A 71,175-nucleotide genomic window follows, 5' to 3' on the forward strand; every position below is an offset into this window, starting at 1 on the left:
TTAATTAATGCAAACGTACATTTCTCCCAAATCTTCACTATTGATTCTAACCACCAGGTGGGAGTCTTGGCATATTTACCTTTTATAGGTCCTATAAGAAGAGGGTCTGAAAACTCCCTGAACAATGGATCTCACTAGCTACTTAGTGTATGTATGTATGTGTATATATATATATATATATATGTAATATGTGTAAATGTATTATGCAAACTTGCAAAACTACACCCATTTATCTTTGTTTCAGAAGGAAAGAAAAGAGAAATGCAGGAAAGGAGCCAGGATCTTCAGGATCTGGGGTGATTTCTCCGAGCAGATAAGCTGCTTATTGAAAGTCATTGTAACAAGTCCCAATATAAGTCCCATTGTAACAAGTCCCTTTTACGAGGGACTTGTAAAAACTACCCAGTTCTTATAAATGTGCTTACAATGCGTCAGAGCTGAAGTGCTGAGAAGCCTACTTGGCAGGCAGTAGGCATGTTTATTTTTTTCTGTCATCATCATCTTATCCTTATCATATATATTCCCATCTGGTCTGGTGGAATAGTGGTAAAATATTTAAAATGTATCTTGTCACCTTTCCTCTCATCCTCAGGGTCTCTCCTTTTAAAATCACCTAGGGCTCTCCTCTGACCTTCTGTTCTCATGAACAGGGGGGAAGCCAATAAGTCATGAACACTTTGTTTTGATAGCAAATAATACTAGAAAAGTTTGAATTTTAAGAGACCTGAGGAAAGGGAAGCAAAATAAATAAACGACTAATAGTAGAATTTCAGACACTGTGGCTCTAGCATGAGGGAGCAATCTGGGGGCCAGTGACACATGCCGGGGCCCCTAAGTAACTATGCTACCCGTCCCTGCTCGCATCGCTGCAGAACTTTGCACACGGAGGTAGTTCCCATTCCTGGAAGTGTTTAAGCAATGACATGAGCACCTGCAGGGTGATAAAAGAGAATTCCTGGACTGGGCAGGAGATTATAGGACCTTGAAGGACCCATCCCTTCTAATTTAAAAATATTCTTTAAAATTTAAAAAAAAATTAAAATTTTTTCTTGATTTAAAGAAAAGGTCTTGCTGTGTTGCTCTGGCTGGTCTTGACTTCCTGGGCTCAAGTGATCCTCCTGCCTCGGCCTACGGACACGGGGAGTAGCTGGGACTGCAGGCACATGCCACCTTGCTGGGCCTAATTTTCAAATAGTCTTGAGCAATGGAGGATTATTTGGATTCTGGATAAGAAACACAGAGTTTTGTTTTTGTTTTGACTTTTACATATCTACTCCCAGTGCAAATTGTGCAGCTGTCTGTTGATCCCGCTTTCTGAGGTTATAGGATTTCTTTCTTTTTGTCAGAACATTCTCTCTGGCAGGCCGCTCTGTTTGGAGTTTCCTCATGCTCATTGGCATTAGAGAACTTTAAAGAGAGACATAGACAGTAGAGGGGAATGGAACCTAGGAGATCCCTGTCTCTAACCTCTTGCTTTTCTGATGGGGAAACTGAGACCTATTTGGTCAAATGTCATTTGACCAAAGTCACACAGCTGGTTGGCAGGAGATTCAGGGCCAGAATGTAGGTTCTCATCCACTGTTCTCTTTATGTCACATCGAATGCCACTGTCTCCTGAAGAGCAGGATCTGGGCATGACATGACCAAGTCCCGGGGTTGTCTGGAGGCAGGGCTGACAGTTCAGTCTGGGTCCATGGAGTGGGGTGGGACGTGCTGATACAGTTCAGCATCCTCCCTAACCCAGTGGACCGTGTTATCTTCATTCAGACTGCTTTCTTTTGGGATGTTTGTTTTTTTTCTTCACGAAAACAGCATTCTATTATGGAGGAATTCAAAATATCTATAATTTAGCCATATTTAGTGACTTACAAAGGAGTGTTTTACCCTGTGTAAAACTCTTTAAGCATGTGAAGGTGTCCTTTGATTCCCTCAAAAGATGATGCTGAAAGTAAGAAGGCCTGAGGGCTTAGGAAGAGAGTGAGGTTTAGAGCAGCCACGTGGTGGGAGAGGAAGAGGGAGAGGGTGGGGATAGATGTTGCCTTGTGCACTTACATGGAAAGCATTTTAATTAGCATTGAAGCTTCAAATGTTGAAAGCTTTTTTTTCACAGCTTGCCTTGTGTGTATGTATGGACACCAACTCACATCCAAACCTGCCCACCCACCTACACACACGTGCACACACACGTATTTTGGTGGTGCTGGGAGAAGTGGTACACCTTTCTGTTTCTCCTCTTTCTCATTTTTCCTCTTTTGCTCCCATCTCTGGGCTCCCACCCTACTCTTCTCTCTTCTCCTTGAACTTTACCAGATTTTCTTCTTTCCTCCTTTTCTTCCTCAGCTCCCCATTCCCTGTATCTTCACTTTCAGTAACTAATTCCACTAACCTACTCTATGCCACAAATGGTGCTACACACCAGAGGCAAAGAAATGCAAAAGGTAGTTCCTGTATTCTGATCACCTCTTTCATCAAGACAGCTCCCTGTCTGGCGAAAGAAAAAGTTAAATAGCCAAATAAATATAATGTAATGCTGCAAGCACAAGAATAAAGCTATAGCCACAAAACGTGGTACACAGAGTAGTAGTTCAGTAGACATCTATTGTTGGAAGTAATACCTTATGAAAACCCAGAGAAAGTAGTGATAGTTGTGTTTTGAGGGGCAGGCAGCAGGTTGGGAAGGATTCCATTTGAGTGACATTTTTGTTGGACTTTAATGAATGAGTAGGAGTTCACCAGGTATTGGAGGGAGAAAATCCACACACACACACAGACACACACACACAGACACACACACACAGAGACACACAAACACACACGAAGACATTAAAGATTCTGCCGGCCGGGCGCGGTGGCTCAAGCCTGTAATCCCAGCACTTTGGGAGGCCGAGACGGGCGGATCACGAGGTCAGGAGATCGAGACCATCCTGGCTAACACGGTGAAACCCCCTCTCTACTAAAAAATACAAAAAACTAGCCGGGCGAAGTGGCGGGCGCCTGTGGTCCCAGCTACTCGGGAGGCTGAGGCAGGAGAATGGCGTGAACCCGGGAGGCGGAGCTTGCAGTGAGCTGAGATCCGGCCACCGCACTCCAGCCTGGGCGACAGAGCCAGACTCAGTCTCAAAAAAAAAAAAAAAAAAAAAAAAAAAAAAAAAGATTCTGCCATGTTTGAGAAAGTGAGGAGTTCCCTGAGTCTGCGGTGTAAGGGGCCGCTGAGGCATGGCAGGACTTGGAGCTGGAACAGTCAGCAGGGCCGGTGTGTGAAGCGGTGTATTCATCACCTTGGGGACCTTGGGCTTTCTCCCAGAGGGCAATGCAGATTCATTGAAGCCTTGTACTCAGGGGAGTGACATGACCGTATTTGTCTTTGGAAAGACAGCTCTAGCAATTATGTAGAATCAGGATTGCATTAGTGGAGAGATTGGATAATGGAGACCTGTCAGGACATGACTTCAGGAATGGCGGGAGCCTGAGTTAAGAAGTGGCGGCAGGGAGGAACGCGGGGGCCACGGAGAGAGAGATGAGGCTGCCTAGTGGAGGCCTGAGGTGAAGAGAGATACCATTGGCCTAGTTGGGAAAATAGCAGGGAAGAGGTGTAGGTGGACATGTGCATTGCTTTGGGTGTGTGCGTGGGGGAGGAAGAAGTCTGGGTACAATTTTGAAAGAGGAAAACAAAGACAACCCCAAATTTCACAAATATTCATACAGCTATGTGCCCGCTCTTTCTTTCTTTCTCTTTCTTTCTTTCTCTTTCTTTCTTTCTCTTTCTTTCTTTCTTTCTTTCTTTCTTTCTTTCTTTCTTTCTTTCTTTCTTTCTTTCTTTCTTTCTTTCTTTCCTTCCTTCCTTCCTTCCTTCCTTCCTTCCTTCCTTCCTTCCTTCCTCTCTCTCTCCCTTTCTTTCTTTCTTTCCCTTCTTTCCTTCCTCCCTTCCCTTCCCCTCTTTCTTTCCTTCCTTCCTTCCTTCCTTCCCTTCCCTTCTCCTTCCTTCCTTCCTTCCTTCCTTCCTTCCTTCCTTCCTTCCTTCCTTCCTTCCTTCCTTCCTTCCTTCCTTCCTTCCTTTCCTCCCTCCCTCCCTCCCTTCCTTCCTTCCTTCCTTTTCTTTCTTTTTTTTTTTTGACGGAGTCTCGCTCCGTCGCCACGCTGAAGTGTAGTGGCGTGATCTTGACTCACCGCAACCTCTGCCTCCCGGGTTCAAGCGATTCTCCTGCCTCAGCTTCCTGAGTAACTGGGACTACAGGCCTGTACCACCACGCCCGGCTAAATTTTATATTTTTAGTAGCTACAGGGTTTCAGCATGTTGGCCAGGCTGGTCTTGGACCCCTGACCTCAAGTAATCCACCTGCCTTGGCCTCCCAAAGTGCTGGGATTATAGGGGTGAGTCACCACATCCGGCCGAGCAATGTGCTTTCACTTCCACTTCAACTGCACATGTCCACACTTGACTCCCAAATCTGCCTTTCTGGCCCCCATCACTGCCTGAGCTTCATCACACGTATTCATTGCCACCTTGATATCCAGAGGGTCCTTACCTAGCCTGAAACAGAAGTTTTCCCCATTCCTCCATTTCTCTTCTTTTCCGCATTTCCTAGAGCATACGTGACATCTGCCTGTCAGTTACCCTTCTTGCTGTCTCCTCTCCCTCCACAGCTGGGGCCTTTCCAGAAGCAGGAAGCACTCCTGGTTTTCCTTTGCTGATTGCAGTGACTTTTACCCAGTTGGGTTCTGTGGTCAAGTGTCTTCCACTTGGCCTGTTGGCTGATTCAAAATGTCAAGGTGGGAGGTACCGATGTGAAGGAGGAGGTTCCTGGCTAGTTCAGGGAGAAAAAGGAGGGGGAGGGTGGAATCTTCACTTGGAGTGACTTGACTTTTGGAGTCTCACCAACCACAGCTTGAAAGCATTGGGCAAGTTGCTGGGCCGCTCTTGCCAGCTTGGCTAAGAAGTGACATTACTGGATCCTATCACCTCTTGGCTCTCAACGATGACAAGAGAGGCTGCACAGAGGTGCAGAGAGGAGAGAGTGAGGGGAAGCATGACGTGGAAGGCCTTTATGGAGGAGACGACTTCTGTTTCCTCAGTAGAGCATTGGGGAACCCATGGTGGGGGAACAGTAGGGTCTGCTGGGCGCCTCAGGCTCTGCTCTGGGAACTGTGTGCAGGTGGGAGGTGGGCCTGAGCCAGGGCAGCCGGAAGCAGCTTTTCTTCTATGACTGGCCAGGCTCAAACACTAGTTTTATGTTCTTCTTTAGTTAAATACCAGAGTTGTCTGCCCTTTAATTTCCAATGTCCTTGAGGATCAGAGAAAACTCACATCTATAAGCCTCGTGCATATAGGTTCCTGGAGGCTCAGCTGTAAATCGTACCTGCCTCTTGGGCCCATGCTGTCTCATTGACTGTCCACGATGCTCATTCCCATTGCCTGCTCACCTCCCACTTCTAGAGTGAAACACATTCCATCTGAAGTGAGATGATGTGCATTGACCATTAGCAAAAGAGAGGGCCAGATGAGCTAAGCATTCCACACAACGTGTTTTTGTTTTTTTTGTTTTTTTTGAGATGGAGTCTCGCTCTGTCGCCCAGGCTGGAATGCAGTGGCGTGATCTCGGCTCACTTCAAGCTCCGCCTCCCAGGTTCACGCCATTTTCCTGCCTCAGCCTCCTGAGTAGCTGGGACTACAGGTGCCCACCACCACGCCCAGCTAATTTTTTGTATTTTTAGTAGACATAGGGTTTCACCGTGTTAGCCAGGATGGTCTCGATTTCCTGACCTTGTGATCCGTCTGCCTCAGCCTCCCAAAGTGTTGGGATTACAGGCGTGAGCCACCACGCCCGGCCCCACAAAACATTTCTAAATGAGATGCCAGATGAAAAATTTGAGGTTGAGAACTTGCTAAATGGAAGTCCTCCCATCCTGGCTCTGTTGGGCTCAGAAAGAAGACTGGTGGATGAGAGCAGGGTGAGTACACGAAATCCGTTGTTGTGCATGCACTTTTTATCAGCTTTTTTCACCTTAGGATAAATGAAGACACTGGTAGCAAATTTTGAGAGACGGGAGTGAGGATGCGTGAGAAGAATTAGAGAGAGCATCAGAAAGCATGGCATCAGGGAGGCCAGACAGGGACTGGAGAGGGTACAGGGGAGAGGGGCGTGCTGGAGGAGAGAATTGACAGTAGGGTGTAAACCACAAGGGGCTGCTACCTCTGGGTTTCCACAGGCTACTTGCCTACCCCCTAAATTCACCTAGATGAAGAAAGTAAGAGCCTGCAGCTCCCCTCAGTTTTTCTTGGCAGAACAAATCAAATAAATTGCAGGCTCCTGCAATGGGAACTGTATCATACTTTCTGATTACAAGAGTCCTAAATAATGTTATTCACTCTGTGGGCTCGATGTGTCATTACTAATGATAATGAGACTATTCTTTCTCTTCTGTAAGTAGGGGATTCAAAACTCCAGGAAGCATTTAACCAGCACCCCAAAATAAAGCAACCTCAAATAGGGCTGGGACTGGGCCCTGGCTTGCTGACCTGCAATTCTGGCAGTGAGTTAGACTGATCCTTGCTCTTGACCTCTCAGTCATATAAGGGCTGGTGTGTTAGGCTCAGGTCCTGGCATGGTCTTTTTGATTTTCAGGTATTTTCACAACTTACTTCTAGTGGGAGAAGAAACTTTTCCTCCTCTTTGGGCATGGGCAGGTCTTTCTTTTTTTTTTTTTTATATCATACTTTAAGTTCTAGGGTACATGTGCACAATGTGCAGATTTGTTACATATGTATACTTGTGCCATGTTGGTGTGCTGCACCCATCAACTCGTCAGCACCCATCGACTCGTCATTTACATCAGGTATAACTCCCAATGCCATCCCTCCCCCCTCCCCCCTCCCCATAATAGGACCCGGTGTGTGATGTTCCCCTTCCAGAGTCCACGTGATCTCACTGTTCAATTCCCACCTATGAGTGAGAACATGTGGTGTTTGGTTTTCTGTTCTTGCGATAGTTTGCTGAGAATGATGGTTTCCAGCTTCATCCATGTCCCTACAAAGGACATGAACTCATCCTTTTTTATGGCTGCATAGTATTCCATGGTGTATATGTGCCACATTTTCTTAATCCAGCCTGTCACTGATGGACATTTGGGTTAATTCCAAGTCTTTGCTATTGTGAATAGTGCCGCAATAAACATACGTGTGCATGTGTCTTTATAGCAGCATGATTTATAATCCTTTGGGTATATACCCAGTAATGGGATGGCTGGGTCATATGGTATTTCTAGTTCTAGATCCTTGAGGAATCGCCATACTGTTTTCCACAATGGTTGAACCAGTTTACAATGCCACCAACAGTGTAAAAGTGTTCCTGTTTCTCCACATCCTCTCCAGCACCTGTTGTTTCCTGACTTTTTAATGATTGCCATTCTAACTGGTGTGAGGTGGTATCTCACTGTGGTTTTGATTTGCATTTCTCTGATGGCCAGTGATGATAAGCATTTTTTCATGTGTCTGTTTTTCATGTATGCATGTCTTCTTTTGAGAAATGTCTGTTCACATCCTTTGCCCACTTTTTGATGGGGTTGTTTGTTTTTTTTCTCGTAAATTTGTTTGAGTTCTTTGTAGGTTCTGGATATTAGCCCTTTGTCATATGAGTAGATTGCAAAAATTTTCTCCCATTCTGTAGGTTGCCTGTTCACTCTGATGGTAGTTTCTTTTGCTGTGCAGAAGCTCTTTAGTTTAATTAGATCCCATTTGTCAACTTTGGCTTTTGTTGATGGGCAGGTCTTTCTAAGCCTCTAGGAGTTAAAGAACAAAATTCTGAGAGGCTGCAAATCTCCCAAAATTGTGGGCAGAATTTCATATGTACATGTGCCTAGGTGTTTTTCAGGGATGAGGTTTCACAATGTTTATGGCATTCTCCAAGGACCCAGATGGTTAAGGATTGCTGCATTAGAGCCCATGTGATCTATGTTGATATCCAGTGAGTTGAGTTCCTTTAGTGTCTGTATTAGTCTGTTCTCTCATTGCTATAAAGAAATACCTGAGACTGGGTAATTTATAAAGAAAAAGAAGTTTAATTGGCTCATGGCTCCACAGAACATACAGGAAGTACGATGCTGGCATCTGCTTCGCTTCTGGGGAGGCCTCAGAAAACTTACACTCATGGTGGGATGTGAAAGGGAAGCACATACATCATGTGGCCAGAGCAGGAGCAAGAGAGAGAGAAGAGGGAGGTGCCAGGCACTTTTAAACAACCAGATCTCACTATCACAAGATCAGCATCACGTGGGAAATCCGCCCGCATGGTTCAATCACCTCCTGCTAGGCCCCACCTGTAACATTGGGAATTACAATTTGACGTGAGATTTGGGTGGGGACACAGATCCAAACCATATCCATGCCATGGTGCACAGGCAGCAAAGCAAAAATGAATGCAGTGGGAAAAATGCTCCATTGGTGTTTTCTGTGGCTTCTTGTTGATGCGCCAAAGACAGTGGGCCAAGCCACTTTAGGGTCATTAAGCTAATTGTTGACCCAGAGTAGGTTCAGCTTAAAAGCAACTCATTGGATTCTCATGAATTCTATTTCAACTAGCTTGTGAGCATGTGTTCGAGGAGTGTGAGGAGTATGTGTATGGGAGGAAAATGGGGAAGAGCTGAGGGTGGCTGGAAGTGTATGATACTGGGGTGCACCCATGGTATGAGTCAGAATGGGAAAATGAAAATGGAAAAAGGATGGTCTTACCAGAAGAAAGGCGGCTGAGGTCAGAGGAGTCACCAGGGCTGGAATTGAACAGGGGAGGAGTGTCTCAGTCACACATCTGCTGCTCAGCGATGAGGCGATCTTTGTCGAGTCACTCAAACTCTGAGTCTTAGTTCTTCTTACTCAAAAAGGAGATGTTAAGAACTCCTGTCCCATCGCTCCCCTCCCCAAATATTTTTGTAAGGATGGAATGATAATATATATCAACTTATTTACCAATCATATGGTATTTTGTATATGTCAAGTATTTTTATTAGGAGCGAGGATGAGCTAATGGAAGAAACCATGCTACCTGGGAGAGCAATGAATTTCGTTTTGGGACCTCATCTGGCATGCAGGAGCCTGGAGTGGTCCTTTGCTAGAGATGGGGCGGGGGCCTGAGGCTCAAGGTCAGGCTCAATCTTGAAGCTACTCTTTGTTGATGGTGGTGGGAAAAGGGGCACACTAGGAAGAGTAGAGGAGATAGAAGTTTTTTGGCAGGAAAAACGAATTGCTTTCTAAATCCCTAGATAGGAGTTGAGGATTTAGCATCCATCTCATCTCCATTTTAGGCATTCTCCTTCAACCAGCCTAAAGGCTAAAGGTGCAGCTATACACAGAATAGCCAAGAGTTCCCAAGTAATTTGCACTGGGGCGTGTGTGTAAATCGATACAATAAATGATTGAATCAGGGAGCCTGAGATTTGAGGGGGGGCGGTGGCTATTATTTAAGACTGCCTAAGGGGGATTCAGGGTGAAAGGAGGCAGCCTGAAACTATTGTTTGTTGAGTTTGTCCAAGCCAAATCAAGACCCTTTGCTCTAATTTCCTGGCATCCAAGAGAACAAATACAGGAGTTAGCACTGGAGAGACTTCTACTTAAACGCTTAGCCCCAGAGTCAAAAACAGAGTGGGTGGCTGAGAGGGAAAAAACAGAGTTAAATATTTCCTCTGAGTAATGAAGAATGAACCCAGGCCAGGGCTATAATTCATGGGGCCTTAGATGAATCTCCAGCTGCTTCAGCTGTCTCTGCATCTGGGATAAGACCAGCCAAGAGCTCCAGCAGTTGTGGAAGCCAGTGGATGATGGCAGCTCAGTCATTTAACACTCACTGGGCCTTCCAGGGGGCTTCTTGAAGCCTGTGCCTTTCTATACTTTGCCTGCTTTGCCCACCTCTGTGGTACAGATTCCAAGAGGAGCAGATTAAACACATCTGGGATTTTTAGGGATCTTTGGTAAAGAATGATTAAGTCCTAAAGCTCAAAACATGATAAATTTGTACATCTGTTTTCATGCTGCTGTGTAAAACCCGATTTAGGTCCTAACATGGTAGGCCAATGATTTAGCATAGCTAATCTGGGGAATTGGGAGACTCTGCTAAGTGATTTCCCTGCCCAGTAAAATCTTGCCCAGATCATAGTGCTTGTCCCTCCACCCCGTTTTTCTCCTTAATTATTTTCTCCTGTTTTGAAGAGATCCTCCAGGATGCCCAATTTCACAGGTAGGCAGAAGTGATCCTTGGTCCAGATGATGGTGGATAATCAGGATCTGGAAGAAGTGAAATCCGCCGGGCATGATGGCTCACGCCTGTAATCCCAGCACTTTGGGAGGCCAAGGTGGGTGGATCACAAGGTTAGGAGTTCAAGACCTGCCTGGCCAAGATGGTAAAACCCCGTCTCTACTAAAAATACAAAAATTAGCTGGGCGTGGTGATGGGCACCTGTAATCCCAGCTACGTGAGAGGCTGAGGAAGAAGAATCGCTTGAACCTGGGAGGCGGAGGTTGCAGTGAGCCGAGATCATGCCACTGCACTCTAGCCTGGGTGACAGAGCAAGACTCCATCTCAATTAAAAAAAAAAAAAAAAAAAAAAAAAAAGAAGAAGTGAAATCCAAACCTAATCCTTGTGGCTGCCTCCTTCTGGCCTCAGTGAGTTACCTTTTTGGGCTGATCTTCTGCCTGGAACCTGCTGCATCCAGCTGGCTCGACCAGGAAGTTAACACCTCCTCTGGGGACTGTCGTGGAGACTGGTATAATAGGAAAGGAAGCCCTGCTTTTGATGAGTTTCCAGGCAAGTGTGGCTGCAGCCCAGTCTCGGGAAAAGGGATGAACACACAATTAGCAAAGGGCAAGCAAGTTCAAATGGACTCTGCCTGTGCTGGAAATGGAATGCATATATGCCGGAGAAACTAACAACAAAAGAGCAACCAGAGCTGTGTGAGTTAAATCAAGGGGCTTCCTATTGGAGGTGAGGGTTATATAGACAGGCATGGATGAGGCTGAGAGGGCATTCTGTATGGGAGGAAAGGCTCACATAAATATGCATGCTGGAAGAACAGCTTCTGATCAGGAGCACTCAAGCTAACGAATTTAGCTAGGGCCAGGCTTTCAGATGAAGGCTTTCAGATGAAGAAGGGGGCTGTACTTGGGCTGAGATCTGGAGGCTGTGAAGAGGCCAGCCTAGTTGGTGACAGACAGAAAGGCCAAGTTGGGGGTCTTAGATCTGACAGACGGGCCAGGCCCCCGTCGTTCTCTGGGGGAAGAGCTGCTTTTTTTTTTTTTTCATTTTCATACCTTGACACGCAGTTGCTTTTTATTTCCCGAGGATCTTAAGATCATGGAGGGCAGGAGAAGTGAGAACTCCATGGCAGTTGTGGAGTCCTACTATGGAAGTGGGACTTGGAGCCAATGTGGAAATTCCCGAGCAGAACCGGGAGAGGACATGCCCCAGAAAACTTCAGAAGGTGATGACAGCAATCAGCTTGGAGGGCCTAGTAGAGACTGGTAGCGCTAGGAGTAGTAATAATAATAGCACATAAGAATATTAGCAGTACTATTAGATAATATTTAAGGCACTTTTAAAATATACCAAGCATTGCCAAACACTTTGGAAGTCTAATATTAACTCATTTGGTCCAGGAGGTGGGTAGAATTCATATCCCCATTTTAATAATGAGAAAAGTGAGGCTTAGGGAGGTACAGCAATTTACCCAAGATTGCACAGCTAAGATCTGGTGGAGGCATGCACACAAGGCCCTCTGACCATGGGCTCTTAATCACTGTGCTATGTTCCCTTCCACAGGCCTCAATCAGTCATGTAATATTTGACCGGGTTGTTATCTTAGGTATTAGCTAGACCATAGATTTCAGATGCAGTCCTCTGGCTGAAGACCTCTGAGCTAGGATAACCCCTTCTCTTTTGACAGATGAGTCAGAGAATCAGATCAGTGGTAGAAGTGGAGTGCCAATCCCGAGTCTCACCTCTACTCAAGTGCTCAACATGTCCCTAGATCCTCAATTCCCTGGCAAAAGTGACTGGATGGAACCACAGACTTCCAAGATGGGACAGTCAAGCATTGAATACGAGAATGCACATATAACTCTTGGCGCAATGTTTAGCACATACTAAGCCTGCAATACATGCTCATCCCTTTGAACAAATCCACATGGCCAGTTTCTGTGCTCAGGGGTGAAAACAGCCGGGCTGTGATTGGGGCAGGGGAGCAATAGATGGGGAGGGGGCTTCCTCTCTCCAGGCCTGCCATCTTGACTGACATGCTACAGCCCTTGCCAAAATCCATGGGTCAGAATGAAAGTAAAATGTCGTTGGAAACCTTGCAATCCACCATTAAAACTGCTGGGTGTAGTAAAACAATTGCTTGCCCCAAATAAATGACTTATCCTTGCTGTTGGTTGTCTGCGTTTCTCTTTAATTATAGGCCCTCTTTGAACGCTCAAACACACAGGGCCTTTGTAAACTTGAACTCCCTCTCTCACACACATTCCTCCCATACACATACACTCCCTTTCATTTACAGAGTATAAACACCCATCTCTCACTCATTCACATAATGAATTTCAGCTCCTTGCGTCCCAATCAAGGAGAGGCCTCACTAGAATTATGGGCATCTGAGCCATCTTCATGTTCCAAGGCCCCAGGGGGCGCTTCCAAGAGTGGATCCTTTATGGGCAGAAGATAATGGGCAAAAAGTGCTCTTCACTGATGGACTAGTCCCGGCCTTTTCTCTCCTTGGACAATAGAGTTGTTTACTTGAACAGCCACTTCCCTAAAAAAATTCCAAAATTCTCCCACATCATCCCCTTTATGCTTGAAATCATCACACACTCCCTTCCTTGTCCTCCCCTCTTGCAAACTCAACTCAGAGCCCTTTGGCTCCAGAAAGATTTTCTAGGTATCAGGAGAGACTAGCAAAGCCTTCCTCCTCTCCTTGCCTTTCTTCCTTGTCAGAGAAAGAAGTCGATTCTGCGGAGAGGTAAGAAGGCTCTTGAGGTCTAGAGCCTGAAAGGCTCCTGGGGCTGTTCTCCAAACTAGAAGGTAACATAAGGTGTGATTGTATCTTCTCCACCTGATACTGACTCGGCCTCCTATGCCTGTCCCCAGTCCAGGGTTTGGTCAAGGGTCAAATGAGATAATTTCATGGAGGAAGCCTGGCCCAATTTTTCTACTGTCTGTTGGAAGACAGCCTCTTCCTCTTGTACCTGCAGCCCCAGCACCTGATCTCCACATCCGTGCCAGGCAGGTAGCTGTGTAACAAGGGCTCATCTCCCTGCCCCCAACCCCAGCTCTGATTTGCTGATTCAGGTGGTGTAAATACTTCTACCAGGACCTATTTCGAGCCATTGTGATTTCCCCTGACTGGGGAGACGCAGGGCAGCATGCCATTTAATATTTCCCTCACATTTCCACCTCACTCTGCTCTCTTTTCTGGGAGTTGCTGGCTGTCTCAGAGGGTTAGTGGTTCTGGTGGCTCAAGACCATAGGTAATTATCAAATACTTAGGAAGCGATGGGTTTTGAGTATTTATTACCTTTTAAAAATGTACTTTGCGGCTAGGCATGGTGGCTCACACCTGTAGTCCCAGCACAGGGAGGGTGAGGTGGGTAGATTGCTTGAGCTCAGGAGTTCAAGACCAGCCTGGGCAACATGGCGCAAGCCAGTCTCTACCAAAAATACACACACACACACACACACACACAAAATTGTCCTGGCGTGGTGTCGTGTGTCTGTGGTCGCAGTTTCTCTGGGGACTGAGGTTGGAGGTAGGAGACCCAGGTAGGAGGATCACCTGAGGTTGGCAGTTCGAGACCAGCCTGACCAACATGGAGAAACCCTGTCTTTACTAAAAATACAAAATTAGCCAGGCGTGGTGGTGCATGCCTGTAATTCCAGCTACTTGGGAGGCTGAGGCAGGAGAATGGCTTGAACCTGGAAGGCGGAGGTTGCAGTGAGCCGAGATTGCGCCATTGCACTCCAGCCTGGACAACAAGAGCAAAACTCCATTTCAAAAAAAAAGAAAAATATATATACATACACACAATTTGTTTAATTGTAAGTGTGTTTAGTTTAATTTTTAATAATGTCTGTGATTAACAGCTGGCTGGCAAGATTCCTGAGTACTGAAGAGTTTTGCCCCAGCCCATCCAGCACACCATGGGCCCAGGGCAGACCTTGGGGCTAGGCGGTCCTGGGTTCCACAGGGCTCCCATGCCGCTGTCCTACTGCTCTTCTAGCAACAGGACATTTACAGGGGGGAGATCTTGATTCTGGGTCTTTTAGGGGACTCTGTGATTAAGAAACAGCAGAGATGTTGCAACAGCAGGGATGAGGTGGGCCTGAGGAGGGGTCAGTGAAGGCCCTTCATTCCCAGCTGCTGACCTGGTCTGCCTTGAGATAAAGGCTAAGACCCGGAGACTGGACGATGTCCACAGAGGCAGAAGCGACTGAGGCGTCGGGACAGTGGGGCATAACCGAGAGCAAAACGTGAACCGAGACTTCAGCGCCGGTTTCTCGGGCCAGCCCACGCCTCCCGCCTCAGCCCAACGCCACTCCCTCCCCGCCAAGTGGCTCTCTGCTCTGGAGGCGGGACCGAGTTCTCCGGTGGCCCCTGGAGGCTCGGGCTGCGAGCTCTGGGAGGCTGGGAGGGGAGTGAGGGGAGGGGCGCTGACTGGGCAGTCCAAAGAGGAGGGGGCCTTTAATAGGCTCGCCCAGCGCCCGGCTTGCTGCGCTGCGAGTGGCTGCGGTTGCGAGAAGCCGCCCGGCACCTTCCGCTAGTTCTCGGCTGCAAATCTTCGTCCTTGCACTTGACAGCGATTGTACTTAAGCTCCCAGGGCGCGCTTTGCTTGGAAAGGCACAGGTAGGAAGCGCCGGCTGCCGGGTGCACGCTCGCTGCTCTGGGAGGAGTCTCCCTCCCTGGGCTGTCCTTTCAGGGAGCTGCCGGCTGTCCCGGAGCGTTGGCGGTACCAGAGTGCGGGCTGCACGGAGACCGCGTCCGCGGCCGGAGAGCCCGGCCCAGCGCCTTCCCAGAGCGCGGCGGTGCCTGCCGGGCGCCATGCTTCTGCTGGGCATCTTAACCCTGGCTTTCGCCGGGCGAACCGCTGGAGGCTCTGAGCCAGAGCGCGAGGTGGTGGTTCCCATCCGACTGGACCCGGACATCAACGGCCGCCGCTACTACTGGCGGGGTCCCGAGGACTCCGGGGATCAGGGACTCATTTTTCAGATCACAGCGTTTCAGGAAGACTTTTACCTACACCTGACGCCGGATGCTCAGTTCTTGGCGCCCGCCTTCGCCACTGAGCATCTGGGCGTCCCCCTCCAGGGGTTCACCGGGAGCTCTTCAGACCTGCGACGCTGCTTCTACTCTGGGGACGTGAACGCCGAGCCGGACTCGTTCGCAGCTGTGAGCTTGTGCGGGGGGCTCCGCGGAGCCTTTGGCTATCGAGGCGCCGAGTACGTCATTAGCCCGTTGCCCAACGCCAGCGCGCCGGCCGCGCAGCGCAACAGCCAGGGCGCACACCTTCTCCAGCGCCGGGGTGTGCCGGGCGGGCCTTCCGGAGACCCCACCTCTCGCTGCGGGGTGGCCTCGGGCTGGAACCCCGCCATCCTGCGGGCCCTGGACCCTTACAGGCCGCGGCGGGCGGGCTTGGGGGAGAGTCGCAGCCGGCGCAGGTCTGGGCGCGCCAAGCGTTTCGTGTCTATCCCGCGGTACGTGGAGACGCTGGTGGTCGCGGACGAGTCAATGGTCAAGTTCCACGGCGCGGACCTGGAGCATTATCTGCTGACGTTGCTGGCAACGGCGGCGCGACTCTACCGCCATCCCAGCATCCTCAACCCCATCAACATCGTTGTGGTCAAGGTGCTGCTTCTTAGAGATCGTGACTCCGGGCCCAAGGTCACCGGCAACGCGGCCCTGACCCTGCGCAACTTCTGTGCCTGGCAGAAGAAGCTGAACAAAGTGAGTGACAAGCACCCCGAGTACTGGGACACCGCCATCCTCTTCACCAGGCAGGTGAGTTGATCTGCTGTCATTTTGCACCCATAGAGTCCCGTTCTTTAGGGTCACCTCCCCTAGCGCTCCAAATCCCCTTTGTATCGTGCAATGCCTCCGAGTTTAAACTTCGTTAACTTCTTCCGACTCCAACTGTAGTTTTCCGGAGAGCCCTCTCCTAGGCTCGGCGGAGCGGCGGCTCACGTGCATCTGGGCCATTGGAGGAGAGCCTGCGCTTTCGGAAGGTGTTGGCCTGGCGCGGCCAATCAGCGCCTCCTGGATCGGGCGCCGAGGGGCCGGAACCCAGGAAGTTGCCGCCCCGGAGCCGCAGTTTGTGTCCAAGACCGATAGGAGACGCTATGAGGATGGTGTTGGATTGGGCGGAAACGGCCCGCCCCTATTGTATGGGCGGCTGAGACTTCTCGGACACCTCATGAGGTTTCCTTTTGAGGGTTGTAGAACTGAAGGTGATCCAAGGTCAGCGCCTGCTGCATTTCTCTCGGGTAACATGTTGTCCCCTCTCTGTACTGGGCCTGGAAAGCCTGGATTTGGGTGGAGGGAATCATTGAGAGATTTTGTGAGTTTGCAGTGACAGGCCAGACTCAAGTACTGCGAGCATCCCTCCTTCACTGCCGCTTCTCCTACAGCCTTCTCTGCTGGGCATGGTCCAAGGGGCTTCTAGACCATTCTGAGCAGGCAGTGTAGTTAGGGCACCTGTTTGGAGCTGAGACTGTTTCACTTGGAGTTTCAAGTGGAGTTTCACTTGGAGCTGAGTTGGGAAAATCTTTTCCAATTTTCCTGTATCCTTGCTGTCAGAGGGTGACCCGTTTGCCCAGATGTATACTACAGAGCAGAGCTGGCACGCTTGCTCCTGCTCCCAAGTCACTATAATTCCTATGACTACACTTGACTTCAGGGCTCTAGCTTCTGCCCTTGCTGGGGTGGAAGTGGTGTGAGCTTAGTCAAGAGTATTTGGAGATTCCAGCCGTAGAGTTAGAAGGAAACTGAGTATTGGGATTAGAAAGATGGACCCAGCCCAGGAAGCAGCCCTGCCTTTTGCAAGGCCTTACCTGATATTCTATGTCAAAGAAGCTCTGAATCTGTGAACATTTAGATTCACAGGTGTTGGAGTGATTGGGCACTGTGGAGTATTTGGATTCTTGAAACTTCTCAGATACAGGAGGCTGGGAGGAAAAGAGCCATCCAAGTGAGCTCCTGCTTCCGATTTGGGGGACGGTGACTTGAATCTGTGCCATGCTCTATTTTTGTTATTATCATAACCACAGCATTCTGGGGAGGGCATGGAATCCTTGGTTACCTCTGGGGCTCTAACTCTCCACTGTTTCCAAATGGTCACTCAAAGTTGGACTGGAGCACACCAGGCTGGAGCTGGAGTCTTCCACAGTAACCCATTTGGCACAGATAGTCCCTTCCTAGAGTCGAACTTCCTCCTTTCCAGCCTTCTTCTCCTCCCACCACCTGGTTTCTCTAGGGAGGTCTTTGGCCTGAGTCTGTTTCCTTGTGCTCATTCTTCCAACTGAGGTCTGTTGAGCTGCCACTGCCCAGCCTCTGCAAGCACTGCCTGAGTCATGGGGAAGCTGCAAAGGAGGTGGCTTTGACCTCTGCACACAGACCAGCTTGGCAGTTAGATTGCTGGGGCTTGAAAAAAAGCAAAGGCCAAGAACAGGATATCTTAATGGGCAAAGCAGCTGTTGCCCCATTTGCTACCTGGGCTGCCCCATTGAAGGTCACTCACTGGCTCCAAAATAAAAGCCCTCAGCCTCTGCAGCCTGGTGGTGAAGGCTGGCTTCTGGAGTCAGCCCTGGGAAGAGAACTGCTGCTGGGCATAGGACCCTGCCGTCAGAAGGAGGCCGCCTTTTGAAGAAGAAGCAATCAAACAGCATGACAGCTTCCATTTCTCAGTAGTGTGTGTTCAGCCCCCTGGGGGCTGTGTTGTCCATGCATAATGGGTACAAGACGCATGACCACTGGATCAGAAGCAGCGACGTGCAGGATGTGACTTTTAGAAGCTGTCTTCCCCTTAGGTGCCTAGAGAGCAAAGCCAGGGAGTCGGGCTTCTGTGTTGTCAGGGCTGCCATCAAGGTATGTACATTTATGCTTCAGAGTAAGCACCTCTCCCCCACCTCCTCACCAGCTGGGACTTCAGGGCCTTCTGCATATTCTGAGAGTCTCAGGATCTTCTCACTGCTGATCTCTCCGGGGGAAGGTACAGTATTCAGTGAGAACAGGAGCGAGTAGCTGCCCTTTCTAAGATTAAGGCAGACGCGGTCTCCAGGAACCTTCACCGCCCGGAAACGAGAATATAGTGGTTGTACAACAAGTATTTTGACAATTTGAGGAGTTTACTTAAAGATTCAGAGTCAGTTCATGGAGAAAAGTGCACATTTGATTTTGCAAAGTGATCGGTCTCCAGGCTCATAACAGCAGGGTGAGGTCAGCACAGGACTGGAACCAGGATCTGTGAAGAACCAGAGCCAGAGTGTTGCTCATTTATTTCTGTGAGGAGAGAAGTTTCTTTGGCTTCCTGTTGCACTGGGCGGCAGGAGCCAGGTATTTAATGCTGAGACTTTGTAGGCCCTTATTCCCTGAGACTTCTCTGTCTTTAGGTCCAATAACGCTGCCGTTTGGGTAACCCTTTGTGGTAGAATGGCTTTCATTCATTTATTCGTACACTCTTTTAATACTTGTTGAGCATTATTTATTATTATTTCTAGGTATTACCCTGGGCTGTGGAGCTACAAATAGTAATAAAATGTGGTCTTGGCCGGGCGCGGTGGCTCACCTCTTGGGAGGCCAAGACGGGCGGATCATGAGGTCAAGAGATCGAGACCATCCTGGCAAACATGGTGAAACCCCATCTCTACTAAATATACAAAAATTAGCCGGGCGTGGTGGCGGGCGCCTATAGTCCCAGCTACTCAGGAGGCTGAGGCAGGAGAATCACTTGAACAGAGGTTGCAGTGAGCCGAGGTTGTGCCACTGCACTCCAGCCTGGCGACAGAGTGACGCTCTGTGCCAAAAAAAAAAAAAAAAAAAAAAAAAAAGTGGTATCAGGTCCCCAGGAATTCACAATGTGATGAGGAGCTTACAAGACAACAGCTAATTTCAACAGGATGTGCTAAGTGCCAGACCAGCCCCGCTGGGGAGGAGGGGCGTTCTCCTGAATGCTGGAGCTAAGGAAGCGCTCCAAGGGATGGGAGCAGAAAGGGTACTGGCTGCGGAGTGGGGGCTGGGGAGGGGAGCTTGTTTTCTGTGTCATCAGATGCCCTCTCCTCCATTCCCCTGCCTGCTTTGCTATCTGTGACCTTTTCTCTTCTGGACTGATTTTTTTTTTTAAGGACTTGTAGTTTATGGTTTTACTGTCTGTTTCTTGATTTCTTTCTTTTTTTTTTAAGGACTTGTATTTTATGGTTATTCTGTCTGCTTCTTCATTTATTTCTCTTTTTTTTAGGACTTGTATTTTATGGTTATTCTGTCTGCTTCTTCATTTATTTCTCTTTTTTTTAGGACTTGTATTTTATGGTTATTCTGTCTGCTTCTTCATTTATTTCTTTATTTTTTAGAGACAGGGTCTCATTCTGTCACCCAGGCTGGGGTGCAGTGGTGCCGTCAACTCACTGCAGCCTTTAACTCCTGGGCTCAGGCAATCCTCCCACCCCAGCTTCCTGAGTAGCTGGACTACAGGCCTGCACTGCCGTGACCAGCTAATTTATTTTTGTAGAGATAGGGTCTCACTATGTTAACCAGGCTGATCCTGAACTCCTGGCCTCAAGAGATCCTCCTGCCTCAGCCTCCCAATGTTTTAGGATTACAGGTGTGAGCCACCATGTCTGGGCTCTGTAATATTCTTTGTGAGAAGACTTTTAACTACAAATTTCATTTTTAAAACATATATATTCAAGTTGTTTTTCTTGAGTGAACTTTGGTCATTTATATTTTTCAAGAAATTTTTCCATATCATTTGAGTTGTGAATTCATTGACAAAAAGTTGCTTATAATATTGTCTACTATGTTTCCCACCTCAGTCTCTCAGTCTCACCCAGCCTGTAGTTGGGACTACAGGCATGTGCCACTATGCCTGACTAAATTAAAAAAACGTCTTTTTTGGAGATGAGGTCTTGCTGTGTTGCCCAGGCTGGTCTCAAACTCCTGGGCTCAAGCAATTTGCTCGCCTTGGCCTCCCAAAGTGCTGAAATTACAGGCCTGAGCCACTGCGCCTGGTCTATTTTGTTTGTTTTTTTCCTGTTGCTTCTTCGTATCATTTGACGCCACCTCTATTCCCTCTCCTCTGGCTCTTCTTCCATGCTCTCACCTTCCTCTTTTGGGACTATCCAGGCAGGATCTTTACAGTCTTTCTCTTCCCCCTTACTCTCTTCATTCGTACTCTGACTTTTCCCCGCTCACAACCCGGAGCTTGGTGCTATCTTCTTGTTTTGACCTTGAGCAGTACTGTGTTGCACTGGGGATACCCTACACTGCGCAGAGCGGAACAGCATTCTAGAACCTCATGTGAAACAGGCGCCAGTTCTTTTGATGATAAAGCACTTGTCATAGGGCAGTGATATTTACTGTTCAGATAAAAATAGTTAATAATGAAGTGATAATACGTATGTTACACATATCTCCCTATACAATAGAAAAGGATCATGATTTCATTAGGATCTTTCTTGAAGTTGGACTTTGGAAGATATTAGGAGACAGAGGTCATTGGTAGATTTAGTATTTAATAATTTGTTATTCTTGGCCACTAACTGGAACCGCAACACCATGCCTTCTGGGAGGGAGGAGGGAAGGAGTGGGAAGAGAGAGGGAGGAGTGGAATATGTTGGTTCCCTGTCTTGCAGGATGAGTGCTCTCTCTCTTTAGTTACATCAAATGAGTTCGCCTGATATTAATGTCAGCAGATGGGGGAGGAAGGTTGGAGGGAATCTTTTTCTTTTATTTTTAACTGCTGGTCTAGTCAGAAAGGCAAGTGAGTTTTTCTCTTTCTTTAGGTCTCACTCTCCTTCTGTCTTTGAACTTCTCTGTAGTTGTTTGCGTCCCCTCTTACCCCTGGAATTTCCCCCCAACCTTTCCTTGACACCTTGACTTGATCACGTGGCATGATGGAAAGAATACAGGTTTGGAGTCAGGCAGAGCTGTGTATGAATCAGGGGGCTGAACTCTCTAGCAATGGACATTGCATGAGTCAGCTATGTGCACTTTGCTTTCCTCATTCTTAGAATGAGGATAATGATGATGACATGATACCTCACTTACAGGGCTGTTGCAAAGATGAGTGTTACTGAGTGGTCCAGAATAGGCCCCCAGTTATGGTAGTTATTATCATCACTACCTTAGTAGTCACTTAGTACATGCTCCTTGTTGAATAACTAGCTGTGGATCCCTTGCCAGACTCAAGTTTGGGATAGCCCTGATTTAAAGCATTCTGCCCCATTGCCCTTGCAAGTATGCTTAACACTTGTTCCTGTTTTTGTATGGAAGCTACGGACATCAGCATCTGCTAATCTCACTGATCTGTAAACTCCTTTTGGGCAGGAACCTCTTTAGTCTTTATAGGCCCCTGCGTGGATCCCTGGATCCCTGCAAGTCGGCTGTTCAGTAGGTGATTTTGGAAGGAAGGTGCAGACAGAAGTGCAGGGGCTGCCTGTAGTTCTGGGTGCTTAGGTAGCTCAGCTCCCTTCCTGGGGTCATTCATCCAGCTTTTGAGGCTGTCAGGCTGCAGGGTTGGGAGAGGGAGTCTTCGATTCTTCTGGCATTTCACCCTGGCTCTTTGCCATGAGGTTTTGCCCTGAAGAAAGAAGGGGCTCCAGCGAGGTGTGTGTTTAATCCACCTTGGAGTCAGCAGACAGGGTGCATGACAGGGCAGGGATGGGGTCAGTGTGTCAATGCAGGTGTGGGGCAAGGAGCCAGGGGCTTGCTCAGCCAGCGAGGTGGTGCAGACAGTGCTCTCAGAGAACTCTTAGCACTTAATCCTGCTTCTCCCTCTCCCCAGAACTCTTCCCACTCAGTGTCAATCAGCACTTGCTTGAGATATAGGGTGGGGCCTTCCATTCTTGGGGTGATATGCACCAGAGGCAGCAGGAAGTCATGGTGAGAGCTCAACCCTGCTGCTGCGCTGCCTGGACTTCAATCCTCACTCTGCCTCCTTCCTCTCTGTCTAACCTTGGGCTTACTGTGTGACCCTGGGCTAGGTACTTACCTTCTCTGGTTCTCTTCTGTGCGATGGAGGCTGAAAATGGCGTCTTCTTCCTAAAGCTGTGAGGATTAAATGAATGAAGGCAGGTAAAGCTCTCGCGACAGTCTGGCACACAGTAGCCAATCAGTAAATGTTAGCTATTATCACTGTATTTGTAGGCACCCTCTCTTGCAGGGGTGATTTTTTTTTAAATAGAAGATTTAGTCTTCTTGCAAGCTTGGGGTTCCTCTTCTTCATTGAGGTAATTATTGTTGTTTTGGTTACCTCACTCTCTTGCAATAATACCATTTTGTACATCTGGAGGGATTTATATGCCAGCGAAATAGAATCTGCCAGTAGAAGTAACTAACATTCTTCATCACATTGCCAAGGCACTGAATTGCTAGATTTTATTTCTTCTAGCAAAGCAAGGCCCTCCCATCCTTGGGGATTACAAACAGACATGGATTTTGGGCTGGACAAGGAAATACAGTGACGCATGGCAGAGATTCAGATGGGAAACAAGTTAAAGGCACAGTAGTAATACTAGCGCAGGGTGCTTTTCACCAGTAATTATGGTCTCCTAAGCAGTGCTGCATGATTTAGACCAAAGAACGTAGCTTTGGATTTGGGATCTCATTCTTCGCTCAATAGCCACAGGGACTGGGGTGCGTAATCTCAAGTCACTGAGCCTCAGCTTCCTCATCTGCAACATGAGAGGACAGCCCTAAAGTCCTGTGAGTGTAATACTTGGATGCTGTGATGCAGCCATGAAGATGAGCTCTGGCTCTCCTGCCTAGAACTTCAATGGAAGCAGGAATTTGGCGACATGAGAATGCATAAGTCTTCTGCCACATTAAAAATGTTAATGTGCGGCCAGGTGCAGTAGCTCGCACCTGTAATCCCAGCACTTTGGGAGGCTGGGGCAGGTGGATCACTTGAGACCAGGAGTTTGACACCAGCCTGGCCAACATGGTGAAACCCAGTCTCTACTAAAAATGCAAAAATTAGCCAGGCGTGGTGGTGCATGCCTGTAATCCCAGCTGCTTGGGAGGCTGAGGCACGAGATGCTTGAACCCAGGAGGCGGAGGTTGCAGTGAGTCGAGATCACACGACTGACTGTACTCCAGCCTGGGCAATAGAGCGAGACCCAGTCTCAAAAAAAAAAAAAAGTTAATGTGCTTGATTTTTGTGTATCCCTCTCTGTTTGTATTGCTGGAAAACATTGAGCATCTTGGTACATGCCTGGGAAATGAGAGGAGGTAGGAAGGAGGTTCTCAGGGAGGGCAGCTGGTGGGAATCGTGCTGGAGGCGTGTATGGAGTGACATTGGTAAACAAGCCACTGCCAGGTGTTATCCTTGTTTATTTTTTTAAGTTGTGGCTCCAATCCTAAATTATTTTATAAGAAGGGACAGTTAGAAAATAACAGTCCAGGAGGATTAGGTTCCTGGCCAAGATGATTCCAGGATCATCTGGAAAAGCAGCTGCAGCTACAAAGAGAAATGGCCAATTGCTGGGAATCGTAAGTCAGGTAGGGTCTGGGTTGGGAATACTCACACCCTCTAGGAGGAAGAAGGTAGAATAGCTTGTGTTTTGTGGAGGCAAGCACTTGAGCTGAAGAGGTTAAGGCAGTTTTAGTGCCTCTGAGTTCATTCCAGAAGGGTGGAGATTTTTGATGCCACAGATGAGGCACTGCTGGGCCCCTGTATAAGCACTTGTAGGCGTTCAAAGTGCAAAGGCCCAGCGGTTCCTCACTGAGTCCCTGCAGGGGTGGCAGGAGGACAGGCAGAGCTTCTGACCCCACACAGCTGTGTCTTCCCACAGTGAAGACGCCGGTTACTGCAAGACGGCTGCTTCCAGAGCCACTCTCACCCTCAGGAAATTTGCCGGCTCTTTCCTTGTTCCTCTTGTTTGATCCAGGGAAACCGGGACTTCTTGATGGAAAGAACAGGTTGCTCCTGGCCAAGCAGGGCCTGCAGCTGCATGTCTTTGCCCCAGAGAAAATCCACCCTCCCTGGGAGGAAGGAGGCTTTTGGCCGTGAGGACTTCCCAGCCACAGAGGCGGCTGCAGGGTGGCTGAGTTCCAGGCGCCCTCTGGATCCCAGTCTGAGCATTCAATCTGGTCTAGCAGTTTCTTTCTTTCTTTTTAACGTTTTAATTTTTGTAGAGATGGGGTCTTGTTATGCTGCCCAAGCTGGTCTTGACCTCCTGGCCTCAAGTCATCCTCCCGCCTTGGCCTCCCAAAGTGCTAGGATTACAGGCCCCAGCCACTGTGTCCTGCCTGGTCCAGGCATTTGTGAAGAGCGGGGCTGGGGAACAGGACTCTGAATCTCTGCGTGGGTGACTTCCACTCTTCTGAGAGTGAGTGCTGTCAACTACATGACTTGGGTCAGTAGACAAGATGTTCCTTGGGGTTCTGGAAACATGTCATTCTGTGGGTTCCTTTCATAACCTACAGGGCCAGAAGGGGCTGCATGCTCTGGGACCGGGGAAGGAGCAGAGGCTGAAAGCACTGATTGATTCAGGCCCTAGTTGAAAGTTGGTCCTTCCCCGGAGCAGGAAACCAAGGCCCCAAAAAGAGAGAGGACTTGGATAAAGTCACACATGTACTTAGTGATGGGGCCAGGACCAGAATCTAGACTTCCTGATTCTTATTTCCATACCCTCTCCCTCTTACACAGGGAGCAGTGAGCAGGCAGGGCAGCCTAGAGGCACCCCCACAGGTTGCAACTGCTGGGCTAGAATGTCCAGAGCCCCAGCCTTGCTGGGTCTTACACTACACCAATCCCACACCTACATCCTTCACTATGCCCTTGCAAGAGCCTTCATCCCTGCCCTCATCTTGGCTCCTTTCCCCATAGTTTACACGCTGATCCATGTTCCTCAGCTGTCACATTCCCTAAACTGCTGGTCAGGTGAAGGTCCCTTCTCAAGTTTTATTTTGTTTTGTTCTTTGTTTTTTGAGACAGAGTCTTGCTCTGTCACCCAGATTGGAATGCAGTGGCGTGATCACGGGTCACTGTAGCATTACCCTTCCAGGCTCAAGTGATCCTCCCACCTGAGCCTCCTGAGTAGCTGGGATTACAGGTATGCACCATCATGCCTGGCTAATTTTGTTTATATTTTGTAGAGATGGAGTCTCACTATGTTTCCCAGGCTGGGCTTGAACTCCTGGACTCAAGCGATCTGCCTCCTTGGCCTCCCAAAGTGCTGGGATTACAGGCATAAGCCACTGTGCCCAGGCCCCTCCCAAGTTTTGACAGTGGTGGTTTTCTAGGTTTCAGAGCTCTTGGGAAGGAAAACTTTCTGGGAGAGTGAGTCTTTGAAGATGAAAGAATATGGGAAGAGAAGGGCATTTGAAGTCCTCCATGGGGCTCCTAGAAGTGGAAGAAATGCTTCCAGCAAGCACAGGCGGCAGACCTGGCTGGGTGTGCAGGGCACGCGTCATTGCCTCTGGTGCACCCGGGTTCAGGCTGGTCACCCTCGAAATAACTGTTCACTCATTAGGAGGTGTGACTATCACCTGACCGTGGGAAGCCAAGTTTGACTGCTCAGGTGGTAAACCTCTGAGTGCTTTGGATTAAATTTTGCTGATTTTCTGTACTCTGACCGCTTTTCCTCCCATGCCCCATGGCTCCTGGCTCCCTGCACTGTGCTGCTGCCCACCTTCGCTCCTTGCCAGCATGTACACAGATGTACATGCGGCCTCACATACACGTGCACATGCATGCAGACATGTGCTTCTTTGCCTGTGGAAGGTGGTAATAATAGTCGTTATTTCAGTGGGATGTTGTGAGGATTAAATAGGGCCATTCGTGCAAAGTGCATGCACAGTGTCAGCATTTAATACATCATGGCCATGATGAACTATGGGCATGCACCTAGTTCCCACCTCTGACAAATAGATATAATAATATATCTGCATCATAAGCCTATTGTGAGGATTAAATGGGGTGACACGTAGTAGCTTCCTGTGAAATGCAGAATGCCTTATGCATTGAAGGCAGCGATGTAATGAAGAGAGAACCAGCATCACTGATTCAACACATGTCTTCTTCTTCTTCTTTTTTTTTATTTGAGTTGGAGTTTTGCTCTTGTTGCCCAGGCTGGAGTGCAATGGTGCGATCTTGGCTCACTGCAACCTCTGCCTTCCAGGTTCAAGTGATTCTCCTGCTTCAGACTCCCTAGTAGCTGGTATTACAAGCACCCGTCACCATGCTTGGCTAATTTTTGTATTTTTAGTAGAGACAGGGTTTCGCCATGTTGGCCAGGCTGGTCTCGAACTCCTGACTTCAGGTGATTCACCTGCCTCGGCCTCCCAAAGTGCTGAGGTTACAGGTGTGGGCCACTGTGCCTGACCCAACACACGTCTTCTTAAGAGGAGCAGAATGTACACAAGTGTCTCATCCTATTTCCAACTCTTGGGCTTTTAAGGTATCTGGCAGTGTTTCTGGCCAACGACACTGAGTAAGTTCTTTGAGATATCCACCCTGGAAGCCCTATCCTGCCTTTCTGTGTCCCCTGGGAATACTTCCTGTCAGGGTTTGCTGCTGGAGGCCCTAGGTTCTGCAGCCAAGTTAAGCTTCAGTACAAAACGAGGGACCTTCCTGCTTAGGTGGCCATCCCTCTATTTCATGTATCTTTCTTCCTAGCAGCCACTGAGCCTGTGTCCCCTTGTGTTTCTGTAGCCAATGAAACTGTGTCTGGATGGGGACTTGGGTTCACCTCACTGCTTCCTCCCAGTCTAAGGCAGCCAAATTGCTGGCATGGGTGGGTCCTTGGCCGGCAGCCCTCTGGCTGAGAATCTGAACTTAATTCATGGTTGGCCAAAAGGCAGCCCAGCAAAGACCGAGGCTGCTCGAAGCTGCCTCTGGGTGGGAATGGGACTGGCTTCCTCCCTGTTGCCTCAGCGAGCCTCCCCTGGCTATGGCAGTCACTGCTTTTCTGGTCTGGAGGGCTGTCTCTCTGTAAAGCAGTGGCCCTTGTAGTTTAATTTGGTACCTCCTAACTTCCTCCCCGAGGACCTCCCTGCATAGGGTTTAGGCAAAGTCTTTTGGTGAGCCACAGAGCCCTTCCTAAGTTTCCTCCCTCAGCCTGGGTTCATTCTGTGAACAGCCCCACAACCTCCTAGGAAGAAGGGCCCGGCTAGAAAGTGCTGGGCCTGGTGAGGTTGGAATGAGACGAGCTGGAATGTCCCATAGGATGCCCTTTCTTCCCTTCAGGTCCTTTCTGTCACTGTCTCTAACTTTGGGCTGGCTTCTGCTTCTCCCCCACCCGGCAGGACCTGTGTGGAGCCACCACCTGTGACACCCTGGGCATGGCCGATGTGGGCACCATGTGTGACCCCAAGAGAAGCTGCTCTGTCATTGAGGACGATGGGCTTCCATCCGCCTTCACCACTGCCCACGAGCTGGGTAAGGCTGGATAAGCTCCTCTTGGGGTCTTCTGGGTTTGCCTGGGACGCCCTGGAGGGTGGGAGACACGTGTCTTTGCCCCTTGTGTTCTGAAGCCTCAGGACCCCTTCTCAGGGCACAGTGAGCCTTAGCAGCAGCTTTGTTGTACTTTTTCCGATTGCTGCAGCCCCACTGGCCGGTGATGTGGTTTGAGCCCCTCAGTAGAGTGTCTCAGCACTTAGGCACTGTGGGGACACCATGTTAACGACACGGAGGTACATTCTGTTGTCAGGGAGCCCACAGCCTGATGCAGGGGACAGAAAACACAAGAACATGATCTTGAGGACATTTGAAAGCAGTCTGTTGATAGGTGGCAGTGACCAGCCTGAAAACTGCTGACATATGCTTTCTAGTTCCCCTTCCCCATTCCTCCCTCCAACCCCCATGTCCTTCCTCCTGCCCTCTCAGTCCTCTTGCCTCACCCGACAGGCCACGTGTTCAACATGCCCCATGACAATGTGAAAGTCTGTGAGGAGGTGTTTGGGAAGCTCCGAGCCAACCACATGATGTCCCCGACCCTCATCCAGATCGACCGCGCCAACCCCTGGTCAGCCTGCAGTGCTGCCATCATCACTGACTTCCTGGACAGCGGGCACGGTAAGCCAGGATGGCGGGAGGGCAGTGAGGCCGCCTCGGAGGAGGCTTTGCTGCTGCCCCTGGTGGAGGTGCTCACTTCTCCTCTGTACCTTAGGTGTGTGTGCCCCCTCGGAGCTGGGCTCTGACATGAGTGCATTCCTGTTGCCCTGGGCTAGCCAAACCTCATCTTCCCAGCTCATCCTAACGAACGCCCTCGGCTCTCTGCAGGTGACTGCCTCCTGGACCAACCCAGCAAACCCATCTCCCTGCCCGAGGATCTGCCCGGTGCCAGCTACACCCTGAGCCAGCAGTGCGAGCTGGCCTTTGGCGTGGGCTCCAAGCCCTGTCCTTACATGCAGTACTGCACCAAGCTGTGGTGCACTGGGAAGGCCAAGGGACAGATGGTGTGCCAGACCCGCCACTTCCCCTGGGCCGATGGCACCAGCTGTGGCGAGGGCAAGTTCTGCCTCAAAGGGGCCTGTGTGGAGAGACACAACCTCAACAAGCACAGGGTGAGTGAATTCTGGAGCTGTGCTCGGGACTGCTGGGAGGACGGACGGAGACCTGGGGGCCTCCCCTGCCCTTGGTCTTCACCAGGAAGCTGCCTAGCACAGATTGGCCATGGGACCATCACTGTTGCATTGCTGAGCTGTGCCTTCACTGCCCTCTATATGGTCCTGTCCCCTTCTTGACCCTAAGACTGGAGAGAGAAGCTGTGGCAGGTCAGAGGACTTGGAGAGGCCTCAGACACGTGGAGAAAAGCCTTCAACGGGAGGTGGGGTCTCAGCCCTGAGCTCCAGGCCTCGTCCTACCTGGGGAGGAGCTCTGGGCTCAAAGCTGAACACCTAGTGTTAGAAGTGGCTCACTCGCTGCTCCTCCCTTCCTTCCCACGTCTGCTCTTTCCCAGCGTGTTCCACACCCAGGGAGGGAGCTGGGGACCATGCGCAGGAGCAGGCCTTAGAACTGCAGGGAAGCAAAGCCCTGGGCGAGCTTCAGGAACTGGCTGCATTCTGAACCAAGCGTCCATTTCTGTTGCAATTGCTGTTTTTCTGTAGCAGAAACATAGTTGAACAATACTTGTTTTCCCTCCTGATAAACAAATAGCAACCGAACAAGAACACATCCAGAATCCCAAATATTCTCTGAATGTAATAACTCTATCTTCTTCAGGTCTTGTTTTGGGGGTAGGAGAGGAATTTGTACTTTTCTGGGCAGGAAGAAGAGGTCTGTCCTCCTCCTGGATCCTGGAGCTGACTGTCCCTTCCCATCCCTGTTCTCAGCTCGGGGAGGACTTGCCTCTGGGCACAGAGTCAACGTCACAAAAAAGCATCCACCAAGCACATTATCAATTGCCCTGAGATGAGTATGGCACAGAATTATTTAAAATATTTTTCTGTGTTCTGGGGATACATATCTAATTAAACCTTAACTGTTTGCTAGGCAACAACCCACTGTGTTCAGGGAACTAGGTAAGATACTGTGGTGGTCAGAAAAAGAAATAAAACACAGGCCATGCCTCAGAGAGCTCATAGTCAAGTGGGGAAGCTCGAAATGTGGCTGTGATACAAGACGCAGAGAGGCACGTGTTATGCAGAAGGACAGAAGAATGAAAATATGTCACAGGAGAACAGGGGTCAAGAGATTAATGATGATGAGAGGGGACTGAGAAAACTTGGAGGAGGAGGTTAGATTTGAAGAGAGCCTGAGGGATAAGTAGGATCCCTGTAAGCAGAAACAGAGCAAGGCAGGGAGGTCCTGGGCGAGTCGGAGTGAGCTGCAGGGCTGCGTAGATGAAGGCTTTATGGGAACTGCCTTTGGGAAGGTTGTTTGGGGCCAGACGGCAGCCATCTTGATTGCCAGGCGCTAGAAGGTCCTGAGGACAGGCAGTATGTGGTCAGTACCTCCTCCTGGGAAGATGAGGCTGGAGGATGCAGAGACAAGTTGAGATAATATTGGACAGAGAAAATGCGGTCTGAGAAGTACCATCTTTCCACACTTTCTGGAATTCTCAGTCTATGATTAGGCAAGATCTACCTCCTCCACCTCTTAAAATCCCTTGGTCACCCTGTTTTAACTGAAACTTTCCAGGAAACCTTCATGGAAGTCACTGCCCTCATTGGCTGAGGTCAGATCGTAAAGTATGTCTTACAAATCACTGCAGCTCCCGCAGATCTGTTTCAGGAATCCCATTCTGACCACCAAGGCCCTGTCTTCCCAGATTAATCCCTCTGGGATTTGGATTCCAACAATTCCTCAATCCCATCTGGGCCTACAATCCATTGCTACAACCTTTCCATCATGCCTCACCCTTCTTCTGCCCTCACCTCCTCCTTCGTGAGCTGAAATTCCACAGTCCTTTTTTGAAATCACTGCCTCGCATACACCCTTAAGTCCCTTGCCCCTGTCTGTTTGCATCAAACTCACTTGGATAAGCCACCATCTGGGTTGACTCCAACTCACTCACCCATTCAATTGTGCTTACACAGGTGACTATGGTTCGAGAAAAACATGCAATTGTGCTCACTGGTCTCAGTTTAAATTCGTGATCTGTGCTGAGCACAGTGGCTCACACTTGTAATCTCAGCACTTTGGGAGGCTGAGGCAGGAGGATCCCTTGAGCCCTGGAATTTGAGACTAGCCTGGGCAACATGGCAAACCCCCCTCTCTACAAAAAATACAAAAATTAGTGGGACGTAGTGGCAGATGCTTGTCCTTCCAGCTACTCAGGAGGCTGAGGCAGAAGGATCGCTTGAACATGGGAGGCAGAGGTTGCATTGAGCCATGATCACGCCACTGCACTCCAACCTGGGTGACAGAGTGAGATCCCATCTCAAGGAAAAAAAAAAAAAAAAAAGAAAAAAGAAAAAGAAAAAGTAAGAAAAAAGTAAAATAAATTGATGACCCGGAAATTTAGGTGGGCCCATAATGCTGTCCAGGAGTCACATTATTTCATTTCCCCAGTTGGTTACTCTCCCAACCTCCTGAACCATTCGTTCACACCCACCATCACCTCTCTCCTCCCATTACCAACTCTTTCTTCCTCCTTTTCAACTTTCACCGATGACTTTTCTTCTCATTTCCCGAAGGGAAAAAAAAAAAATCAAGTAATCAGAAGGGAACTTCCACCCACCCCCCGACCTGCTTCTGCGCCTGTTCTCCACTGTCCCCTTTACCGTGGCTGAATTGTCCCTGCTCTGATCTGAGGCCGCGCTGTGTACTTTGCACAGGAGCCCCATCCCCTCTCGCTTGTTAAGGACATTGCTGATCAATTCTCTGTCTCCTGCTGTGCCAGTATTTCCCAATCTTGAGCTGAATCATGCCTTTTAGAATACAAATCTGTTGTAATTTCTCCCATCTGAAGCAAAACTTCTTACGATCCCACTTCCTTGGTGGTCTGTTTCTCTGACTCCCTTCACAGCAAGTTCCCAGAAGGAGTTGTACAAGCTTTGCTGTCTCCAATTCCATCTCCCCACTTTCTCTGCTGCCCATTCCAGATAGGCGTTGACTACCACCATTTCTCCAAAACAACTCTTATTAAGGCTACCAAATGGCCTGCACACCACGAAGGTCAGTGACTGTTCCCTTTCCTCCCATCGCCCAGCAGGCCAGCAGCATTTGTGGCAACCCAGAGCTCTGGCCCCTGGAACAGGGTCTCTACTGCCTCTCGGTTGCCCTCCTCCCCTTCTCATTACCTTTACTGCTTCTTCCTTATGCTCTCATTTTCTTTTCTTTTCTTTTCTTGAGATGGAGTTCCGCTCTTGTTGCCTAGGCTGGAGTACAGTGGCTTGATCTCGGCTTACTGCAACCTCTACTTCCCGGGTTCAAGCGATTCTCCTGCCTCAGCCGCCTGAGTAGGTAGGATTACAGGTGGCTGCCACCACGCCAGGCTAATTTTTGTATTTTTAGTAGAGACGGAGTTTCACCATGTTGGTCAGGCTGGTCTCGAACTCCTGACCTCAGGTGACCTGCCCGCCTCGGCCTCCCCAAATGTTCAGATTACAGGCGTGAGCCACCGCGCCCGGCCTGTACTCTCATTTTCTAAAGTGTGGAGTGCTTCGGCACTCAGTCCTTTCCCTCTTCACCATCCACACTCAGTCTCTTCGCTGATTCATCTAGACCATGGCTTTCAATACCATCTAGAGCTTGAAGACTCCCAAATTTGCATCTTCAGCCCAGGCCTCGCTCCTGACCTGCAGACTTGCATCTGTAAGGGAATCTGGACGTGTCCATTGGACACCTGATTAGTATCTTATGCATGTGTCGGTGAGACTGAGCTCCTGGTCATCCCCCCTGAAGCTGTGCTGGCAACTCCACGTTCCGGTTGCTCAAGCTGAAACTCTGTTTCTCTCATATGCTTCACAGCCTGTATCTCCACGTCCCTGTGGGGCTATCTTCAAGGCAGATCCAGGATCATTTCTCAGCACTTCATCTGCTCTCACCCTGGCCCCAGCCACCACCCCCCGTCCCCTGGATTAATGCAGTTACCTCTAACTGGTCTCCGTGCTTCTGCTCTTACTCCTTACAGATGATTCCCGCCGTGGCAGCTCTGTTGAAATGCACCTTAGGTTATGCCGCTTCTCTGCTCCGCACCCGTTAGGGGCTTTGCCACGGCTCAGAATGAGCGATCCCATTTCTCGCTGCCTTGTTGGCCCTAGTGACAGTGGCGCACTTCAGGCTCCTCCCCCGCCCCTCAGGGCCGGTGCACTTGCTCCCTCTGCTTGGAATGCCCTTTCTCTGATGTCTGCATGACTTATGCCACCTGTACATCCTTCAGGCACAAGAGAGTTCCCCGTAATCCAGAGCAGCCCTTCCCAACTCCTCCCTCCCCCCTGCTTGGAAGCCCAGCCTCCACGCTGCGTTCACAGATTCATTTTTATTGTCTGTCTCCCCACTAGGGAGTAATTGCCCTGAGGGCAGGGACTTGCACGAGTGTTTGGTGAAGGAATGAGTGAATGGCACAGGGCGGGAGCAGAGTGAACGTTTTTTGTACGAATGGTAAGCAGTGATACCAAATAAAAACCAGGTAGCCTTGTCTCAGAAGCTGCAGGAACAGTGCTACACGCTGAAGAAGAACTGGAGATCACGAGGCCTAGGCACACTCTTTTAGTCTTCACATGGCCGTTGTGGCTTTTGAGGGGGCAGCTTCCGGGGTGTGATGGGGACAAAACCCACAGTGCCAGGCTCTGGGGAGTGAGTATGAGGAAAGAGCCAATGTGGGTGACGCTCTCAGGGAGTGAAAGGATGGAATGAGGTGAGGCACTAGTTTGAGTAGTTTGAGGCCAAAGCAGGGTTGAAGGAGGGTGCTGGTGGTTGTTTTGTATAGGATCAAACAGATGTTGACGCAACGAAACAAGAACTATCTGACAAAAGGGTAGATTGAATAAATCTGCTGGATATGTACACAGGTTAAAGGGTTTCTATGACATGCAGCCAGTTCCTGCTTAGTTCCATGTGAGTTAGGCACTGTGTGGACGGTCGGTGGCAGAGTTGTAATTCCAGGCGAGTACAGCAGCTGGGCTGCTTCCTCTATTGCTCAACTGATGTGTGTTCAGAGGATCCACACTCGTTTCCCTGTCATTCTAAGGAAAACATCATGGATACCGTAAATTTTATTCTCTTTCTACCCTGTTAAAAAAAAACTAGAAAAAAATGAAAGCCCTCCAAAACACTGCACAATTCACCCCGAAGCCAAATAGAGTTTTAGGGTTGCTTAATAGTGTCTTATCTTTATCTCTTCTTAAAAGAAACATTAGAATGGTTCATGGTGAAACTTTCTCAAATACAGCCCCCGATCGAGGTTAAGATCAGTTTGGTCTGGCGTCGAGTCTGAATTATCGAACACTAAGGAATAAAAACATTCACATATCTATGGTGACATTTTTTATCCGTAAGGCTGGGGGCTGGCCATGCCTTAGAGATGCCTGTGAATGCACTGACAACAAATAAAGGGAACGTCTTTTGTTTTTTCTTTTATTCCCGGCAAGCTGTGGGATTCGAGGAATCTCTGAACTTCTGCCGGGGCCAGCGGGGTACTGGGAATTTTCATGACCGTTAGGCCACTTCTATCATCCACCTGATATCAGGCCCGAGTATTATTAGTATTATCCACCCCATTTTTGCAAGTGAAGCCCTGGAAGGCTAAGGAGGATTTGCCATTGCTCAAGCCCACTAGGGTGGTGTGGTATGGGCAGAGTCCATTGAAAACACATCTGGCTGGGCGCGGTAGCTCACGCCTGTCATCCCAGCACTTTGGGAGGCTGAGATGGGCGAATCACTTGAGGTCAGGAGTTTGAGACCAGCCTGGCCAACATGGGGAAACCCCGTCTCTATTAAAAATACAAAATAATTAGCTGGGCATGGTAGCAGGCAGCTGTAATCCCAGCTACTTGGGAGGCTGAGGCTAGAGAATCACTTGAACCTGGGAGGTGGAGGTTGCAGTGAGCCAATATTGCACCATTGCACTCCAGCCTCGGCAAAAGAGGGAGACTCCGCCTCAAAAAAAAAAAAAAAAAAAAAAAGAAACACGTCTGTATCACTCCACCGCCCAGTGAGGCCTCTCTTTTGCATGGCCTCCTTTGCATCTGGGAGCAGTTGCTGTTTGCTAATTAGTTGGTTGGAATGTTGGGTGGGCTCGGTGTATACTGGCCATTTACTTACTGTTTTTTTCTTCATTATACAACATGAATTTCATTCCGGGAAGGTGGGATGAGAACTTGAAGGCTGTACAGTGCAGCTTTTCTATGGGCTAAGGGGCTGGGTGTGGCACCTGGGTCCGCCAAGGAGTATAACAGGCTCTTCCTCACAGGTGGATGGTTCCTGGGCCAAATGGGAGCCCTATGGCCCCTGCTCGCGCACATGTGGCGGGGGCGTGCAGCTGGCCAGGAGGCAGTGCACCAACCCCACTCCTGCCAACGGGGGCAAGTACTGCGAGGGAGTGAGGGTGAAATACCGATCCTGCAACCTGGAACCCTGCCCCAGCTCAGGTGAGGCAGGGAGAGCAGCGGTGGCCTGGGCCCAGGGGAGGCAAGGCCGGAGGTCACCCCTACCCCACCCCTACTCCATGTAATGCAAGGCCTTCAGGTAATTGGGTATACAGGTAATTCAGGTAGGCTGGTATTTCTATCATGGATTCCTATCGATGATGAAGGGACTGCAGTCAAGATTCTAACCTTCAGGACAAAGCCTGGAAGTGGAGAGGTGCAGATTCTTCTTGGGATCATTCCTCTTTCCACTCACCTTTGGCAAGGGTGTTTCCTTCTGGATGCTTAGCCTGGGAGACGAAATGGATCATGGGAATGAGACACTAGAAGTCCTCTTAGCTGGGGCCTGCCCAGCCCATCTTTGTAAGCAGGAGTCCAGAGCCCAATAACTTGGTGGGGAAAAAAAATTACATCTCTATTTTTATTAATGTCTCAATCTAACATTTAGTATTTCTTTCAGAGAGAAATTAGTATTTTTTTAAACTACCTTTCTATCTGAAATTTAGTATTTCTTTCAGTTAGACAACAAAACTATAATAGTAGTAGAAGTACCTGTGACTTTGTCATCAATAGGAATCATGGATATTTGATGACGGGACATTTTGGTTGTTGCAGAATTTTCAAAATGCTGTTTAAGCTCATCCTTACTTCAAAATTATAGTAGTTATCAGGTTCATTACTGAATCACATATATGTATATTTGCTTTTTTGAGACAGAGTCTCACTCACTCTGTTGCCCAGGCTGGAGTGCAGTGGCGTGATCTCGGCTCACTGCAACCTACACCTCCCAGGTTCAAGCGATTCTCCCGCCTCAGCCTCTTGAGCAGCTGGGATTGCAGGCGCCTGCCAACATGCTTGGCTAATTTTTGTATTTTTAGTACAGATGGGGTTTCACCATGTTCGTGAGGCTGGTCTTGAACCCCTGACCTCTGGAGATCTGCCTGCCTCGGCCTCCCAAAGTGCTGGGATTACAGGCATGAGCCACTGTGCTCGGCCCTGAATCATATTTAATGCATTAACAAAAAAGCACATATATCACAGACTTGTTTCAAAATATATTGATAGTTGTGTAGCAAATGTAACTGGTGTTGTCGTTAATCTGTGTAATTTACTTTATGCACTGAGTTACATTATTCTGAAAATAGTTTGCAACTTAGAGGGAGTTTGAGGCTGGGTTACTGGAGAAGGTGGTGCCTAGCTCAGGGGATGTGTTTTCATCTGCACCCTGGGTCCTTTGGGCCCAGCCTGCTTTAGTGCTGTGAGATGGGGGAAGGTTGCAGCTTTGGTGACAAGGGTGGGAAGGGCTAAGAGAGCCATGGCAGGCTGGGAGAGAGGCTTGTCCTTTGCACTGGCCTCAGCCCTTCCCTTCAACTTCTTTCTTATGCTTCTCCCTCCCTAGCCTCCGGAAAGAGCTTCCGGGAGGAGCAGTGTGAGGCTTTCAATGGCTACAACCACAGCACCAACCGGCTCACTCTGGCCGTGGCATGGGTGCCCAAGTACTCAGGCGTGTCTCCTCGGGACAAGTGCAAGCTCATCTGCCGAGCCAATGGCACTGGCTACTTCTATGTGCTGGCACCTAAGGTGAGTGAACCTGGGGCCTGAGAACAAAGTAGGGACCAGGTCTTTGGGGGATCATTGGCTGAGCTGCGCTGCTCTTCCTTCTTTTTCCCCTTCTGGGGCACTGCAGGTGGTGGACGGCACGCTGTGCTCTCCCGACTCCACCTCCGTCTGTGTCCAAGGCAAGTGCATCAAGGCTGGCTGTGATGGGAACCTGGGCTCCAAGAGGAGGTTCGACAAGTGTGGCGTGTGTGGGGGAGACAATAAGAGCTGCAAGAAGGTGACAGGACTCTTCACCAAGCCCATGTGAGTTGGGGTCCTGGAAGGTGCTGCCAGGGAGCAAAGGGAGGGAGGTGGAATTCCCCAGGGCGTTGGAAGCTTGGGTTAGACTGGGGTAAATGTCAGATCCAGCCAGTACCCTTGCTGCAGAGGCCACCCATCTAGGGCTGCTAGTCCTTCACTCACTCATTCATTCACTCATTCATTCATTCTTTCAACAAACAAAGACGAATGCTGGGGGAAGACCTACTTAAAAGGAGACGGTATTCAGGAAGGTGGGCAGAGTTGTTAGGGTCTATATAATGTTCTAGAGTAAGACCGACCTGATTCAGATCGCAGTTACCCATTTTCTGGATGACCCTGGGCAAGGGAACTCAATCTCCAGGTCTCTAGATGTCCCCACTTGTAAAGTGGGTATAATACTAATATATGTCATGTGTGAGGAATAAGGGAGTTAGTCCAAGTAACATAGTTAGCATCGTACCTGGTGCATAATAAATGCCCAATACTCCTTCACCTTGATGAGGCTGAACGTGACAGCTGCCAGGCTCTCCCTGGACTTGAGGCCCTGACCTTGGGGATCAGACTGAGGTGAGAATGGCAATAAACTGCCAAGAGACAGCAAGTGAGTGGCTGGGACTGAAGGAGGCTTCACGTCTTGGACAATCCCTGGGCATCTAGTCCTAGCTGCAGAATCTGGGCCTCCAGCTTGAGCTTCCTGAGGTCAAACACATGCTCCTTGGAAAGCCCTGATCCACGTTCTGGAAGAAGAGGGGGCGGGCAGGGCACCTGAGGTCCCAGCTGGGAGTGGGGGCTATGGTTGGCCCGGAAAATTTGGGAGTCCAGGTGCTGGTGATGGAAAGGCCTAGATGGCTGTCCTGGAGCCTTGACTGTGCTTCTGGACACAACACCCTCTCCTGAGCCGTTGGGTGGTGATGCGCAGGGAGGATGCCCAACCCCGTCTCTGGGAGCTCGGCACCAGGGACAGATGGCATTCCAGGCTGTGCTTCGCAGGGACCTGTGGTGGGGAGGCCACATGGGGAGTAGGAGGTACATACCCCAGGCTCGCCTCACTCGTTAAATGGCAGATGTTCTTTTCACAGCCTGTTGGAGCTGGAAGGAGCCTTAGAAATCATTTAGCTTAACCCACTCATTATGCAGATGAGAACACCAGAACCCAGAGACACTGGCTTGCTTAAAATTGCCAGGAGTTGGCGTGTGAGCCAGGCTGGATCTGCGTCCCTGCCTCCAGGGCCAGTGTCCTCTCACCGCATTGAGCTCCTAGCCTCAGGCTCCAGCATGGTGGACTTATCCCCCCGCTCTACCCCTCGGCGTCCTCCTCCTCCTCGTCCTCACGGCAGATGTCTACACATCCTTGATGTGTGCCAGGCACCATGCTACATGCTTTATGTGCTTTGGTGGACTCAGTCCTCCCTGCAGTTCAATGAGGTGTGTGGAATTCTGAGCTCCACTTTACAGGTGAGGACATGGAGGCTTGGAGAAGCTCAGCAACTTACCCAGCACCAATCGCCAAGGGGCAGGGACCTCTCTGACTCCCAAACCTGTGCTTTCCCTCCCATGCCAGAATTCACCAAAAGCTAGGTTTACTGAGGAAACAGATCCTGGAGCGGTGAGGTCCTTAGGCCCAGGCTTCTGTCTAATGCACAACCCCCATTTCCCACCCCAGGCATGGCTACAATTTCGTGGTGGCCATCCCCGCAGGCGCCTCCAGCATCGACATCCGCCAGCGCGGCTACAAGGGGCTGATTGGGGATGACAACTACCTGGCTCTGAAGAACAGCCAAGGCAAGTACCTGCTCAACGGGCACTTCGTGGTGTCCGCAGTGGAGCGGGACCTGGTGGTGAAGGGCAGCCTGTTGCGGTACAGCGGCACGGGCACAGCGGTGGAGAGCCTGCAGGCCTCCCGGCCCATCCTGGAGCCACTGACCGTGGAGGTCCTCTCCGTGGGGAAGATGACACCGCCCCGGGTCCGCTACTCCTTCTATCTGCCCAAAGAGCCTCGGGAGGACAAGTCCTCCCATCCCAAGGACCCCCGGGGCCCTTCTGTCCTGCACAACAGCGTCCTCAGCCTCTCCAACCAGGTGGAGCAGCCGGACGACAGGCCCCCTGCACGCTGGGTGGCAGGCAGCTGGGGGCCGTGCTCTGTGAGCTGCGGCAGTGGCCTGCAGAAGCGGGCAGTGGACTGCCGGGGCTCCCTGGGGCAGCGCACGGTCCCTGCCTGTGATGCAGCCCATCGGCCCGTGGAGACACAAGCCTGTGGGGAGCCCTGCCCCACCTGGGAGCTCAGCGCCTGGTCACCCTGCTCCAAGAGCTGCGGCCGGGGATTTAAGAGGCGCCCGCTCAAGTGCGTGGGCCACGGAGGCCGGCTGCTGGCCCGGGACCAGTGCAACCTGCGCCGCAAGCCCCAGGAGCTGGACTTCTGCGTCTTGAGGCCGTGCTGAGTGGGGTCATCCCTTTCTCCCCCTCACTCTCCACCCCACTGATGTGCCAGCATTCTGCCAGCTGGAGTAGTGGGCAGAGGACGGTGGCCAGGGGCTCACGCCACGATGTCACCCACATCCAGGGACAAGGACCATGGGCTGGGGTGAGAGATTCCCTCCTCCTCCCTGGACTGGGCAGAAGGAAGCCCAGACACTCCCGCACAGTCTACCTCAGGCCCCGCTCCTCGGGCCAGTTGCGGGAAGAGGCTTTGAGGTGCAGGGCAGAAGGTGCTGAGGCCCAGTTTCCAAGGGACCTGGAGGATGGGCACCTTCCAGGCAGAACTTCAGGGACCCTGGCCCCCGGAAGGGAGGCCACAGGCTGCTGGAAGAGCCATGTCTCAGCAGCTTGGCACCCTCAGGTGGCCCCATGGGCTCTGAGCCGTGTCTGAATGAGGCAGGGTTTTCACGGTGCTTTTAGCCCACCTTCTTTTTTGAACTGACGTGGACTAAGCAATAAAAGCTGGCTGGGGCTGGGCAGAAGCCACGGGGAGAATGAGATTAGGGCCCCTGGAGCCTGGCACTCCACCATAGAAGACGGGGATGTAAACAGGGAGTCCTGAGGTTTCTCGTCCTTCACTCTTGGCCCTCCCTTAAAGAAGCAGCCTCTCCTTCCTCTGGTGTGCAGGGTGTAGGGCTGGTGGGGGGGGCTGCCACCGAAGCGTTCTCTGAGGCTCTGCAGGGAGGGGGGGAAGTCAGTAGGGAGCCTGCTGTCTTCTTCAAGATGGAGCCGGCCATTACAGAAAGACGTTGACATTAGCTAGGGGCGATGGAGTCTGTGGCTGATGCAGGGAGTTTTCGGAAAGTCCTGGAGGGTTCTGCTGTCACTGGACTGGGGTTGGTGCTGAGCTCTGGGCCTGGCTTTGGGGGATGTCACCCTGGGATAGGGAGGAGGAGGCTGCAGTTCTGATGGCTTCCTCCTCCAGAGAGGCACATATATGCAGGCTGATGTCGGAGGGTCTGTGTCACCTCAGACAGCCCTGACAGTGGCCTCAGGCCTGCAGCCATTGTGAGGGGGTGGGGCGTGCCTATGAGGGCTAGGTGCTGAACATCTGTGTGCCTATAAACTCGTCTTCATTCCAACAGCTACTGCTGTCTGCCCTGGGTACGTCACGTTGTATCCCAGGCCTAAGCTTCTCCACTGTTTGCTACCTCAGATTATGCCCTCTAGGAACCCAGCCGTATCCCCCACCTAGGACAGTGGTGACCTGGTCCTTCCACCACACTCAGTCTTTGGAGACTGAGCTTCCAGCCACAGAAATGAGGGTGTGGTGTGTGGCTTCCTGCTCCCCACAGCCCAGCCCCCTGCTGGGCTCCAAAGCCAAAGACGAGGCCTCTTTCTTCAGACTCCTTGAGAGTAGGTTTCAGGAGGCACCAAGAATTGATGACTGACCCGGGGGCCTGGCAGCCACTAGTATGAACTGCTGGAGACCTGTCTGTCTTAGAGACAGGTCAGGAAAATAGAAACAGGCATTTTCTATAGCTCCAAGTGGGGAGCTATTTTGGGGTTAGAGCTTCTTTGGCTAAGCAGGGTGTTTCTTGAAGGTTCGGATGCGCCACTGTGTACACGGGATGTTCTGCCTCTGAGAGTAGGTGATGGATCCAGGGCCTCGGTGGAGAATTTTATTGAGCTAAAATCAAAGCATGTGTCTTCCTGGGAGAGAAGAGTTCAGTTCTTTTCTGTGGGTTTCCCTAATAGTCAGAATCCACAAGCCCACTCCCAGCCAAGCCTCTGCGACGATGTTCTCAGCCGGGTCTAACGCTGGGCTGGAGCCCTTGGACGGAGTTCATGCAGGGGCAGAGGGGGTGCCAGTCTCTGAGGCAGGGCTGCAGTCACCCCTGAAGGACTAAGTGAAGAGGAAACCCTCTGGCCACTGTGGGGTACAGGGACTGAAGGACTAAGAGGAACCCCTCTGTGCCAGTGGCCACTGTGGGCTACAGGGACAAAAGGGACCAAGGTACCAGGCAGAAGCAGATCCTCGCTAGCTGACGACAGCACTGCGCCCTGTGCTTGGTGCACTCCCTCCTTGAGGAGGAGAGGGTGGCATGGGGGCTGTGCGGGATGGCAGGGGGAGTGGGTGGGTGGGAAGAGAGGTGCCATCGGTAGGAGGCTGGCCTCCGGTAGGGCAGAGCAGCTTTTGCCATCAGTACTTTACAAACCATTTCAAGGAAGGACAACCACTCTGGCTCCTGACACAAGCCAGGCCTCAGTGCTTTTATCTGTTGTGGTGTTTTTTTCTTTTTTCTTCTTTCCCCTTTTAAAAGACGCATGACCAAGACAACCTAGGGAGTTTGTCTTGCTTGCCTTTGACTATTTCCTTAATCCAACCATGCCCTCGAGGGCTGAGCAGAGACTAGACTCAAGACACAGGTTTCTGGTGATGGAGTAAAGTTACAGCGGTATCTCATGTCTACACAAGAAGAGGAACGTTCTGAAAGCTCCAACAACTTCTTCAGGGGGATGGACCAGTATGGCTTTGGGCCCAGGATTCCCTAGCCTCCTCTGCCCATTGCATGCACTGATTGGAGGAGTCTGGCCTAAACACTCTCATATGGACCTCGTCATGCTGGAGTGGGGTCTGGCAGGAGCTGATGACAGTTTGAGGGACTTGAGTGTCCCTGGCCTGGCAGTTGCCTCCCGGAAGCACTAGACACTGACACTCACTGGTAGACCCTCCCTCCCCGCCATTCTGTTTGGTTCTTTTGCATTCCATGTACTGCAGAAGGATGGAAGGACCTGGGTGCTGGCTGGGCTGTGTATACTGTGTATACAGGGGAGCTGGCTGCTGAGGTGACCACAGCCTTCTCCTAATAAAGCTGTAGGTATTTAAAACCTGTGTCCTGCCTCTGTGATTGCTTCTCATTCATGCGTGCATTGCTCACATCCATGGAACGCCCAGCCACGGTGCTAGGAGCTATGGAGACAGCAGTAACCTTGACAGGCATAGTCCTGGTCCTGCGCAGCTCCCAGGTTCGCTGAGGAGGCAGAGCTCAAGTCAGCAAGCACAGAGTTGTGACAGATCATCCTACAAGTGAAGGAGACACCAAATGATGCTGAGAGTGGGAGCTTGGGTGTGGGTGTTTAATTGGATTTGACCTTTTTTCAGAGAGAAGAAGCCAAATCAAGAAAGGAAGAAAAAAGAGCTTGGGTGTGGGAGAGTGATCAGGGAAAGCCCCTCAGAGGAAGGGACAATGAAACAAGATTGAAGGATGAGACACCAGCCCTGTTAAAAGGGGACAGGGGCCTTGTAGCAGACAAGCAGAAGGCCCAGTCCTGGGGGCCACTGGGGCAGGGTGTGAGGAGGGCTTGAGAGAAGCTCTGGGGCTGCGCGTGGGTGAGGCGCAAGGCACGGGAGAGGCCAGAGGGGCCCCGTCCTGTGGGCTTCCAGTCTCCTGCCTTAGGAGGAAACCCCGAGTGTCCCGAGGGAAAGGTTCATTCTCTTTGGAGAATGTGTCTCTTCCTAGTTTTGTTTTGGTCTGGAAACGCTGGCAAATACGCAGGCATGGGAGAGGTGTGACGCACCGTAAAGAACATCTAGAAACTCGTGTTGGTCGCAGGTCTGAGATCCTCTCTTGGAATCCTCATTTCCTACCTGCAAAGTGAGAAGGGTAGATCCAGTGTTCTGTGAGGGCACTTCCAGCTTTAGCAGTCTGGGTGTATAGGCCGGTTATGGTTCAGATTTTGCTAGCTGATGGTTTGTGTTCAGTTTGGGGTTCAGAGATGAAGGAGTTTCTCCTGTTGACTTTCCAGCAGGGCAAGGCCATAGGGAATGACTTCCTCATGAACTGGGAGAGCTGCCCCTTCAGGCATGTGGGTGAGGGTTGTGGGGAGGTTGGACAAAGTTTCAGCACTTGATAGAAGTTTCTGGAAGAAGGAAGAACTAGCCAGAAGGTCCTGCATCAGTCTAGGAGCTAGCAGAAAGCCCCGAAGGGACCTGCAGGGGTCTGGGTTAATGTCTAAGCTGGAAGTCAGCAATTGTAAGACCTTTCTAAAATTGCTCAAAATGTCATATTCCTGGGGTTATTTCTGTAATCCTTTTTGTTTTCCATTGAAGCAATTGCCAGTAAAACCTTTCTAAGGAAAAGGTCCTCTGGGCTGCTTTGGGGATCAGCCAATGAAAGAGGAAGCAGAGGAGGCTGGGTCCCAACTACAGCGGGGTCTGGAGGTTCAGGAGAGCTCCAGGTAAGGCAATGGGGTGTGTGGAGGGCAACAAAGCTGCCTGCATTTTAAAGTTTCTGGAGAAGGAAGGAGCAGTTTCCTAAATTTGCTGGCCCTTGAAGAGAGGCAGGAACGATTTGCTTTGTAATCCATCCTCTGGAGAGGAATGTGTTCTTGCCCCAGTGAGAAATAAACCTTGATAATTGCAAAAAGGTGTCGACCCCTGGGTCGTGCTCAGCCTGCCCAGTGAACCCTGGCCAGCCCCCAGCAGGCTGAGCTGGCGTGGCCAAGGGCAGCGCGTGTGACCCAAGCGTCGTTCCTTTGCTCCCTGGCTTGTGTCCAGCCCTCGTGGGTGAGTCAGCGCTGAAGCCTGCAATCCCAGCAACAAATCCCAGAAAAGCAGAACATCCCCCTTCAGGCTCTTCAGACATCACTGCCACGGTGTCACCCCTCAGCCCTTGGCCGCTGTGAGAAGGCTGCAATGAAATGTTCGCTGCTTCGAAGCATGAAACTGGGCAGGGAGAGGGCAGCCAGAAACTCAGCCCTCACCTTCCCCTCCCTCCAGGCCCACACGTTCGTGCTCAGCTGGGCAGCCCTGCCTTTGTTTTGCTCTCCTGAGCTGTGGTCAGTAACGTAAGTCACATTCCAAGCAGTGTCCAGAATGTTGTGAAGGAGGAGATAAGAGTTCCCGACCTCCCGAGGCATTCCAAAGAAGAAACAGAACTGTTTGTTTCCAAAGGAGAACAATTTTGGCAGAAAGGGTAGGATAGAGGGAGATGGAGAGAGAGGAAATCTCCTCGTGAAAAACTGGATTTGGGAAAAGGGTGAAAATATTGTCGTGGGGAATGGCTGGAATTTGATGAGATTTTAGCTGCACTCCTAGGCTGTTAGAAGCAATCGCCTTCATATCATTCCCTGTTCCTGTACCTGGCCACAGTCCCAGACAGTGTCCGGGGGCTTAAGCCACTGCTGTCCCAGACTTCTGACCAGCAGTTCAGATGACCTCAGGGGACTGGGATTCTGGCCTCAGCAGGGAGCACCCCCGGCCTCTGCCATGGGGAATTGAACAGATACTCCTGACGTGGTTTCGTTGTTGTTGAGGATTTTGAGAAAAGAACCTTTGCGAGTGCTCTGGAAATGTGTTTAGGAGGATGACATGACCTCTCTAAGAACCCTCCCTGGGCTGAGTCTGCAGTGCGTGGGAACTTGGTTCCGTAGCTGCAGTTACACACAGCACCTAGAGCCCAAGGCTTGGGACACAGTCAGTGGTCAATGAGTATTTGTGACGCAGAGGCTTCCTTGGGAACATGCACCAAACCAAGAGGGATGAAGGAGCCTGTCTTTGGTGGAACTATGGGGACACTTCTCAGTGCGGGCACCGTCTGTCTGTGTACACGGTCCTGTTTGATCCTCACCACCTCCCGAGTGCTGCTGCACCTTGCAGCCCTCTGCTCGGCTTGTGCATTTCATACGCTTTCCTTGGGGATCACATGCTGTCTCACTGCTCGGTGAAAACCAACACATCAATGGATCCTGTGTCTGCATACATAACCCTCCCACCCACCTGTGTTCACCCAGACTCCCCACCCACCCCACACGGACCACCCCAAATGTCTCATTATTCATCCAGTCACATGACTGGATCCGCCTCCAGGATATCTTCCAACTCGGTTTCTTTCTTCCTGCCCACTGCTGCTGCTGTAGTGCAGGCCGGCATCATGTCTCACTGAAGTGTGTCCATAGTCTGCACCTGTTTTCCTTTGTTTCAGATTCTTCCGCTTTCAATCTTTCCAGCAGGTGTGACATTTAGTGACAACAGGTGCCCCATCTTGAGCTCTCATGGCACCCTCTGCGTCTTCTGACGTTATTGCTTGTCTGTCTCTTTAGCTATACCCTAAAGACCTCGAAGGCAGACTTCAATTGTCTTTGCACTAAGTGCTTGGCACACAGTAATCATATAATGATAATAGCCATCACCCAGCATATATATGAGCATTATGTTAAGGGCTTTACTTCTCTTACTGTATTTATTGTTCATAACAACATTATGAATTATATTCTATCACTGCCCCTCCTTGTGTATCAGGAAGCTGAGGATCAAAGATGTTAGGGACCTTTAGATGTTTCCCCAACTTGTAAATGGCGGCATCAGGATTCTGAGCCCTGTATTTACTGAATAAGTTGCAGAATGAACCACTTAGTCTACTCCTCGAGACACATTTTTTTTGGGGGAGATGGACGTGAGAAAATGATTATGATGGAGCATGAGAAGTGCTCTGACAGAAGTATGCTTATACATCTATGGGAATTATACAAGAAGCAATTGCGGGAATCACTTTGAGTGGACCTGGGAAGGAGTCAGAGGAAATGATGCTCTTGAGCTCGGTTTTGAGGAATGAATAGAATTTGTTGGGCAGATAAGGAGATTCCTGGAAGTGTGGCCAGCACGTACAATGGCATGGAGGTCAGGAATGAAAACAACTTGATACGGCTGGACTGTAGAATGCATGGGAGAGAGTGGTGAGTTGAAGCCTGGACTGGGCTGGGGTCTGATCGTGGAGGGCCTTCTATGTTGCATTAGGGAGTTTTTGCTTTGTTTGACAGGCAGCAGAGAGCCACAGAAATATTTTAAATCAGACTGTAATTAGCTCACCACTCCAGTGAGCTGGTAGTAAGTATGGACTGGGATAGGAAAAGACTGTTGGCAGAAAGACCAAGTAAGAGGCTCCTGCAATAATCCAGATTTAAGACCATGAAAGCCTAGCAGTGTAAGTGGATTGGAGAGGATGACATAAATTCTAGAAATATCTGGAAGTATGAACTGGTCTTGAGCACTAACTGTGTGCAGGGTATGACAATAAAAGAAGTGTCAGAGGAAATGCAGATTAATGTTTTCCATCTCAACGACTTCCTGCTTTACAAAAGGAGTATACAATTAGGCCATTCCTTGACACATGGATATGACTATGCAACAAGGGCAGGGGAAAGACGGATATACTTGACTTCCTCTTGGGATTAAGTTTCTAAAATATGGTACTGCCAGGATTCAGAGGGATGAGATGACAGATGAGTTCTCCTGTTGCTCTCACTTCCAACCACGCCTCCTTACTCACTGCCTTAGTTCCTGGCATCACATCCCCCAACCTCTGGCCTTAGTGTTGTGTGGTTAGCATGGCACCAAGAAGACATGGGCGAGTGAAAGGAAGAAATAGAGACCAGAAGAAACAACAGAGATAGTTCACATACACTAGTGTGAAAGTAACGATATGGTATTTCAAATGTACTTTAGCAGAGGTCGTAGAAACAGATTTAATTTTTAATATACCCCCTGTATCTTTCAATTAACTGTACATTGTGCATAATATATTTCAATACTGGTATCTCAGGATGGGAATAGCAGAAACATATGTTAGTGGAGTTATATTAACTCTAGGGACAGTATCACTGGGTTACGAGATATTATGGCTCCGCATGTCTCAGCAACATATGTTACCCATAAGGAAGCCTGTGGCTTTAACGTGTAACACACTGTGGACTGGATTGGCAAGTGGATTGGACTTAGGTTGACAAAAATTGAAGATCTTCTGAATGAGAGGTTTATTTTACGTATTATATCTGGGCAAAAAATCCTTCCTGAAGCAATCTGGCTAAATCTCCTTGTTGCCTAATCTCTATCAGAAATGGAGATTGGAATGGTTTAGGCCACTGCTATTTTTTTCCCTAACATCCTAGGCAAGTTTGCACATATAGATTGCCTTTGAGATGATTAGATAAATACCTAACTGCTGGATGGGAAAGTTTCTCCTAGTTCCCATAAGTCCAGGGCACTATGTCTTGGTAAGTTCACTTTAGTCTTATTTCTTCAAAAGTCATCTATTTAGACATGGCCCTGGTGCCCTGGACAACCACAGCCCGGGGAGACAGGAGAACCAAGCTTCTGTCTAGACTCTGCTAGCACTGGGCCATTTGCACAAGGTCATCCTCTGGGTGTTCATTTCCCTGTTTGTTAGATGAGGCATTGAACTTGGTTGTAAATTACACATTCCCTTTCAAGCTATAAGACACATCGATTCCATAAGTTGAAAACCTCAGCTCCAAGGGGATTAAACAAAATTTGTCTGCCACTTCATGTGAAGCAAAAGGAGAGGTATCTTTTGGCTGTATACTTCAAACATTTCCATGCTTCTCCCCTCATATTTGGAAGTTCCTCACCCAGGGCATGTCTACCTGCTCTTCCCTTGGTAGGGAGCCCTCCAAACGGGAATAAACGTTTGCAAAATCTCAGTATATAGATTAGCTTCTGAAGTTTCCTCAGCTCCTCTTGACTTTTAAAGTAGTTTTAGATGTCAGCGATCAGGACACTTATACTTAAATATTTCTATTTCTTCCCTGTACTTGTCATGCCCATACCTAGCAAATAAAATCCGTTTTGAACTCTGCACTGCTGCCCAGTGGGTAGCTCTATTCACTGCATTTTCTTTGTACTCGGTCTTAGGGAAAGAGACCTTAGTTCCTAGTGGAAGGTGGGATAAAAAGAAGGCTGGCTGTTGCCAAGGGAGAGTTCTCAATAGTCAGGCACTCTTAAGGGATGGTATGTTGTGTATGTCATATGTGTTTATAGGTTGTAAGTGTTTACGTAAGTTATGTGTTCTCATAGGAACTTGATGAAGTACATTCTATTATTATCCCTATTTTGCAGATTAGAAAACTGATGTTTATAGAAGTTGGTACTTGACAAGTGGCTTGATAGGTTTAGTGCTAGAAACGGTAAGAATGGTTACTCCTGGGCCTCTGATCTCACAGAGATTCTCAATAGCCAAGTTTCTATCTCAACTGTCAGAGAAGAGCGGGCTGGGTGGTGGATGGTATTTTCAGTTTGGTCCAATAATTACTGATTGCAGTGTGTGCTTGGAGTACTAAGAAAGAAACCCAAAGCATTGGCCATATCCTCCAAGGGCCTATAGTCCAGGTCAGGGGACTGTGCATGCACTTGGGAGGTAAATAAAGAGTATGGAGTAGTCCAAAAAGAGGAGGAGTTATGAAAGATGAGGAGTTGAAACAGGCAAGGAAAGCACAGGTCAGAGTTGGAGGCTGGAGAAGAGAGCCATGAGATGGTGCGGAGAAACTCAGGGGAGTCCTCCCCTTGATGCAAGGCTGTCTTTCCCTGTTCCTTTTCTCTTCCTTCTTTCTTTTTGATATTTTATTATTATTTTCTCAGTATATTCCAGAAATAATGGAATATGAGACGAAGGATGTGCACTCTGAGAGGTCACAGTCTCATGTTGACATGGTACAGCTGATCTGAACAAAGGCACTTGGCAGGGACAACTGAAGCCTCTCTGCAGGGGAGGAAGAAGCCAGCTTGGAGCAGCGGCACTGTGCCTGAGAGGTGTGGTAGGGGAGAGGGTGTGGAACCAGACTGGTGAGGGAGCTTGAGTTCTGCCCAGAAAGTTGGGGCTTCATGTTAAGCCTTGGCAATGGAGAGTTTGGTTTCTAAACAAGGGAATAGTATTCTGAAATTCTGTGGTATTGACTTTTTTAGGTAAGAGAAGTGAGGAGAGGAGAGAGGAATATAGATTTATACGCGAGTGCCAGAAACACGTCTCTGCATTAATGGGTTGAGCTCTTTGAAGCTAACTATGGTGAACTCTGCAACACTGCCATGCCGCTGCCTGTCTCCACCCAGAACTATTCTTAGAGGGATTTAGCAATGACAGCAATGACGTATGGAGCAACGACAGCCATGTGCCTTCCTAGGTTGGTCTCTACAAGTTTAAGGAATCAGGGAACTCAAGAGATAATGAGTCCTAAACTGAAAGTAGAGACAAAACAGGATCCTTGACTTCTCTGGAGTTGAGAGTTATGTCATTTTCTAGAGTCAACTATGTGAATGACTCTTTCTTCTTCTTCTTCTTCTTTGTTGCTATGAAAAAAGTCAACTTCAATAATAAAAAAAAAAACAAAACAAAACAGGAAACATAGAAGGGAGAGCAGGAAGCCAGTTTAGTACAGGGAAAGAACTATGATGAATTATTTAACAAACTGTATGCTTGGAAAACTCAAAGCTCCCAGGCAACATGACTTATACTGACTTATAAGATACGCTTCATATTTGACATGAGAGCTCTATGATGAATCTAACCTCTGAAAACACTCATTCATAAATATGCAAGATTAAACCGATAGGAACGTTCAGCCCAGCATTGTTTCTAATGGAAAAGGATGAGAGAAGAAAGAAAAACGAAAGGGAGGAAGGAAAAGAGGAAGGTAGAAAGAAAGGAAGAGAGAAGGAACGAGAGAAAGGATTTAGGAAGCTACCAAAAGGAGAGCTATTTAAATCAGTTATAGTACATTTATAAAATAGAATTCTCTGCGGCAGTTAAAAAGAAACGTGGCAGAGCTATGTACTAATTGGCCAGGACTGCCATAACAAGTGTCACAGACTGGAGGTCTCACATAGCAGAAATGGATTTTCTTAATTCCGCAGGCTGGAAGTCTAAGATCAAGGTGTCGGCAGGGTTGGTTTCTCTTGAGGCCTCTCCTTAGCTTGTAGATGGCTGTATTCCCCTGTGTTTTCACATGGTCTTCCCTCTGTGTGTGTCTGTGTCTTAGTCACTTTTTCTTATAAGGACACCAGTCATACTGGATTAGGGTCCGCCGTAATGATCTCATTTTAACTTAATTAACTCTTTAAAGCCTGTCTCTCAGTACAGTTACATTCTAAGGTGTTGGGGGTTAGTACTTCAACATATGAATTTTGGGGAGGTCACAGTTAAGCTCATAACAAGCTAAATATACTCATGTGGAAAGATGCCTAGAATTTTTAGAGATAAATAAATTGCAGATCAGTATAATAAGTATGATACCATTTTGAAAACAAAGAGTATATATATAACCTATATGTATATAGGTATACCAAAAAACATGTGGAAAGCTGTATGCTGAATGTTTAACAGGGAAAATTTTGAGAAAGTGGGGGCCATGCTGGTGATAGGGATGTGGCGGTATGGGAATGAACTCTGGTGATTTCCCTCCATTTCTTTATTGTATGAATTTCTTTTGTTTTATGCTTTGTTTTTGGTATTAGCTTAGTGATGAAGAGCACACACCTAGAGTCAGATTGTTTGACTCTAAATTTGAGCACAGGCTCAGATCCTGACTTTGCTGCTTTGTAACAGCTTCTCTAGATCTCTGTTTCTGCATTCATAATGGAGAAAATAATAAGATTTTTATGATAGATCAGAAAATGAATGGAATGCATTCACTGGCACAGTGCTTGGCACCTAGTAAGACCGATGAATATTAGCTATTTTTATTACCATGGAAAGGTAATAGAAAAGGATAAAAGCTCTTATATGCAGTTTATGTTGGGAAGTATGGTGTTCTTAATCCTATAGTGTATTGTTAAATCTTGATCAATTTAATTGAACGAATAATTGAGAGTCTACTGTTTATGCAAGGCACTGCACTGAAACGTGCAGAGAGGAATGAGGAATAAAAGTAGTTAGACCAACATTTACTTGTAAATAACTTAACAATAGGCAGATACAGCTTTGTCTATAAAATAACCCTAACTCAGAGGGCTGTTGCGACTGCTTATTGAAGAAATGTCTGTAAAGCAGATATTGGTAAGAATTCAACACACAGCAATGTTTTGTTGTTATATTCGCCTCTCTTTTGTAATAGAACCTACCTGGAAAATTAAATTTGGAAGGCAGCTCAGGAACTACAGATACAGGAAGAATTACTTAAGGGAAGTGTCATCAAGTCATGCAGAGACTGGCTCATTCTAGACGTCTCTAGAAGCAGGCAGGAATACCTGTCATGGCTGGGTGTTGTCTGCAACACCAGGTGGGAATCTGACAGGTTTCGTCCTCACTATCCCCTTTTGGTGACCAAGAGCTTCTTTATAGCTTCGCCACAGAGACAAGTGACAGCTTCTTAGGTTATTGTCCCCACCCAAGAGATTGGCTTCTTTTTGGCACTTGCTTCCCTGTGGCATGGATTATTTTTGAAAGGCACCTGTAGATTCTCGTCCCTTTTCCCTGGGTCTTGCAATACAGTTTTCTTTGTGGGTCCCTGGTAACCCATGTTGACACTTGGTCAGTGACACTGTGGCCACTACGTGAGTATTGATGGTGCTGGCCTGTTCTGGGCTCTGTACTCTTGGTCTCATGCCTGGGCCAGGTCCCTGTCTGTGTGTCCATGGTGCATGTCCACCCTGATGGCATCTGCTCGCGGCTTGCACCTCAGAGCCTGTGTGGGCCGTGGCTGCACCCGAGTCCTCTGCTTCATCGAAAGAAACTGACTTGGCAAGCCCAACTTGACAAAAAATTAAAAAGAATATTTGGGCTAGACGTGAGGGACTATTTTATTTCTTCTTTTCATTCTTTCCTTTGGGGGATATCTTGTGGGATTGACTTTCTCAGTGAGAGAGATGAGGAGAGAGGAATATATACTTGCAGGCTTTGTGCCAGAGGTGGGGAGGTGGGAGGAGTCTGGGGAAAGGGTTACAAGAAGGGCCACGAGGACTAGGGACTGAGAGAGGGGCTCCCGGGTCTGGGGTGGACCCCACCACTGGGGGAAACAAGCACAGGGAGAGCCTCGAGGGCAGTGTCCCACTTGCAGGGGTGTGTGGTCGGGCGGTGGTGGGCATCTGGGAAGAGAGTTTGAGGTGCAGAGAATCAGCTCAAGGATCCGGGTCCAAACCCCAGTTCCAGGCTCTGTGAACTATGCGTGACCTCCAGTGACAGTCACTCCTGCTGGTGCTTTGGCCTCCTTATCTGTAAAGGGAGGTAATAGCAGTACCTGGCTGGCAGGCTTGCGGAGGACGTGCAGAGCACCAAGTTCCTGGTGTCCTTGTCACCCAGGCGTGCAGTGCAGGTGAGGGCAGCAGCAGACGGGGCGTGTGGGCATGGGAAAGGAGGTCCTCCTGTGCTTCCCAAGCCTTCTCCCTTCCTGCCTCTCACGTCTTGTGTTACTCAGGCAGCTTCTTAGAGGACAATGTTCCTTCCAGCAAGGTCACTTTTCCAATGCCCCGGCTAGGGAGGTGGCACCTCCTTAAGCATCAGCCACCAATGTCCCTTCGGAGGGGACCTGGCTCTTTCTGGGTTGGATCTTATATGCTCTGGACCTGCAGGCCCAGCTGGCAGAGAAAAGGGCCTCAGTTGCAGCTGTCACGGGTCACAGCAGATCACCCCTCGCGTGCTGGGCCTCTCCCTGCAGGGCACAGGCCCCAGCCTCTCAGCTTCTGCCAGGTTGGAGGCCTGGCCCATCTGGGACTTTCATGTTGGAAATATGAAGTGTGACTTCCCTTGCCTGGGGACGCCTGAGCCAACCCACTGCTGGGCTTATCTCTTTACTCAACACAGTGTTTGTTTGAGGACAATCAAAGCATGTTCTCTTTCTGCTTTCTTCCAAGGCAGGAAAGAGCAAAGCCGGCTGCTGCCCCGGGGCAGGGGCTGCCTAGCTCAGGGTCAGGTCTGCGCTCTCTCTTTAGCCTCTGATCCCGGCATACCCCTTTCTTGGGCCAGTCTCTATGGAATTAAGCATACTCAAGTTCAGGGCTCTGCAGCCGGCAGCATCTTGGGGGAGAGTTCACCCCCGGCCCGCCCCATGACTCCCTCACTCCCAGGTCACAACCCTTCATCTCCAGCACGCTGAAACCCCTTCTCCACCCCAGACTCTGCAGCTGCAGGCTCCTTCTGGCTGGGCTACCTCTTCAGGCCACAGTGTCTGCAGCTCCCTCTGCAAAGCTGACTTGCCTGTCTGCAGGCGAGAGGCCTTGGCTTCCCTAGGCCTCTGGTTTCCTCCTTTCCTCCTGTTCCTGCTCCTTCTCTTTCCTTCTTCCCATTCCAGACCCACCAGTCCCTAGGGCCAGCACCCCATTCTGCCTCCCCAACTCCAGGGAGGGCCAGAGCCCCTGACCTCCCTCTAACTCCCACCTCCACTGAGGGTCAAGGTTTCTTGTTGCAGGCATGGAGGGAGCTAAGCCCAGCCACTGGAATGGGAACAACGGGTGCCCTCAGCCAGGACTGGAGGACAAGGCCTATGTGTGAACTCAGGAAAGCCATGTGGGGCCTCATGGAGTCTCACTGGCAGCCATGAGCAGTCAGTAACCCCTGGCTCATGCTTCACAGGGCCGAAATCACTTTCCTCAGAAGCCTGCAGGAGAAATGTTTTAAAACATTTTTACGATGACACTCAAAGATGCAAAACGGAGAGAATTGAACAACCAAGGCCCAGACACTCATCATCCCACTTACTGCTGTTGCTGTTGCTGTTTCCTCAACATCATGCCCCCTTCCCTGCGTAATGCTCTCCTTTTTTAACTTGCAGACAGTCGATGACCTTTTAGGTGAATGTGTCACATGCCCCTCTGCCACAGTAAACAGTAAACCTAGGCTCTTACGTTTTATCATGGCCTATGCTTTGCCCTCAGGAGTCGTGATCTGTTTTAGGAAAGACCTCAGTCCAATGGCAAAGTCTTCGCAGAACAGCCCCACTTCATGCCAGATTGAAAGTCGTCGTTTTAGGCAGGCATGTTCCTACATCTAATCAGCCAACATTAAATAATGATGTGACTGGCCAGTTTCTGCAGCTGCTCTGTGCCGGGTGTTGGCTGGGGCCTGGCTCTTTACTGCAAGTCCTCTCGGACCCTCTGCCAGAAGCAGGGCTCCCCTAAAGGAGAAACTCTTCAAGCCTCGCTGATTCTGCGACGGTGCAGCAGGGGATGTTGCCCAAAGTGACATTCACTGGCTTTTCTGCAGGAATGACACCATAATGCCTTCTGGAAGGCAGCTCCGGGGTAGGGTGTGTGTTTTTTGGTAACTGGTCTAATCTCTTTTTCTAACAATAAGAACTATGAACACAATTGTGTTTTGCTTTTTGCCTTGGCTACCAGGAAGCTTAGTGCTGAATTTAGGGCTCAACTAAGTGACTGTTTCACCTGTGATTTCGGTTAACTTATCTCCCCCATTTCCTTTATAATTTCTAATTTCTCCCTGTTATCTTTATGGGCATGGAGGTTTTATTGTACCCACCCTTCACTTTCATTTCTTTAAGCTTAAGAGTGGGAAATTAAAAGCAAAAGCAAATAGACTGCAACTGCACCTTCCCTGTCATCCGTGTCCGTAGAGCCTTGTTCATGAGAAACCCAAAGGGGTTAAAGTACTAGTCCAAGATCACACCATCAGTGATGAGAATCAAACCTTACATATATGCAGTGCGTGGACGCTTTATAATCCATGCTTTATACTTTTAAAAGGACTTCCTCATATCTCATCTTAATTTATTCTTGATTTATTCTTTCAACAAATACTCACTTCTTACTTTATTTATAATATACTAGGCACTATGGACCAATAAAGATAAAAAACACACTTTTGCTTTTATGGAATTTACAGTTTAACAGGGAATATCAGAGTGCTCATCTAATTAAAACACAAGATAAAAAGTGTGGGAATGTCTTAGATAAAATTTATTGAAGTTGAGGAGAGGAAGGAGTTATTTGAAGATAAGGAATGAGGACAGATTGTGAAGATGGTTGACATTTACACTGATTCTAGGAGAGGGAATGATAGACATAGAGATCTTTTATTCTTACTATTGTCTCCACTTTACAGAGGATGAAATCAAGACAGAGTGAGGAAGACTTTCTCTATTTACCCAGTTGGACATTTTTACTGTTTTAATCATCCGTTCTGCCTCCCCCCACCATCAAAGGCTTTAGGACAAGCGAAGCCTGGAGTATATTTGTTTTTAGGTGACAACTACAGTCTTGCACTGCATAACAAGTTTTCAGTGAATGACAGTCCACATGTTCAATGGTGGTCCCGTAAGATTGTAAAGGAGCTGACAAATTCCTATTGTCTTGTAACGTAGCCCTCTGAATGTTGCAGCACAAAGCATTACTCATGTGTTTGTGATGATGTTTGTGTAAACAAACCTACTGCACTGCCAGTGGTGTAAAAATCTAGCACATACAATAAAGTACAGTAAATACTGATTAGTAATCATGAGAAACGACTATGTTGCTGGCTTACAAATTTACTATACTATATTGTACTTTTTATCGTTAGAGTGTACTCCTTCTACTTACAAAAAAGAGCTTACTGTAAATCAGTGTCAGGCAAGCAGGTCCTTCAGGAGGTATCCAGAAGAAGACATTGCTGTCATAGGAGACGACAGCTCCATGCCTGTTACTGTCCCTGAAGACGGGCTGCAGGATGAGCTGTAGGAGTGGAAGACAGTGATAATGATGATCCCGAGCCTGTATAGGCCTAGGCTATTGTGTGTTCGTGTCTTAATTTTTAACAAAAAAATTTAAAAAGTAAAAAAGTAATTAATACAAATAGATTATAGAATAAGGATATAAAGGAAAACCATTCTGGTACAACTGAACAATGTTTTTGTGTTTTAAGCTAAATGTTCTTACAACAGAACGGGAAAGTTAATAAAAATAAAAACGTTTATAAAGTAAAAACGTTATAATAAGCCAAGTTAAATTTTTTGTTGAAGAAAGAAAAATTTAAAAGTAAATCCAGTGTAGTCCAAGTGTACAGTGTTTATAAAGCCTACAGTATATACAGCAATATCCTCGGCTTTCACATTTACTCACTCACTGACTCACCCAGAGTAACTTCCAGTCCTGCCAGCTTCATTCATGGTAGGTGTACCATGAAGTGTACTATGCAGGTATACCATTAAAAACATCTTTCATACTGTATTTTTACTGTACTTTTTCCATGTTTAGGTATGTTTAGATACGTAAATACTTACCGGTATGTTACAATTGCCTACAGTACTCAGCACAGCACCATGCTGTACAAGTGTATAGCCTAGAAGCAATAGGCTTTACCCTATAGTCTAGGCGTGTAGGTTTGTGTGAGTACACTTTAGGATGTTTGCACAATGATGAATAATAACGTACTTCTCAGAATGTATCTTTGTCATTAAGCAACTCATGACTGTACTTAATGGTATGTAAACTGACAGAGCCCACGTCTTGGTATTTGGGGCAGTACTTTTTTACTTGCAAGGGACAATAATTGTCTTGAGCTAACTTAGGGTAAAATGGAGGAAATTCATGGAGGCCACTGAAGTATCTCAGATAATTTAAGGCAGGGTTGAAGAGCCAACTGAGGCTTGCCAGCATTTGGTGTTATCAGCGTTCTGAATTTTGGTCTTTCTAGTAGGTGTGTAGTGGTATCTCATTGTTGTTTTAATTTACATTTCTCTGATGACATATGACGTGAGGCATCTTTTCATATCTCATTTTCTATCTGTATATTTTTGGTGCTGAGATGTTCTTTCAGGTCTTTGACCCATTTTTAATCGAGTTGTTCATTTTTTAAATTGTTGAGTTTTAAGAGTTCTTCACATATTTTACATGATAGTCCTTTATCAGATGTATCTTCTGCAGATATTTCTCCCCATCTGTGGCTTCTCTTCTCTTTCTCTCAAGGGTGTATTTTGTGGAGCAGTTTTGAATTTTAATGAAGTCTAGCTTATCAATTATTTCTTTCATGGATCATGCCCTTGATATAATATCTAAAAAGGCCCTACCATACCCAAGGTCATTTAGATTTTCTTTTATATAATTCTAGGAATTTTGTGATTTTGCATTTTACATTTAAGTCTAAGATCCATTTTGAGTGAATTTTTGTGAAGAGTTTAAAGTCTGTATCTAGATTCCTTTTTCTTTTCATGTGGATGTCCAGTTGTTCCAACTTTATTTGTTAAAAGGAATGTGTTGGCTCCATTCTACTGCCTGTCCTCCTTTGTCAAAGATCAGTTGACCATTTTTATGAAGCTCTATTTCTGGGCTCTGTATCCCATTTCATTAATTTATTTGTCTGTTTGCCATCAATATCACACTATTCTGATTACTGAAGCTTTATAGCAAGCTTCGGAATTGGGTAGTGTCAGTCCTCTGACTTTATTCTCTTTCAATGTTGTGTTGACTATGCTGGTCTCTTGCTTCTCCATATAAACTTTAGAATCAGCCTGTTGATATTCACAAAATAACATGCTGGGGTTTTGATTGGGATTGCACTGGATCTATAGATCAAGTTAGGAAGAATTGATGTCTTGACAATATTGGATCTTCCTATCCATGAATGTGGAATATCTCTGTATCTGTTTAGTTCTTCTTTGACTTCCTTCATTAGAGCTTTGTAGGTCTTTATTTTCACATGGCTCTTGCACATATTTTGTTAGGTTTATACCTAAGTATTTCATTATTTTGGGTGCCAATGTAAATGGCATTGTGTTTTAAATTTCAAATTCCACTTTTTCATTGCTAGTATATGGAAAAGTGATTGACTTTTGTATATTAATCTCATATCCTACAATCTTGCTTAATCACTTAGGTGGGTTTTTCTGGTCAACTCTTTTGGATTTTCTACATAGACAATCATGTTACCTGCGAACAAAGACAGTTTTATTTCTTCCTTCCTAATCAGTGTATATTTTGTTTCCTTTTTTTGTCTCATTGGATTAGTTACGTCTTCCAGTACAATGTTGAAAAGGAGTGGGGAGAAGGGACATGCTTGCCTTGTTCCTGATCTTAGTAGAAAAGTTTTGAGTTTCTCCTCATTAAGTATGTTGTTATCTGTATTTTTTTCACTGGCATTTTTTAAAAAAATCAAGCTGAGGAAGTTCCCCTCTATTTCTAGTTTGCTGAGAGTCTTTATCACAAATCAGTGTTGGATTTTGTAAAATGCGTTTTCTGCATCTATTGATGTGATTACATGATTTTTCATTTTTATCTTGTCAATGTGACAGATTATGTTAATTGAGTTTCAGATATTGAAACATCCTTGCCTACTTGGGATGAATCCCACCTGGTGTATATTTCTTTTTATGCATTGTTGGATTTGATTTGCTAGTATTTTGTTGAGAATTTTTGTATTTGTGTTTATAAGAGATGTTGGGCTGTAGTTTTCTTTTCTTTTAATACCTTTTTCTTTTTTTGTGTGTTAGTGTAATGATGGCCTCATAGAATGAATTAGGAATGAATTATTCCCTCTGCTTCTATCTTCTGGAAGAAATTGCAGAGGACTGATATTTTTTTTTCCTTAAATGTTTAGGCGAATTCAACAGCAAACCCAGGTGGACCTGGTTCTTTCTGTTTTGCAAGGATATTTATTATTAATTCAATTCCTTTAATAAATATGTCTATTCAAAATGTTTATTTCTTCTGGTGTGGGTTTTGGCAGATTGCAGTTTTTAAAGATATTGGTCCATTTCATGTAGGTTAGCAAACTTGTGGGCATAAAGTTGTTCATAGCATTTCTTTATTATCCTTTTAATGTCCAGGTTATCTGTAGTGCTATTCCGTTTCTCATTTTTTATATTAGTAACTTGTGTCCTCTCTCTTTTCTTTTCTTAGTTATCCTGACTACTGGCTTATTTATTTTATTGATCTTTTCAAAAAACCAGGTTTTGGTTTTGTTGATTTTTAAAAATTGATTTTATGCTTTCAATTCCATATGTTTCTACTCTAATTTTTTATTATTTATTTTCTTCTGCTTACTTTGGATTTAATTTGGTCTTCCTTTCCCAGTTTCCTAAGGTGATATCTTAGATAATTTATTTTTATATTTTTTCTTTTTAAATATACACATTCAATGCCATAAATTTTCATCTAAGCACTATTTTCACTGCATTCCACACATTTTGATAAGAAGTGTGTTGTAGGCTAGGCGCGGTGGCTCAAGCCTGTAATCCCAGCATTTTGGGAGACTGAGGTGGATGGATCACCTGAGGTCAGGAGTTCAAGACCAGCCTGGCCAACATGGTGAAGCCCCATCTCTACTATAAATACAAAAATTAGCTGGACATGGTGGCACACACCTGTAATCCCAGCTACTAGGGAGGCTGAGGCAGGAGAATCACTTGAACCTGGGAGGTGGAGGTTGCAGTGAGCTGAGATGGTACCATTGCACTCCAGCCTGGGCAACAACAACAACAAAAAAGAAATGTGTTGTTTAACCTCCAAGTATTTTGGGATTTTTCAACTATCATTTTGTTACTGATTTTTAGTTTAATTTCATTGCAGACTGAAAGCATGCAGTGTCTGATTTCATTTTTAAATTTGTTAAACTTTGTTTACAGCTCAGAATTTGATCTATCTTGGTGAATGCTCTTCTTAGTTTGAGTAGAGTGTGTATTTTGCTGTTGTGTAATGAAGCAGTCCATAGATGTCAATAAATGTCATAGATGTCCAGTCGATTGATGGTGCTGTTGAGTTCAACAATAGCCTTAGACTTACTGATTTTCTCTCTTCTGGATGTGTCCATTTCTGATACAAGGGTGTTGAGGTCTCCAACTATAATGGTGGATTTGTCTGTTTCTTCTTGTGGTCTCTCAGATTTTGCTTCATGTATTTTGATACTCTGTTGTTACATACACACACATTAAAGATTGTTATGTCTTCTTGGAGAATTGATCCCTTTATCATTATATAGTGTGCCTCTTTAGCCCCCATGACTTTCCTTACTCTGAAGTCTGCTTTGCTTGAAATTAATATAGCCACTCTTGCTTTATTTTGATTAGTGTTAATATGATACATCTTTCTCAATCCTTTTACTTTTAATGTATATGTGTCTTTATATTTAAAGCAGGTCTCTTGTAGACAACTTTATATAGACAACAAAAAATATAGTTATGTTTTGTTTCTTCATCCACTTTGACAATCTCCAATCTCTGCCTTTTAATTGGTACATTTAGGCCATTTATGTTTTAAGTAATTATTGATGTACTTGGGTTAATACCTGCCCTATTTGCAACTATTTTCTATTTATTGCCCTCGTACTTTGATCCTATTTTTGCCTTCCACTCTGTCTTATGTGGTTTTAATTGAGCATTTCATATAATTCCACCTACTCTCAATTCTTAGCATAAGGTTACGCTTAAATGTTTTTTTAGTGATGACCCTAGAGTTTGTAATATACATCTACAACTAATCCAAGTTCACTTTCAAATAACACTATACTACTTCACAGGTAGGACAAGTACCTTGTAATAAGAAAAATTCTTTCCTCTTATTTGTTGTATCATTCCTGTCATTCATTTCACTTATAAATAAACGCATTATAAATGTAACATATAATATATATTAAAATGTACACACGTAAGCATACATAATCAAATATATTATTGCTATTATCATTTGGAACAAACTGTTATCTGTAAGACCAATAAGAATAAGAAAAATGAAAGTTTTTACTTTACCTTCACCTATTTGTCCTGTGATGATTTTCCTTTCTTTATGTAAATCTGAGTTTCTGACCTATATAATTTTCCTTCTTTCTGAAAAAAATTTTAAAACTTTTTTTTTTTTTTTGCAGGGGAGGTCTACTGACAACAAATTCTTTCAATTTTTGTTTGTTTGAGAAAGTCTATATTTTTCCTTCACTATTGAAGGATAATTTCACAGAGTACAGAATTCTAGGTTGGTGTTTGTTTGTTTTTTTTTCTCTCAACACTTTAAATATTTCAGTACATTCTATTCTGAGGAGTTACCTTTGCTTCTCTGCATAGGTAAGGTGTTTTTCTCTCTGGTTTCTTTCAAGATTTTGTCCTTATCTTTGATTTTCTGCAGTTTGGATATGATATGCCTAGGCGTAGTTTTTGTCATTTATCCTGATGGTATTCTCTGAGCTTCCTAGACCTGGGTTTTGGTGTCATTAACTTGGGGGTAATTCTAAGTCATTATCACTTCAAATATTTCATCTATTCTTTCCTTTCTTCATTCTCCTTCTGGTGTTCTACCCTACATATGCTATACCTTTTGTAGTCCCACAGTTCTTGGATATTCTGTAGTGTTTTGCTTTTCGGTCTTTTTTCTGTTTGTTTTTCTGTTTTGGAAATTTGTATTGAGATATCCTCAAGCTCAGAGATTCTTTGTTCACTGTGTGCAGTCTACTAATGAGCTCATCAAAGGTATTCTTCCCTTCTGTTACGGCATTTTTGATTTTTAGCATTTTTGATTCTTTCTTAGAATTTCTGTCTCTCTGCTTATACTACCCATCTGTTCTGACATACTATTTACTTTATCCATGAGAGTCTTTAGTGTATGAGGAGACTTTTAAAAGTTTGTGGAAAATGGAATTAAAAGACAAAAATAAAAATATAGACTTTATTTCTCAATATTGATCAAGTTCAAGACACTTTTGTAACTAATGATACTAGCCATTTAGTCCATCCCTAAAGAACTAAGCATCTTGAGAATTTAACCAGATCAATGCAGTCTTTTTTACATTAACTGAAGAAAAATGGGTGCCTTTTAAAGGCTTTGTTTGTTTGTTTGTTTTATGTTTTTTGTTGAGACGGAGTCTCGGTCTGTCGCCCGGACTGGAGTGCAGTGGCAAGATCTCGGCTCGCTGCAAGTTCCGCCTCCCAGGTTCATGCCATTCTCCTGCCTCAGCTTCTCGAGTAGCTGGGACTACAGGTGTCCGTCACTATGTCTGGCTAATTTTTTTGTATTTTTAGTAGACACGGTGTTTCACTGTGTTAGCCAGGATGGTCTCGATCTCCTGACCTCGTGATCCGCCCGCTTCAGCCTCCGAAAGTGCTGGGATTACAGGCATGAGCCATGGCACCTGGCCTAAAGACTTTTTAAGTTTAGAAAACAAAAAGAAGTCAGAAGGAACCAAGTTCAGAACAGTAAGATGGGTACCTAATAATTTTCCACTGAAACTCTCACAAAGTTTTCCTTGTTTGATGAGAGGAATGAGCAGGAGCTTTGCTGTGGTGGAGAATGACTCTCTGCTGAAGCTTTCCTGCGCCTTTTTCAGCTTAAAGCTTTGCCTAACTCAAAATGCTCTCATCATAAGCAGATCTTATTGTTCTTTGGCCAAAAAGAAAGTCAACAAGAAAAATGCCTTCAGCATCCCCAAAAATGGTTGCCATGACTTTTGCCCTTAACTGGTCTGCTTTTGCTTTGACTGGAGCATTTCCACCTCTTGGTAGCCATTGGTTTGATTGTGTTTTGTCTTCAGGATCATACTGGTAAAGCCATGCTACACATCCTGTTACAATTGTTTGAAGACATGTTTTGGGATCTTTTTGTTTGTTTGTTTTTGAGACAGAGTTTCACTCTTGTTGCCTAGGCTGGAATGCAGTGGTGCCATCTTGGCTCATTACCACCTCCACCTCCCAGGTTCAAGCAATTCTCCTGCCTCAGCCTCCCGAGTAGATGGGATTACAGGCATGCATCACCACGCCCAGCTAATTGTATATTTTTAGTAGCGATGGGGTTTCACCATGTTGGCCAGCTGGTCTCGAACTCCTGACTTCAGGTGATCCACCCTTCTTGGCCTCTCAAAGTGTTGGGATTACAGGTATAAGCCACCATGCCTGGCCCGGGGATCTTAATCCCACTTGTTTAAAAATTCCATTGAAAGCTCTGCTCTTGTCTGCAGCTGATCTGGGTGCAATGGTTTTGTCACCTGTTGAGTAGAACGCTTGCTCAACCTTAATTTTTCAGTCAGAATTGTGTAGGCTAAATCAATTGAGACGCCTGTGGTGTTGGCTATTATTTGTACTGAATTGTCAGTCCTCTTCAGTTAGGGCACAAACAAGATACATTTTTTTCCTCACCAATGATGCGAATACTCTGCTGCTGTGGGCTTCATCTTCAACATAATCTCATTCTTCATCAGGTTATCCATTTGTAAACTGCTGGTTTATTTGAGGAGTTGTCCCTACAAACTTTTTATAGAGGCTCAATAATTTCATCATTATTTCACCTAAACTCCACTGTAAATGTGATGTTTGTCCTTGCTTCAATTTTAGTAGAATTCGTGTTGCTGTGATAGGGGCTGTTTTCAAACTAACGTCTTATCCTTTTTAGTGCCTCAAACTAGGTCCTGTTCAGACTTGTTATTACAAGTTAGTACAGATTTATTTTGGTGCAGACAAATTTGAAATTAATTCATGATTTTTTCTTAATGTGTATTTTTCATGAATTTTTTTTTTTTTTTAAACGAAGTCTCACTCTGTTGCCCAGGTTGGAGTTCAGTGGCACGATCTTGGCTTACTGCAACCTCTGCTCCCTGGGTTCAATTGATTCTCCCACCTCAGCTCTCCACCCCTGAGTAGCTGGGACTGCAGGTGCATGCCACCACGCCCAGCTAATTTTCTTGTATTTTTTTTTTTTTTTTTGTAGAGATAGGGTTTCACCATGTTGCCTAGGCTGGTCTCAAACTCCTGGCTCAAGTGATCCACCCACCTCAGCCTCTCAAAGTCCTGGGATTACAGGCATAATCCACCATGCCCAGGCTTAATGAGCTTTTGGAAGCCCCTTCATATTCCTGGTCTGATAATTCCATCATCCTTGCCATAATCTAAATCTATTCTGATGCTTCCTCTGTCTCTTCAAACTATTTTTATTGTCTTTTGGTATGCCTTGTAATTTTTTCTGGATAGTCAGACATGAGGTACTGGGTGAAAGAAAGTGCAGTAAAGAGGCCTGTAGTAATGTGGTGGTAAGTTGTGGGAGGGACAAGGGGAGTGTCCTATAGTGCTGTGATTAGGTTTCAGTCTATTAACATTGGACCACGAACTTCACCAATGCTTCTCAGTCTTTTTTTTCCAACCCCCTTAGGTTGTACATGATGGGTAGGAGTGTCTGGAACTGGGTACTTGCTTTGCCCAGGTCAGTTAGACTAAGGAAAAACATTCATAATTTAGGTTCTGGTAAAATAGTTTGCTTTTGAAGGAAGGCCTTGCTGAGGAGAACAGAGAGCTCCCCTAGTGACCTTAATCAAGGCTGGGACCTCTGCCCACCATTGGGTATTATATCTACCCACCTGCTTTAGCTACAAATTTCAAAATGTTTCGTTTCTCCCTTCCTCTCCTGGAAGCAGAAGGGGATTTTTTTGATTTGTTTTTTGAAACAGGGTCTTACTGTGTCACACAGGTTGGAGTGCAATGGCACAATCATGGCTCACTGCAGCCTTGATTTCCCAGGTTCAAGAAATCTTCCCACCTCAGCCTCCTGAGTGACTGGGACTGCAGGTGCACAGTACAGCTAATTAATTTTTTTTTTTTTTTTGTAGAGACAGGGTCTCACTATGTTGCCTAGGCTGATCTCAAACTCCTGGGCTTAAGCAATCCTCCCCTCAGCCTCCTAAGTAGTTGGGACCACAGGTGCATGCCACCATGCCCATCTAATTTTATTTATTTATTTTTTTTAGAGATTTGGTCTTGCTATGTTGCCCAGACTAGACTTGAACCTGTGGGCTCAAGCAGTTCTCCTCTCTTGTCCTGTCAAAGTGCTGGGATTACAGGCATGAGCCACTGCTCCCGGCCCACACTTTTAAATTAACATTCACTGTGAGAACGTGGAGGCAAAACTCACAAAAGTGTGTGTGCATGGTTCCCCCCATGACTGGGTGCCCCTGAAGTTTTTAACCCTGAGACATGCCCACACTGAGCCTCTGGCAATTTGTTAATTACAGTTTAGGTTTTCCTACTCCAATACCTTCCACAAAGGTTTCTAATTGTGGGTTTCTGCTCTGGTAAGTTATGATTCTCTGTGTTAACCTGCCTTTTTGGGGATGGTAGTTTGCCCTGTGACCTTACTTCTCTGATGGATCTAAGAAGAGTTGTAAATTTTCAGGGTTTTTTTTTTGTTGTTGTTTTTTGTTTTTGTTTTTGTTTTTTTGTTCAACTTTTAAAACTTGTTAGACAGAATAGTGATTTCTAAGCTCCTTACATGCTGGACTGGAAATTAGAAGTTGACTTGGCTTTTGCCATTAGCGCAATTCTCTGGTGATTCATCTAGATTGTTGTGTGTATCAATAGTTTGTTTCTTTCCATTTCTGAGTAGTATTCTATAGCATAGATGTGCCACATTTTTTAAACCATTCACCCACTGAAGGATGTTTCACGTTTTTGGCTTTAATTTTAAAAAAAGGTGAAATAAATATTCATTTATAGGTTTTTGTATAAAAATGTTTTCATTTATCTGGGTGAAATGCCTAGGAGTTGCATGTTAAATTTTATAAGATACTGCTAAACTTCTCTAGAGTGGTTATACCATTTTATATTCCTACCAACAATGAGTGACCTTGTTTCTCCACATTCTTGCCAGCAGTTAGTATTGTTGTTATTTTACATTTTAGCCATATTGATATGTGCATAGGGATATCTTGCGGTTTTACTTTGCATTTCTCTAATGGTTAATGGTGTGAACATCTTTTCATGTGCTTATTTTTTATTTTATATCTTCTTGGATAAAATGTCTCCATGCCTTTTGCCCACTCTCTAGTTGGGTTGTTGACTTATTTTTGTTTTGAGCATTCTTTATAGATTCTAGAGGCTAGTCCTTTGTTGGAAATTTGCAAATACTTTCTCCTAGTCTGTAGACCTCTTGATAGAGTTTTCTGCAGAGCAGAAGTTTTTGATTTTGAAGAAGTCCCACTTATCATTTGTCCCTTTTGGGACTGTGATTTTGGTATCACCCAGGAACTCTTTGCCTAGTTCTGGATCATAAAGATTTTCTCGTTTAAAAAAAGTTTTATAGTTTTACACTTTATGTTTACATCCATGATCCCTTTTGAGTGAATTTTTTCTTTTTATAAGATGTGAGATTTGGATTGAGGTCCATTTTATTACCTCTGAGTATCCAACAGTTCCAGTGCCATTTGTTGAAAAGGCTATCTATCCTTCATAAATTGCTTTTACCCTTTTATTAATAATCAGTTTGGCATATTTATGTAGGTTCGTTTCAGGATTTTCTGTTATGTTTTGTCGATTTGTGTATTTTTCCCTTTGCCAATACCACACAGTACTTATTATGGTAGCTACATAATAAGTCTTAAAATTGGGTAGATGATTTCCTCTTAATTATTCTTCTGTTAAAAAATTTCTTTAGCTATTCTAGTCCTTTGGCTTTTCATATAAATTTTAGAATGATTTTCTCTATATCTATAAAAATCCTTGATAGCATTTTAATAAGAATGTGTTAAATCTGTATATAAATTTGAGGAGAATCTTCTAATCCATAGCAAGGTATTTATTGCCATTTATCTAGATTTTTTTTTCTTAGATCAGCATTTTGTAAATTTTAGCATAGAAGTTCTAGACTTTATATCCAAGAAGATATAAAATAAAAAATAAGCACATGAAAAGATGTTCACATCATTAACCATTAGAGAAATGCAAAGTAAAACCGCAAGATATCCCTATGCACATATCAATATGGCTAAAATGTAAAATAACAACAATACTAACTGCTGGCAAGAATGTGGAGAAACAAGGTCACTCACTGTTGGTAGGAATATAAAATGGTATAACCACTCTGGAGAAGTTCAGCAGTATCTTATAAAACTTAAATTTATACCCAAGTATTTAATTCTTTTTTAGCTATTGTAAGTGATATTATATTTTTATTATTAGTGTCTATATGTTCATTGCTCATATATAGAAATATAATTAACTCTTAAAATATTTGTCTTGGCTGGGTGTAGTGGCTAATGCCTGTAATCCTAGCACTTTGGGAGGACGAGGTGGGAGGATTACTTGAACCTAGGAGTTAGAGAGAGACCAGCCTGAGCAAGATGATGAGGCTCTGTTTCTACAAAAAAATTTAAAAATTGGCTGGGTATGGTGGTCTGCACCTGTATTCCCAGATACTTGGGAGGCTGAGGTGTGAGCATCACTTGAGCTCAGGAATTTGAGGCTGCAGTCAGCCATGATTACACCACTGTGCTTCAACCTGGGTGACAGAGCAAGACCCTGTCTCAAAAAAAAAGTCTTCTGTTCCACAAGCTTGCTGACCTCATTCTTTAATTCTAGAATTTTTTTTTTAAAAAATAGGTTAGTTGGAATTTTCAACATATATAATAATGTCATCTACAGATAGAGACAGTTTCATTTGGATCTATATGCCTTTTATTTCTTTTCCTTTCCTTCACACTGGCTAGAACCTTCAGCGCTGTATCGAGTGCTCAGTGAGAGTAGGCAATTCTTATCTTGTTCCTGAACTTGATGAGGGGAGAGTAGATAGCATTAATTCTTCACCATTAAGTATAATGTTAGCTGTAGGCTTTTTGTAGATACTCGTTAACAGATTGAGGAAGATTACCTGTATTTCTAGTGTTGAATTTTGTCGAATGCTTTTTCCTTGTTGGCTAATATTATGATTATGAATACTTTCTTCTTTGGCCTGTTAATATGGTGGATGACATTGACTGTGAATTGAATCAGTCTTGCATATCTGGAATAAACCCTACTTGGTCATGTGTTTTGTTCTTTTATGTATTGCTGAATTCCGTTTGATCATATTTGGTTAAGGATATTGGCATTTATATTCATGAGGAATATTGGTGTGTAGTTTTCTTTTTTTCTGTACCATCTTTACCGGGTTTTGGTATCAGTGTAATTCTAACTTCTTTAAATGAATTGGGAAGTGTTTTCTACTTTTATGTTGTTTGTAAGAGATAGTATAGAATTGGTGTTAATTTTTCTTTACATGTTCAGTAGAATGCTCTAGTGAAACCATCTGGGCCTGGAGATTTCTTTTTTGGAATTTTAAAGTTACAAATTTAATTTTGTTAATAGTTGTAGGACTATTCAAATTACTTATTTCATATTGAGTGAGTTATAAGTTTGTGTCTTTCAAAAAATTGATTTATTTCTTCTAAGTTAAATTTATGGCTGGGCGCAGGGGCTCATGCCAGTAATCCCAGCACTTTGGGAGGCTGAGGCGGGCAGATCATGAGGTCAGGAGTTCGAGACCAGCCTGACCAACCTGGTAAAACCCCATCTCTACTAAAAAAAATACTAAAAATACAAAAATTAGCCAGGCATGGTGGCGAGCACCTGTAATCCCAGCTACTCGGGAGACTGGGGCAGGTGAATCTCTTGAACCTGGGAACCACAGATTGCAGTGAGCCAAGCTCATGCCATCGTACTCCAGCCTGGGCAACAGAGCGAGACTACATCTCAAAAAAAAGAAAAAAAAAATTATGTAAGGAGAGTTGATTGTAGTATTCCTATATTATTCTCTTGATATCTGTGAGCCATTAATGATATCCTGTGTTTCATTCCTTATATTATTAATTTGTATTTTCTTTCCTTTTTCTCCTTTTTCTTTTTCAGTCTTCTTAAAGATTTGTCAATTTCATTGATCTTTTCAAATAAGCTCTTTTTTTGTTTTATTAATTCTTAATTTTTTTTTCCATTAATTTCTGCTCTTCCCTTTATTATTTCCTTCCTTCCACTTGCTTTGGGTTTATTTTGCTCTTTTTTTCACTAGGCTTTTTTTGAGGTGGGAGCTTAGATTATTGATTCAATACTTTTTTTTTTCTAGTGTATCATTTAGTTCTATAAATTTTCCTCAAAGCACTGCTTTGTGTCCCCCAAATTTTGATATGTTGCATTCTCATTCAGTTCAATTCAGTCTTTTAAACTATTTCCTGAGACTTCCTTTTTGATCTCTAGATTATTTAGAAATGAGTTGTTTATTCTCCTATTATTTTTCTGGTATTGGTTTCTAGTTTTGATTTTTATTGTAGTTGGAGAATAGAGTCTGTATGATTTAAATTAAAAACAATTTGTCAAGATTTGTTTTCCCAGGATATGATTTATCTTGAAGTATATTCTGTAAGCACTTGAAAATAATGTACATTCTGCTTTTGTTGGGTGGAGTGTCTTATAAATAAATGACAATTAGGTCCCATTTGGTTATGGTGGTGTTGAATTCTTTTATATTTTTCTGACTTTCTGTCTAGTTTTTCTATTAGTTGTTGAGAGAGGGTGTTAAAGTCCCCAACTGTAATTGTGAATTTGTTTATTTCTCCCTTCAGTTCTATCAGCTTTTTCTTCACATATTTTGCAGCTCTGTTGTTTGGTGCATACACATTTATTCATTTATTTATTTCTAGAGACACTCTGGTCTCACTCTGTTGCCCAGCCTGGAGTACAGTGGTGCAATCATAGCTCACTGCAGCCTTGAACTCCTGGGCTCAAGCGATCTTCCCAGCTCAGCCTCTTGGGTGGCTGGGACTACAGGTGTGTGCCACCATGCTCAGCTAATTCTTAAACTTTCTGTAGAGACAAGGTCTTGATATGTTGCCCAGGCTGGTCTTGAATTCCTGAGTTTGAGCCGTCTTCCAGCCTCAGACTCCTATAGTGTTGGGATTACAGGTGTGAGCCACCACACCTGGCCTGCATACACATTTAGAACTACTATGTCTATTAGCTAATTAACTCTTTTATTATTATATAATGTCCCTCTCTGTCTCAGGTAATTTTCTTTGCTCTGAAGTTGACTTTATTTGATATCAATATAACCAGCTATGCTTTCTTTGATTATTGTTTGCATGATACGTGTTTTTCATTTTTCCACTTTAAATCTGCCTATATTGTTATATTTGAAGTACATTGTAAACAACATATAGTTGAGTCATGTTTTAAATCTACTCTGCCAATGTGTCTTTTTTTTTTTTTTTTTTTTTTGAGACGGAGTCTCGCTCTGTCGCCCAGGCTGGAGTGCAGTGGCCAGATCTCAGCTCACTGCAAGCTCCGCCTCCCGGGTTCCCGCCAGTCTCCTGCCTCAGCCTCCCGAGTAGCTGGGACCACAGGCGCCGCCACCTCGCCTGGCTAATTTTTTGTGTTTTTAGTAGAGACGGGGTTTCGCCGTGTTAGCCAGGATGGTCTCGATCTCCTGACCTTGTGATCCACCTGTCTCGGCCTCCCAAAGTGCTGGGATTACAGGCTTGAGCCACCGCGCCCGGCCCAATGTGTCTTTTAATTGGTATATTTAGACCATTTACATTTAATGTAATTATTGATATATTCAGGCTTAACTCAGCCATTTTATTTTTTGTTTTATTCCCTCAGTTTTTAGTCTCTCTGTTTTCTTTTGTCTGCCTTGTGGGTTACCTGAACATTTTTTTCTAGAATTCCATTTTGATATATCTACAGTATTTTGAATAGAATTCTTTATATAGCATTCTTAGTGGTCACTCGGGGTATTACATTGTGTGCATATACACACAATATAATATAATATAATAATATATAAATAACTTATAAGAGTCTGATGATGTCATCATTTTATCAGTCTAAGTGGCATGTAGAAATCTTCTTTTATATTTGTTAGCTCCTCCTCATTTATATTATATTTGTATTAAATATTTTGTCTACATACATTTAGAATCATAACAGACAGTGTTAGAATTTTTGCTTCATCTGTCAAACATTATTTATATATGGATAAATATATTGTATTTACCCCTATTTTTATTCTTTTCATTGTTTTTCCATGTTGATGTTACAAGATTCCTTCTTTTGTCATTTCCTTTCTGCCTGGAGAACTTCCTTTAGCCACTCTTTTATAGTAGGCCTGTTGGTGACAAGGCATGTTAGTTTTCATCTGAGATGTATTCTTTTCCCCCTCATTTCAGAAGGATATTTTTGTTGGATATAGATTGTTGTTTGACAATTC

The 71,175-nt window shown here is 46.4% G+C and overlaps 1 protein-coding gene across 1 annotated transcript; it reads left to right on the forward strand.

Moving 5' to 3' along the window:
* Window positions 1-14,990: 14,990 nt before the first annotated feature.
* On the forward strand, window positions 14,991-42,383 carry ADAMTS15 (ADAM metallopeptidase with thrombospondin type 1 motif 15). Its single transcript, XM_025358206.1, has 8 exons — window positions 14,991-16,028; window positions 27,489-27,621; window positions 28,090-28,257; window positions 28,465-28,748; window positions 35,042-35,219; window positions 36,616-36,797; window positions 36,904-37,079; window positions 38,740-42,383. The coding sequence occupies exons 1-8, from the start codon at window positions 15,072-15,074 to the stop codon at window positions 39,512-39,514; spliced, it is 2,853 nt and encodes a 950-aa protein (XP_025213991.1). The 5' UTR covers window positions 14,991-15,071; the 3' UTR covers window positions 39,515-42,383.
* Window positions 42,384-71,175: the final 28,792 nt, after the last annotated feature.

Source organism: Theropithecus gelada, chromosome 14 (assembly GCF_003255815.1).
Source record: "Theropithecus gelada isolate Dixy chromosome 14, Tgel_1.0, whole genome shotgun sequence".
NCBI classification, from domain to species: domain Eukaryota; kingdom Metazoa; phylum Chordata; class Mammalia; order Primates; family Cercopithecidae; genus Theropithecus; species Theropithecus gelada.

Excerpts from the sequence above, each read along its gene's own strand:
- ADAMTS15 (XM_025358206.1), top strand. The coding sequence starts at position 15,072 with ATGCTTCTGCTGGGCATCTTAACCCTGGCTTTCGCCGGGCGAACCGCT. Across the intron at positions 27,622-28,089 it reads CACCACTGCCCACGAGCTGG|GCCACGTGTTCAACATGCCC; the intron begins GTAAGGCTGGAT and ends CTCACCCGACAG. Across the intron at positions 36,798-36,903 it reads TCTATGTGCTGGCACCTAAG|GTGGTGGACGGCACGCTGTG; the intron begins GTGAGTGAACCT and ends GGGGCACTGCAG.